At 43.8% G+C, this 72,089-nt stretch overlaps 2 protein-coding genes across 2 annotated transcripts; one reads left to right on the top strand and one right to left on the bottom strand.

Annotated features, from left to right (window-relative positions):
- Positions 1-22,832: 22,832 nt before the first annotated feature.
- AK3 (adenylate kinase 3) lies at positions 22,833-35,043 on the top strand (the record flags this gene model as incomplete). The annotated part of the gene is made up of 5 exons (XM_082013794.1): positions 22,833-22,980; positions 28,204-28,323; positions 30,888-31,060; positions 33,409-33,527; positions 34,920-35,043. The coding sequence occupies 5 exons, from the start codon at positions 22,833-22,835 to the stop codon at positions 35,041-35,043; spliced, it is 684 nt and encodes a 227-aa protein (XP_081869920.1).
- Positions 35,044-38,078: 3,035 nt separating this feature from the next.
- On the bottom strand, positions 38,079-46,455 carry CDC37L1 (cell division cycle 37 like 1, HSP90 cochaperone; the record flags this gene model as incomplete). Its single annotated transcript, XM_082013543.1, has 7 exons — positions 38,079-38,527; positions 39,383-39,538; positions 40,404-40,526; positions 40,818-40,933; positions 43,018-43,108; positions 44,477-44,758; positions 46,351-46,455. The coding sequence occupies 7 exons, from the start codon at positions 46,453-46,455 to the stop codon at positions 38,426-38,428; spliced, it is 975 nt and encodes a 324-aa protein (XP_081869669.1). The 3' UTR covers positions 38,079-38,425.
- Between the last annotated feature and the right edge of the window lie 25,634 nt (positions 46,456-72,089).

The raw sequence follows: 72,089 nt of genomic DNA, 5'->3' as shown, positions 1-72,089 counted from the left end.
TCAAATGCGAGTCTAATTCTGCACTGCATGCTTATCCCAATGAATGATATCTTTTCAGGGTAGAGATATGAAGTGATACACTTCCTTCTGGTAAGGTTAGGAGGCAATCTAGACTGTCAGGTGTGATCTTTTGGACCAACTGAGAACAGACAGGGCAGCATTTGGAAGACTACTATTTGAGGTTTTTAAATACTTGGAGCCATCCTATAAACCAAACTGTAGTAAAATATCTCATTCTTTAATCATGCTGTCCGTCATATGTCTGCATTCTGGTTACTTGCTAGACAGTGTATGTTATAAACATGCAGGTTAGTTAGCCTGATATCACCATATTATTCAGGGGTAAACACTGCTTTTCTTCCCCTGGAAGAAGGAAAATTAATCAAATTTAGTGATTGGAATGACTTTGTTGCATCCTGTTTCTATCCTGTTTCTTTTTTTTTTCTTCTTCTTTTTTTTTCTCCCCCACCCAATCCTCTCTGTATGTCACAGAGTCACAGAAAGTCTGAGGCTGGCAGCGACCTCTGGAAGTCGTCTCGTCTAACCCTTCATCTCAAGCAGGACCACCCAGAGCCAGTTGCCCATGACCAGGTCCAGATAGCTTTTGAATATCTCCAAGAAGGGGGACTTCACAACCTTGCTGGGCAACTGGTGTCTGAGCTTGGTCACCCTCATAGTAAAAAAGTGTTGCCTGATGTTCAGGAGGAACCTCCTGTGTTTTAGTCTGAGCCTGTTGTGCAACTGTTCATTCAACTCCTGCTCCTGTTTTGGCTAACACACAGCTCATGCTAGGGCCTGGGATGCATGCTAGAAGCAGCACCATTAGGTCAAAGTGTGGGCAACATGTGGGCAGAACACAATGGCCAGAAAGGGCTAAAGATCATTATGCAGCCACTACCACCTACAACTTGCTGTCTCCTGCACCTGAAATCCTTTTGTATTGGTTGTCTGGTAGTTTCTTCAGGATCTGAAAAAACTCGTGGAAATGTTATAGACCAAACTTCCAAGTTGGAAGGTATAAATATGTCAGCTCACCCAAAAAGTTTTTGAAGCTGATCCAATAGCAGCTGGACTGCTGAGGTTTTCATGCTTTCCTGTGTGCTACAGGGGATGCCTGCACCATGACAGAAGAAGAAGGATGGGCACTCTCACCATTGGGTAGGTTACTGTTTTGCTCATACCTGCACGAATTACAAGTGCAAGTAGAGAGTTATGCATTAGAGAACTTGTGAGTTAGAAACCTCATGACTAGGTTGGTGATACGGATGCCAGGGAGGAGTCGGGGTGAGAAATGGTTGCACCACTCTGCTGCTGTTTCTTCTGCCCTGTCTCGCCATGGCAGGGACGTCTCCTGGGAGGCTTCCCAAAAGCTGTCTTCTGGCTGGGGCCTCGGCTCACATAACATGGAGGCAGTGCAAATCAGGGCTCTGTCTTTTTCCCCCGATAGGTGCACCCTCTCTCAAGAGGACCAGGGCACAGCTGCAAAGGACCACCACGCTGCAGTGCTGCAGAAAATGAGCCTAAGTTCAATGCTACCTTTCACCCCATGTTTCCACCAAGCCTGCCTGGCTCAGCTGGGACCCTGCAAAACCAGTGTCATTTAGCCCCAAGGGAGGCCTGGGGCCACCTCACCTATGTGACCATGATGGAGCTGTCTACCATGTCCATGTCTTAGTGGGGTACGGTAGTAACCATGGGGTACCCCAATACGGAGGAGGCCGAGAGGCCAAAGTCTCATCCACTCTCCCTCCCCAGGCACGCTGTCAGTGGCCTGCCTCTGAGGGGATCCTGACCAGCCCTCTGACCCCTGCTCCCAGGCTGCGCCCACCTGCCCGCCTCTCCAAGGCATAACCACGGCCCTTCCTCTGCTCCACAGCGAGGGAGTGTGGAGGACCAGAGCCCATCTCCCCGCAGGGATTGGGCACATGCCATGGTGGGTGTCCTCAGGAAGGATCTTCAGGCTTCTCTCCAGTTTCTTTGCCCAGGGTTGTTCTTCAGCATTGCTGACAGCCTGGCAATGGCCGTGCTCTCCCTCCAGACATGCTTCAGCACCCGCATCTCCACCATGTGAGTACAACACATGTCCGATGTGGACACAGAGATGAGGAGTGCCAGTGGGTCAGGGCAAGCAGGGCTAGGCTGGCAGTGCTCCCCACCAGAAGACCCCCTGGCTTCCCCAAATTGCTGCTCCTCAGCTTGTAGGAGAAAAATCCCCCCTGTGCAGGAATCTGCCCTTGAGCACAGCTAAGCCCGGGGCTCCCTCTTTTCGGGAAAGAGATGGTCACCTTGAAAAAGCAGAGGCTCTTCACTATCATCTTGATGGGCCTAAGTGCTCTCAGTGAGTATTTGCTCACTGTCAGTGGAGGCGCAGAGCTGTGGGCTGTAAGCTTCAGCTGGAGTGCTCATGGGGCCCTTCCAACCTCCCACCTTTGCAGGTCTGGGAGGTCACAAGATGCTCACTGCTTGTGGGGGAAGTGGGGTGTAGCTGTGGGGTGCCAAGCGTGCCCGGAATCCAGGGCTATGCAGAGCCCCGAGGCCCAGGGAGAGGGTCCCTGCTTGGAGCCACAACCTCCCTCTGCACCCTTTCCCCATGTCATCAGCTGGCCTCTTGCCACCCTGGTGTGGGAGGAGACCGCGTGGCTACAGGGATACTTAGAATCGCTACTCAAGTAACTCCCTCTCCGTGACGTGGATTACAGCTGGTGCCTGCTGTGGGACCTTGATGCTGATGTGGGTGCTGTGGACAAAGGATGTGCCACAGGTCAGTGACTGCTGTTGTGGGACGGGAAAGTCCTGTGTCATGTTTTCACCCCAGCCGGCAGCCAAGCACCACGCAGCCGCTCGCTCACTCCTCCCCGCCCCTCCCAGTAGCATGAGGAGGACAATCAAAAAAAAAAAAAAGGGAAAACCCAAAGACAGTTTAACAGGACAGCAGGGGAAAAGTAATGATAATAATGATAAACGAATATACAAAACAAGTGATGCACGATACGATTGATCATCACCTGCTGACCGATGCACAGCAAGTTCCCGAGCTGCGCAGCCCCGGCCAACTCCCCCAGTTTATATATTGAGCATGATGTCATATGGTATGGAATTCCCCTTTGGCCTATTTGGGTCAGCTGTCTTGGCTGTGCCCTCTCCCAGCTTCTTGCTGGCAGGGCATGAGAAGCTGAAAAGTCCTTGGCTAATGTAAGCGCTACTTAGCAACAACTAAAACATCAGTGTGTGATCAGCATTATTATCATACTAAATCCAAACCACAGCACTATACCAGCTACTAGGAAGAAAATTAACTCTATCCCAGCTGCAACCAGGACATCCTGCAAAGGAGCACTGCTGGCAGTGGGTGGGTCAATCGTTCTGTCCTCCGGTTACAGGCAGTGACCCAGAGACTCAGCAGCAGCTTCTGCTGTGCCTTCCTAGAGCCACCAGCTCTGGAAAGCCCCGGCAGCTCTGGGACTCAAACAGAGAGCCTTTACCTTTCAGGTGCTGCTGGGACAGCCTGCAGCCGACCTGAGGGCCCTGCGGTAAGAGCTCTCTCTCCTGACCTACAGCACATTTGGTGGGGTAGTGGCAGATGAAGCTGTGCTATTTGCGCTCACTCGCAGAGAGCCCAGGGCTCGTGCCTCTCGCTCCTGCCTGGGCCTTCTGCTAACCCTGGAGGGGAAGGGAAGCACTCACAAACCGGGGAAAGAAAAGGGGGTTTGAGCACCTATGTCTCTGCGCCTCCCAAGTTTGGAGGCTCCAGGAGGGGCTGGGCAGCTCTCTGACAAGATCTGCTTTCCCAGTGACTACAGGAACACGCTCGCTGTGTGTGGGGAGCAATCCCAAGAGATGCTGCAGCAGCTGAAGGATGAGGTGGCACGCCTGGTTACAGAGGTCCGCACTACGAAGAAGGTAATCCTGCACTTTGGGAAAGAGGGATGGGATGAGCAGGATCCCACACAAGGCCCTTCGTGGGCAGCTGGTGGGCTTTTCCTGCTCAGCCCACACACCCATCCCGTGCCAGGGGCTGCTGGTTGAGCTCCTCTGCTGTAAAGCCCCTTCTCCGGGCCAGGTCTGACATGGTTGCTTCCCCTCTTCCTTTGTGTCTTTCCCAGGAAGTTCAGCAAATGAGAGAGGCCATGTCTGCAACCACCCCTGACTGGGCTCTGAAAAGCACAGGTACAGAGGATGCAGGCAGGCAGGACTCTCATTGCACTGGGCTTGTGCTCGGTGCTCCCAAAAGGAGACTGCACTGCAGGCTCTGCTCTCCAAAGTACAGGGAGACAGGACAAAACCATATTGCCCAAGAGCATGGCTACGGCTGAGCCTCTCCCTTGTGCTCAGCCCAGCCCTGCCGGCAGACCCCATGCTGGTGCCCCTGGCATGCCCCTGACAGCATTTCTGCCCTCTCCCACTGCACTGAACTTCCCTGGGGAACAAGAGCGAGCAGCCATGTTGTTCTCTGCTGTCCACACAGCGGTGCCTCAGCTTGGGTCTGCAGCCCTTCCCGTGGGGGCTTGCCATCTCCCAGTAGCCACAGACCTCCTCTTTGTGCAGCTGGGAGGAAAATGCCGTCACTGGGCACGGGGATCCCCCCTTCTTCCTGGGCACGCAGTGCTTAGAACTCGCCTGCAGCCAGCAGGTCCTCTGAGCCTGGAGCCTCTTGCAATGAGCAGCTCTCTTCTCCCTTCAGGGGCTGCCATCAGCCTGCAGAAATCATCCAGCAGCTTTGCATGGCTCTGCAAGGTGTTTTGGTTCCTGTGCCCTCCACACCTTCCTGATACCTTTGTGCAGGTACAGTAGCAGAAACCATCAGGGCTGCTTCTCTTGCCTCTTACAAGGTGGGGGCAAGCCCTGGGGCATCTCCCCTTGTGCCAGTGGTAGTGCTGAAGGCACTGCTCTGGTGCCTGACACCTGAGGTCTCACACAGGTTTGGCTCCCTAGAAAACAGCACTTGCCCTCAGAAGGGGGCTGAGCTGAGCTGAGCTTCCTGATCACCACCCCTGGTCACTGCTGGGTGAAGGAGCTTCTCCTTCGGGACCCCATTTCCCTGCCACAGCTCTGATTGTCCCGTTCCTGATGGGGCAGTGGAGGGTGGAGGGAGGCTGCAGAGCTGCTGGCCACAAAGAGAGGTTTCTTGAAAGTCTGACTCCAGTGCAGGGTATCAGATGTTTCCCACTGGCTGGCTGTTTTCCTCTTTCTCAGGCCGGGAAGACAGCCGGGCGCTTCTGTCCGCTTCCCCACACACCATTCATTTTGAGCACAAGCACAGCCCACAGGCACAGCACTGCCTGTGCTCCTGGCTGCATGGGAGTGCAGCGTGCCCCATCACACCCTCGACTTCATTGCTTTTGCCTTCTGATTTCAGCCGGATGCTTCACCAGGATACTGCTGGCCTTTCCAAGGGTCTGGGAGCGAGGTGCTCATTTGGTTGCCTACCCAAATACGACCGATGACCATCACCATACAGCACACTTCAAAGCTGGCCTCTCCACTGGGGACTCTCAGTAGTGCCCCTGGAGATTTTGCTGTCTCTGTAAGTGTCTGCCAGCCACTGGGAGCTGGGACTTGGCTGTGGGGAAAAGCTGCAACAGGGACTTGCTCTTCTCTGCACATCTGCTGAGATTTGTGTGCTCCCAAGCACTGCTGTTTCCAGAGAGGACATTTCAAGGGGTGTGCAGGCTGGTGTCACTCCTCCTAAAATTTGCTCAGCGTGTTTTGGCCCAGCACCTCTAGGCCCCAGAGCACCACACAAGGAGGAGGCTCAGCCCTACTGCATCCTGCTCCAGACTATGCCGAAGCCACAAGATTGGGGTGTAGATCACGGGCCCAGATCTGGCACGAGTGTTTCCTCATGGGCAGGTCGAGGCTGACCTGCTCCCCTGTGCTTTATCCAAGGGACTGGATGAGGAAGGCAAGGAGGAAACTCTGCTGGGGACATTCACCTACTCCATGCAGAAAGAGCCGACCCAGACCTTCCCTCTGCAGGTACAGCACACATGTGTGGGCAGAAACGCCGCTTTGCCAGCAAGTGGCTTGCAGGACTCTGGACGGTGTCTGCCAGGGCGGGGGCCTGACCATGGTCGAGAGAAACATTGGTGGGATCGGGAGGCAGTGGCATCTGGCAGAGGCAAAAGCAGAACAAAGACCAGGACAGCCCTGTGTCTGTCTTGGTCCCTGCAGCTGCACTTGCTGGGCAGGCAGCGGCAGGAAGGACACCCAGCACCTTGCCCTGGATGCAGGACTTTCCCCAGGCCCCGCTTCCCCGGCTCCAGCAAGCCTCGGGTGTCCGCAGCTGCCCACCCTGCTCTCAGAGTGGGATTTGCTCTGCAGGGGCACAGGTGGGTGGGAGAAGGGAAGGAGGGAGAAGCTGCCCCCTCAGCCAGGGTGGGAGCTGGTCCCAGAGCAGGGGCCAGGATGGCAGGGGAGGTTGCACGGAGCCTGGTCTGACTTTTTATACCCCAGGAGTGATGCTCCTTTTTGCTGTGGTTTCTTTGCAGAATGGGGTCCCCAGAGCCTTTCAGCTTTTGACAACTGGCATACAGAGCAACTGGGGAAAAACAGCATATGCCAGTAGGTGTATGGGGAGATCGTGGGAAGGAATGCCATCAGCCAGACACATGTGCAGACCTTCCCTCAATAAGAATTAAAGAGGAAAATGGAGCAACAGACCAGAGAGATGTGGCTGTTAGTCTGGTGCAGAGCAACGTCGTTTCAGAGGCCCTCTCAAAGCTGCCAACTTCTGCCTTTCGCAGGCTGAGGTCTTCCTCAGGCTTCCTCCTTTCAGTCCACCACAGGGGTCTTTTGTGACCAAGCAAAAGGAGACGATGCTGCCGTAGCCTGTCCTTGCCTAAGGTCCTTGACAAAATCCTTTGGCACGAGGGCTGGCCCTCTAGGAAGAGGCCATTGTGCCTATCAGTGTTTGGGTCATGATCCCCCAAGCACGGGCCCATTCTCTTTAGGGGGCATTTTGGCTCTGGGGATGGGATCTAGTGGGGGCCCACATGGGGTGCAGCCATGCCTGGCACCCCTGAGGGGTGTCTGAGATGGAAAGGCACAGATGTGTGAGAGCCGGCACAATGTGTGATGGGCTGGGAGTGTCCATTGTGGCAGCGTAGACACCTGGGGACACAGCATCACTGTTTGATGGCACCAGGAAGCAGCCAGGCAAGACAGGAGACAGGGCACAGGCACCTACGATGGCCTGTGGACCCAAACGTTCACCTATGGGGGCCTGCCAGCTCCAGATCTGCCCATCACTTGGGATCTACAGCCCAGCTGAAGTGGGACTTCTCCGGTGCGCCACGCAGTGGGATAGAAGAAGTCTTTCTCCCAGCCCCTGGAGTCTGGCACTGGTGCTCACCACAGCAGGGAGGGGAAATGGGGAGCAGTGCTGAGGCCCCAAGCACTACCTAACTACCTGTTGGTGATGTGACGTACAGCTGATGCCTACCAGATGACTGCTCGGACTATTCCTGTCTGGGCAGGTCTGCCAACTCTTTTCCATGGGCCACTTTGGCACTACCCGCTGCTCGCTTTGTGCAAGGGGCTGCCCTTTCATGTTGAGCACTGGCTAATGTCCCTCCTGGCAGCCCACTGCTCCAACAAAAACTGTTGCTTGGACTTCCCAGGCCATCCTGGTATCCAGGCACTCCACTTGGAGCACATGGCAAGCCCCCGGCGCTCCACCACAGTGCAGCTGCACACTTTTCCCAAGAGAACGCGTGTTCAGTGCCATCCCTCTGCAGCTCCTGGGCTGATGCTTCAGCATGCTGCCCATGGGGACAATCCAGGTCACTGGGACACAGGCTTGAAGCAGGACCCGCCCCACTTACTCCCCATGTGTCTTCCATCTGTTGAGAGTGCTCTGGGCTCTCCTCTGCGCTCCACTGCCAGCAAACCTGCTGGTTATTCCCGAGGCACTAGGATTTTTGGCCTTTGCACTTCAAGCTTATATTCCCAATCTGCTCTTTAAGTGAACCACCATGCCCTCACTCTGAAACACCAACACAGCAAGTTCCCAGCTGAATGCTGTACACAGAACCATTTGTGATTGTCTTTGTCATGAGGAGATTTAAACTACAGTCATGTGCATCCCTACATGTATGCTGTCCCTTGCTGTGTGATCCTCAGAGGAACACCTGAGCAATATGGCCCCACACATTTGTTACTTACAGTAACAAACTCTAGGGAAGTACAAAGGAAGGACATCTCGATCAGCAGAAAATTCAGAAAAATGTATGAAAATGCATATCTTTACAAAAGAGAATGGATCACAGTTTGTCTTGGAACTAGGACATGCTCAAGGTAAGTCATCTACCCAATGTTTAAATTTAAAAGTCAGTTTCCCCAAAATGTAAGTAAGTGGATGATCCTGGAGAATCCATGTAATTCCCAGTCTGCGGTACTAAATTATCTTGATTTTCCCCAGTTCTGTAATAAGCTTATGAAATATGCCTTCTAAAACTGCATAGCTTTGAAAGTTCCTAGAAACATTGCATTCTTACTAAGGATATGAAAAAGATATCAAAAGGGTAGGAATTGGAGGTACAGTCTTTGTGTAGTTGACAATCACAAATTATTCCCAATATTCTATGCCTTGTTATAGGTTGAAATAATAAGGTATAATTTAAGAGATTTGGAGGCTATATATCTTATAGATTAATGCATGGGCCTTCATCAGCATCTCATTTATACCTTTTATTACAGAATGTGCTATACTTCTGGGATGATAAAAACCCAGTAAGTCATACCAGCCAGAATTCCTCCTGCAGTTCTTGTTCGTATTTCTTAAAGACCCTGAATCAGAGCAGTGTAATTCCACCCAAGGTATTAATGGAGAGAGAGTCATAACTGTTGTTCTAAAAAAACTGTCTTTGAAAAGACATAAAGTGCTTTGAAATGAGGTAAAGCCCTCCTCTCTCTACAAGTACATGAACTTGTCTTAATACTGTACTTCTGTATCATTTTTATAACAAAACTGAGGAATGGTAGGAGATACAAAGTGCTGTGACTTACCACTGGCCCTGACATTCTCTGCCAAGAAAGTTGTTTTTGCCGTCTGGGTTTAGGAAGCCAGTACTGGTGATGGTGAGAAGTGGTGGTCCAACCAGCTAGGGAAATTGCACTGGAAATTACACTGTAAGGAGGCAGCTTCAGTTGTTTAGGCAGCATTCGGGGCTCCAGAGCAGGATTGCTTAATAGAGGGGAACACAGGCCTGCCAACACTACTGACTTTGTCAGCAGATTCTCCCTATGCTTTGGGTGGTGGTCTACCAAGACTCCAGATATTTGACCTTCCAGGGTGTATGGAAGTGTTAGAAGAGGGCAGTAAATCTGCACATGTAGACATGTCAGCTCTGTTCTACTTGAAAAGCTCAATTATATATGAGAAATTCAAGTTAGCGTAACCAGAATGCCTGTCTTACAGGTAGGCTGCCCTCCATATCAATACAAATACACATCACGTACTTCTCAAAGCAGAAAATAGAAAATGTCAGGTTTTAAACTACTTGTATACCTGTGCAAGCCATGCCTAAACAATAATATTAGGTGCAGTTCTATAGCATATTTAGGCAGAGGTTGCTATATACAAGTTACTTCTAGCATCTGGGATATTTATTGAACCAGGCTTTTCACATGGGCTCATGGCTTCCATAGAACAACATTTTTCAGCTGATTTGAGTCTGGCTGCCGCAGACCCTTCTTTGTGTCTGTGCTATCAGCAGCACAGAGTACTAGTTTAGGGAGCTGCTGTAGCTGAATACTTCCGTCTTTTGGAGAATTAGTTTTCATCATCAGCTCCCTGAACCAGCTTCCCATGAACTGCTGGTGCAAGAAAGGCATTAGAGATATGTTGACGGGGTTAGGGAGAAAGTTGTAACTTAGCAGTATAAGCCACTTGTGGAACAATACCTGAGTCTGAAGAACTGAAATCAAAGCAATTGAAAGGCTACTTTATATTTGCCTGCAATACCTTCCCTGAAGTTGTGTGCTTTGTGGTTTTCCTTTGTCGGCATAACTTCAATATGAAGTGTTGGATGGCAACACTAGTTAAAGGTGTTCCTGCCCCTCTGCCATGGCCTCTCACCCTCCCAGTCTTGCTGGCACAGCTATTTCTGCAGCCATGTGTTGTGAGTGGATAATTTAGTCCGCTTAAAGAATCACTGTCAAAGATACCAGAATGCAAATGATTTTAATATAAATTTGTAAAAAGCACAACTTAACAGTATTCAATGGCAAGGTTCACTCTATTACTTATTCAACGTGGAAAAGGTATACAGAGAGAAACCAAATTACAATTAAATTGGAATGATTTACTTCTGTATTGAATCGAGTTAATGTATAGAGGAGAGAAAGTAGGGGAGACCCTCCCATTAAGTCATGAGGTTCAGAGTGGACTGAAATCTACCCCTAGTCCCAGACTTGGTTAATGGTTTATGACTAAGTTTAGGTAAGGAAAGTAAAGGAATGCCTTCCTGTTGAGCCACGAGGTTCAGAGTGGACCCCCTTGCTTTCTAAATTCCTTCTCTAGAGAGGAGCCTAGATGTGGCTGAATCCACTCCTGGTCCCAGACTTGGCCCTTAGCAGCATAATCAGCTTAAACTTATTAAGATTCCTTAATCACACACACATATAGGTGTAGAGATAGACACACATAAAGAGGTATATAGAAAAAACAGAGAGCTATATCTATAAAGGTACCTATTAAACATCCCCCTCAAATTCAGTCAAATACTCACATCAAATGCTTTGTGTCACTCAATGGGTGCACAGTCGAGCCCCTGAGTTGATTGCGAACTTGAGGGTTCACAGGCTCTCAGAGGTGTCCCACTCAGAGGGACGTGCTGGTCACTGCAGTCCAGGAGACCTCAAAGGGTCTCCCTTGGGACCACTACTTATAGGACTGGGAGATGATTGATTTTAGGCATCAGTGAGTTTCCACAATCCAGGCAGGTGGTTTCTCAAGTTTTAACAGTAAGGCTGCCAGGATTGTCTGGAGATAATTGATTAGTTCTGTCTTGTTCTGTACCTTGTTTAGGCGATCACTTCCTGATACACTCAGTCCATTCTCCTCCTTGGCTACACAAGAGTGCTTGGTATGGTAGATGGACTCTCAACCGCCAAGCCCTTTGTTTAGAGGCCAAGACTTGTCAGGCAACTTAGAGCGGCCCGGGTACAAGATGAAGCAGGGGGGAGCGCACCACCACACCATGTTGCAAACTTAGTCGTGGAACTGATCTGCTCTACAGTAAAGAATGAGCATGAACAAGTCAACCTAGTATTCATGCTGATCTTTTCATACTCTGAAGCCACATCCTTTAGGTAACTCCTGCCAGTGTAGTTCTCACGTTCTCTTTTCCTCTTGATTTATCCTTTGCTGAGGATGTAGCTAAAGCATATAGTTAGACAAATGCTGATGCCCAAGATAGTGATCCTGTTTTCCTTCCAATTTGCTGCTCCCACCCGTTCTCTTCTGTTGGTTCCAATGCTTCTCCCCCTCCTTTTCATTTTTCTTTTTCTTTGAGTTAGCTTTTTTTGCATTCATAAGATGAACTCATCAGTAGACCAGGTGAGTACTACAGTTGGTACCACCCCTATCATGAGCTATTTGACTAGGGCAGCCAATGTCATCAGGCACACTTGCTTCCTGCTTTTCACTGGCTACAGCTGAAATGTAGCTGTTAACCCTAAAAAAAATTAATCCCAAGCTCCTTTGTTTTTCTTCTGTATTTTCTTATTTTTGAAGTCTTTATTTTCTTAATTTTGAAGACATTTTAAAAGCTGAAGAGTTCCCAGGTTGGAAATCATTGCTTAATTTTGCCTAAGGTATAGGGAGTAGATGGTTAAGAAAATCTATGGTGGTTCTTCCTTAGGAAACCAGGTGCAGAAGGCAGTGTCTTCCTTATTCTGTGCATGCGTGGAACCTAAATGATATAGTGACTACTTGTTGTGGTTTAACCCCAGCCAGCAACTAAGCATGATGCAGGTGCTCACTCACTCCCCTCCCGGTGGGGTTGGGGAGAGTATCAGAAGAGTAAAAGTGAGAAAATTCTTGGGTTGAGGTAAAAACCGTTTAATAGTTAAAGCAAAAGCCACACGCACAAGCAAAGCAAAACAAAACAAGGAATTCATTCATAACTTCCCATTGGCAGGCAGGTGTTCAGCCATCTCCAGGAATGCAGGGCTCCATCGCACATAATGGTTATTTAGGAACACAAAATGCCATAACCTTGAACACCCCCCCTTCCTTCTTCTTCCCCCAGCTTTATGTGCTGAACATGATGTAATAGAGTATGGAATATCCCTTTGGTCACCTGGGGTCAGCTGTCCTGGCTCTGTCCCTTCCCAGCTTCTTGTGTACCCCCAGCCTACTTGCTGGTGGGGTGGGGTGAGTAGCAGAAACGGCCTTGGCTCTGTGCAAGCACTGCTCAGCAGTAACAAAAACATCCCTGTATTATCATACTGTTTTCATCACAGATCCAAAACATAGCCCCATACTAGCTACTATGAAGAAAATTAACTCTATCCCAGCCTAAAGCAGCACAGTACTCTAAATTACAGGCTGTCAAGCATAGTAACAGTGAAAAATATTTTATTGTAGTCTTTACTTCCTGTTGGCTGTTAAGCACATAAAAAGCTGATTAAGCAAACAAAGGAATACAAAATCTTAGAGAGAATGACATATTATATGAAAAATTAAAACTTAGCCTAGATGGGGGTACTGGATGTCTACCCAGTGTCTGGACAGGTCAAAGAAACTGTCTCAGAGCTTGGAAAATTGCTGTGAAAGGTGTGCTCCTTGCATTCCCATTGGCAGTCTTTGGAAGAGCACTCTTCAGAGGGGTATAAATGGAATGTGTATTTCCTTGATCAAGATTATGATGTCAAATGAAAATGAGGGGTGACCTCATTGTGGTCTACAACTTCTTCAAGGGGGGCAACGGACCAGGAGGTGCTGATCTCCTCTCTCTGGTGACCAGCAATAGGACACAAGGAAATGGAATGAAGCTTTAGCTCTGATTTAGCTCAGAGTGGACATTAAGAAAATGTTATTCACTCAGAGGGTGATCAGCCACTGGAACAGGCTCCCCAGGGAAGTGGTCACAGCACCAAGCCTGTCTGAGTTCAAGGAGCATCTGGACAACACTCTTAGTCATGTGGTTTAGTTTTAGGTAGTCCTGTGAGGAGCAGGGAGTTGGACTCAATGGTCCTTATCGCTCCCTTCCAGCTTGAGATATTCTGCGATTCTATGAAATATTTCAAGATCTGAAAATAAACCAGAAATACAGCAACCAAGACTTGGAGCTATAACAAAGATTACATTCAGCATTTGGGAGAAGAAGGATTTGATTTACACTCAAATCTGAATTAAATTACCTTTTGGTCATAATGTAAACTCTTAAATTTGCTTTCCTGCTTTTTTGAAAACTCTACAAAGTTTTGTCCTGTTTCTTGAATTTGTGAAGACCAGCTTCCTGCTTAGTTGTTTGATCATGGTTTGTTTCCTAACACATTTGGAAGTAGATTCTTCACTTGCATAGCCTCACTGAAAATTTAATTTTTCTTCTTTATGTAAACTCAGAGCAATCTCCCTTCATTTTATTGTCAGGCCCTTCTTTTCTAAAGGATCTACATGCTAATGACTGGTCATCTACTACATGAATCTATTTAATTGTTGAATTCACAACAACCGTGCATGGCAGGAGCAGTGCTAAGAGGGCATGCAATTCCTAAAACTGCTGTTAGGTAGACAAGAGGAGGATCTTAACAATTATTCTTCTCAGAGCTGCATAGAGGCCATATAGGAAATGCTTTGATCAGGGTTAGCTGTCATGAGACCAGGATGATCCAATTTTATCTGCTCTATATAGTTGATTAAAAAGTGAATGAGAACGTACATTACAAGTGGTTAGGTTGGGGTGGATTAAAATAAATAATCCTAGTAAGATTAATTTTTTTTTCTGAAACATGATCAGATAGCATTGATCCTCTTGCTTACATGCAGTGCATTTGGAGGCAGAGGAAAGAGATGAAAATATAACCTGCAAGATAAGTCATTGTGTAGTTGGATGTTTCCTCATTTTACCAAATATTGGACAATGTTAGATGTTTTAAGTAAGTGGCTTGGATGGCATGCATCACCTGCAGCTCAAATGCAAGAGTACAGCCTAGGAAACAAGCCTCTATTAAATAGCTGCTGCAGGTGCGAGGGTGTCTGAAAGTGCCAAGGATCTGCAGAGAGCAACGGTGCCTTCGGACGTGGGTGTAGGGGCATTTAGTGACTTAAGGTGTTACTGTGGGTCTTAAACAGACACTTTATTCTGACTGCATTAAGGGTGGCTGGGTTTCTTCCAAGGAGGTATCAAGCAGGTAGTGTGAGAAGTCAGTGGAAATGTTCTGTGATTTTGGCTCAATCCATTAAAGATTCCTACTAAAAAAGAACAGAGTTGAGAGTCACTGCTTTTTGAGAATTATTTCACCTGAGATGATAGTTTTAGTGAATCTTCATTTTATGCATGCAGCCTATGTTCAAGTGTTGAAAGAACTGTGATTTAACTTTAGGTCCGATTGTTCTTGCTTATCCAGGTTGGGGTGACATGCAGCATTTGCCATTCATGTGGTTTTATTCCTTTTCAAAACCTTTCACACTAAATGGAGTATTAGGTGAATTATACTGCTATATAATATATGCTTTGATGAACCTGGATGCTTTGCAGAGATTGGACACATGCCAGAGGAAACAGCATAATTTTGGAATTCCAACACCTGTATTTTGGGGGTTTTTTCCATTATTGGTAGACCATTGGGATTGTGGAAACACACTATATTATGATAATGATGCAAAGGATATTTCTACATACATGCAAACTCTTACTTTTCAGTTCATATGCATCCCTGAAGTTGAGTATCTTACTACTCAAGTTCCCTACTGCTAGTAGACCTGACCACAGTATGGTTTTTTGAAAACATGTTGAATCTAAATGTAACCACTCCTTATTTTCCTGAATTTCAACATAGAATCATAGAATCATAGAATGGTTTGAGTTGGAAGGGTTCTTTAGAGGTCATCTGGTCCACCCCCCCTGCAATGAGCAGGGACATCATCAGCTGGAGCAGGTTGCTCAGAGCCCCGTCCAACGTGACCTTGAAGAATGTTTCCAGGGATGGGGCATCTACCAGCTTGCTGAGTAACCTGTGCCAGTGTCTCACCATCTCACCACCCTCATTGTGAAAAATTTCTTCCTTATGTCTAGTCTAAATCTCCCCTCTTTTAGTTTAAAACCATTACCTCTTGTCCTATTGCTACAGGCCCTGCTAAAATGTCTGTCTGCATCTTTCTTATAAGCCCCCTTTATGTACGGGCAGGCTGCAATAAGGTGTCCCCAGAGCCTTCTCTTCTCCAGGCTGAACAACCCCAACTCTCTCAGCTTGTCCTCACAGGAGAGGTGTTCCATCCCTTGGATCCTGTTGGTGGTCCTGCTCTGGAGGGCTCCAGAGCTGGATGCAGGACTCCGGGTGGGATCTCACCAGAGCAGAGCAGAGGGGCAGAATCACCTCCCTCAACCTGCTGGCCACGCTGCTTTGGATGCAGCCCAGGATACGGTTGGCCTCTGGGCTGCAAGTGCACATTGCTGGCTCATGTCCAGCTTTTCATCCACCAGTGCCCCCAAGTCCTCTCCACTCAATCCATTCACCACTCAGTCTGTACTGACACTGGGGATTTCCCCAACTGAGGTGCAAAGGCAAAAAATCAAAACCAGAAAAATTATACATCCAAATCAAAAGAACACAGCTGTGCTGAAACAAAGCATGAGAAATTTTCTTAAAGGGAGCAGGCTGAGCAATTTGTCAAAAATAAGGATCAAAAAGTGAAAGCTGGAATACAGCCTTAGCTCATGTACGCAAAGCCCAAGATTTCTGAGATATGGGCAAAAATGTGTGGAGCTATTCATGTACGGATGAACGCATCTACATTTTTAGAAAAAGGGCTTTTTGTCATATTTTTGAGGAATCAAAGGAATGTAGGTCTCTCTGTGTGTGAAACTTGTTGCCAGTTGCAGACCAGATCTAAGATATGATAGAAAAGAGAGTGGGTCTTGCACAGCTGAAATTCTGTTCTGTGATGCACTGAGAAGAACTAAGGGAAAATTGTGAGTGGGAGAAAGGTAAAGAACATACGTATCTCACCGTATCCCCTCCCACCTAATAAATCTATGTGCAAACTTCTCTGCAGAAAAATTCTTAAAACATTCTTGATAAATCAGTGGTTTGTTTTCCTGCTTGCAAAAAATTAAATTCAGTCAAATCTGCACCATTCCTTTGGGTTTCAGAATTTGGAGGATATTTTGGAATTCCAGAGCAAACAGTGACAGATTCGTGGTACTATTTAATGTAAAGGAAGTCTGACATTTACTGTTCCCTATTTTCAAAAAACAATTTTGTCTACTTTAATTTCCTTCATTCACAGGACTTTAGACATAATTACAGGGTACTCGTGAAATAACAGTTTGCTATGAGGTTGTGCATATGCGATGTGATAGAGGATGGACACTCCAACTGAAATCAAGAGGGTCTTCTTCCATGAAGACAGCTGTGTAAAATGCTTCCAGGTGCTGCTACAGGAGCTACGGAAGTTTTCCACTGCATTGTCTGAACCCCATATCAGTGAACCCTTTGGTTTGCGCAGAATATGTCTAGTCCAGTACGTCTTGCTCAAAGGAACTCTCTGCTCTGGTTCGTTTCTCTCCCTTTGTGTACTCCCCTGCTCTCCCATACATGTATTTTTAGTTCTGTCCATCTCATCCTTCTGCTGTAACTTCCGATGACTTGCTGTCATCTGTTAACAATTTGCAAGCATCTGTTTCATGTCAAGGCATGTGAAAACAAAACCGGGAAAATGGTCTTCCTCGAAACTGACTCACTCCAGCAGCAGCCAGAATGTCCTCATGTAACTGAGGTAAGATACTCCTGAAAACTGGCAGACTGAAAAACACTGATTGGCTGGTATAGTATAAGTATGCCTGTAATAAGAGCTGTATCTGTCATAGAAGTATCTAATGACATAGAAGAGGGATTTCCTTCCCCTGGGAATGATGGTAGTTTGTTGTCCTAGGAGTTCAAGGATTTCTGGAGCCAGGACAAAGATTTTTATTAACTGCCCAGAAGTGCCACAGAGAGGCTGAATGGCAGGTCACAGATGTATAAATGTCATGATCTGGACAGTCATTGCAATTTAATCTCATCATGTACAGCTATTACTGGTTTGCCTTTAATACTTAGGGAAGATGTTTATTTTCATGAAAGTAATGGTTGGAGAACATGACAGTCTCCTGATATTTTAATCACTTGTTGAGATAAATAGTACAGAAAAGGTCACTACGGAAATTTCTCAGAGAGCTCTGCTTTCTGCTAATACATGAGGCCTCCAAGTGACCAAAATGATAAAAGCTGTTTTCTAAATTTCTGTTGGTTCACACATCTCCCAAGTGTTTTCACACTGGCTCAGAAACACAGCTGTGTAATCTCTGTTTTGTTTTAACTTACTATCTTTTCCTATTCCCTGTATTTTGAGGGATGTCTAAACAATTTGTGATGAGTACTTTTAGAGGATTAAAGCAGGACTCTTCATTACAGACTATAAATATGTCTTAAAAGAAAGACTGTGAAGACACAAATGTTTTGCAAACAACTAAAATACTGTATTTGATCATTATCAACTTGTAACCGTGTAGACCTGTAATAAAGTATTGACATAGCCTGTAACAGGCCATAAGCCTTGTACTGAGTTTCCGAGGCCTCAGGACCGAAGCTTGTCAGACTTGCTCTGTCTGAACATCTTTTGGTCTGTTTGCATCTTTGCTTTGCTTCGTTTAACTGTGACAGCAGTTTCTCCAGTTGATGAGTTTTCTATGGCTAATTTATTTTTCTTTTTTATCTTTGAATGGTACAATGACAGTTTTAAATAGGAAATATTAACAAGAAGTTACACTGTGTAGAAAGGTATTTATGATTCTAATATGATGAGGTTATGTAGAGAAATGTGGTTCTGGTATAATAGCAGAGCCTTGGGAAGCGGAGACATGGGATACGGTGTACATAGGCTGATAAGAGACAGAGCACACAGTTGGCACCGGAGACCTCACAGCTACAAGCAATTCACCAGCAGGCAATTAAGAGAAATGCAGGCCTGGAGCTGGACACGACTGTTTTTAGGGGTAGCAAAGACGACAAAGAAACTATCTAATAACATACATGGAAGGCACTATATATTGTAAACTCAGATGTAATGTGGAGCTGCAGACTAGCAAAGAGAAAGCAAGGTGTAAAAAACAAACATACAAAAATAACTCCAAGTGGGCCTTAGAGGGAGGAGGAAGAAACCATCAACGTTAACGTTGTATTCGTCCTGGTGGAGGACTTACAGATGCTGATGACTCACTGTAACACCTGCCTCCTCAATCGAAAGAGACCACTGACCTTGGGGTCTAGGGAAGGAAGGGAGAAGGGTGAACATAAGACTGGGAGAAGGGTAGAAACCAAGAATTATGTGTGGAATGATTTTGTCTATTATTATTATTATTATTACTATTATTATTACGATTATTATTACGATGATTATTATTACTATTGTTAATATTCAGCATAGGCATATCCTTTCTTGTCCTGTAATAATTACATCTGGATTAATAATAATTCTTCAATGACGCTTTTAAGATTTCAATTATACTCACAATAAATTTTTTACTTTATAAATAAGGTGTGTTTCATCTTTATTGTAAATAAGATTTTGAGTGTAACAAGTGTGGTGTGCAGACAGTAAATTTCTGTCTCAAGAACATACATTTGCTAGGAAGCTTAGAGTTTTGGGACAACCCCTGTTATGGATAAGTGTTAATTTGCTGTACTCAGCATCTGGAAGGAATAATGCATTAGACTGTTTAATAAAGGTAGGAATGATACCACAAAAGTGATACTGTTTTGTCCCTCTCTGCAAAGCATAAAACGTTATTCAAATCTAAATAATCACAGCTGTTCATGTTTGGTTTGTAAAAAGTCATGCATTTGCTACTTTAACTATAAAGGAAAAAATTAATGCTAATAACACTTCACACTCTATATTTTAACCTGTATCTAATTAAAAAAAGAAAAATTTGCCCCTCACATGGTTTTGATGGTATACGTTTTTGAAAGAGAACTTGCAACTGTATTGTCTATGCATGCTAGCCTTCATTGGGTAAGTACTTGATGCGGTTTTTTTAAACATGATTAATGGGGTATCTTGTTTAAAAAATATGACATCACAACCTAATTGAGGTTGGGATCCAGATCTCTAGTCCAACCTGTGGCCCAAAGCAGGGTCAGACTGGGTTGCTCTGGGCTTTATCCAGCTGGGTCTTAAAAACCTTGAAGGGCTGAGACTGCTACTACTTGGGCTCCACTGCCTGACTCCACGAGTCCTGCCACACACCTTAGTAAAGAGTCTGGCCCTGCCTTCTCAGTAACCTCCCTGTAGGTGTTAGAAGGCTGCTGTTAGGTACCCCCGAGCCCTTCTACTCTCCAGGCTGAACAAGGGTGGTTCCCCCAGACTCTGGCAGTGCCTCTTCTCCACGCCCTGACTATCTTGGTCACTTCCTGCTAAACCTGATCCAACTGATCAATCTCTGCCTTGTATTGGGGGGCCCAAAACTGGCCACAGTATCCAGATGTGGTCTAAGGACTGCCTAATAAAGGGAGATAATTGTTTCCCCTGGTGTAGTGGCTACCCTCCTGTTAGTATAGCCCAGGATGTTACTGGCCTTCGTTGCTGCCAGGCATGCATTGGGTTGTGCTTAGCTTGCTGTCCACCAGTACCTCCCAGACTTTTTCAGCAGAGCTGCTACCTTTGCTGGTCAGTCCTCAGCCTTGCACACAACACCAGAGTGTTGCAAGTAGTTAGTGCATCCTGGGTGCAGGACTTTGCACCTGCCTTTTTTGAATTTTGACAGGGATTCCTGCTCGGCCCATTCCCCCACCTGACCCTGCTGAATAGCAGCCCTTCCCTTGGGCCTGTCCACTTAGGTCTCACGGCTTGGTGTTACCTGCAAAGTTGCTGAGGGTGTGCTCTGTCTCTTCCCCAGGGTTATTTGCCGATACTAAAGAGGACAAGGTCCCAGGGTAGACCCTGACAAACTACACTCGTTAACAGCTTCTCAGTAGGGTACAAAACTTTAACCACTACACTTTGACCTTGATTTCAGGCAATTTTTCACTCATCTAATCGTCTACCCATCCACACAGACGAAGCACAAAAACAATGTGGGAGACCATGTCAGAAGTCCTGCCAAAGTCAATATAATACTGTAACTTCTTTCTCATCTAAGAAACCATTCTGGTATAAAATAGAACACTTGGGAAGTAGTTACCTGACAGTACTAAAGGAATTCTGTATCAAACTCAAAAGAAAAGATTCAGATCTCCAAGGAGAAGACATGACAGGAACTCTTTTGGCAATTTAAGTCTTAACAATCCTCTTTAAAGTATTTCTTGTGCTTGAAAAAATGCTGAGAAACCTGAAAGACTCTCTGTTGGAAAGAATATTTGGACTTCTTTGAAACACTGTTTTGATTACTGTTCAGCCACCATAAGGGCAACCTCAATAAAGCTCACTGAGCAAGAACTGGGATTTTAACTTATACCTATATGCTACATGTGTGATTAAGGCATCTGGTCTGTAAGCAGAAAAAGGTTAATTCAGAATACAATGCAAGTTGTATTAATTATGCATTGGTTACTGTGCTAAGATACAAATAACTAAGTCTGAATGAAGACAATAAAATGTCGTGTTCCAAACATTAGCATAATGGCCGCAGAAAAAATCACGTGCATATTTTAAAACTCAGAAAAGCTGTGTAAAACATTGTATGTGAACTAATGAACCAAAGACCTGTTTCAGTAGGACAAATCCTCCTGTGATTTCCTTTTACACTTCTGAATATGTCACAAATATTGTGCAAATCCAGTAGGACAAGGTTTGGACTCCGGCAAACATAGCCCAGGAGAGGGTAACAATCATTTATTTTACTACATAATTTTTATAATATAAGTACCCACTGTTGTTCTGCAAAGGCCGTGTTAGTAAGACCATGTGTGTGTGTGTGAGAGAAGTGCCTTTCTATCCACTTCCACCCCTTCTTTGCATATCCTTTATGAAGTTCAGACAGGTTATTAAGTAATCTTCCACAGTGGGATTATTTTAGCACTCCTCCGTGGAGTTTTTCTGAGCTGTTCAACAGTGCCTGTAGAGAGGCTGAACCTCAGGTTCCCCCTTTAACAGGCAGATAAATTATTTCTGCTTTTTATACATGGTGACTTTGGAGATAAGGGTTAATGGTCTCTCTGGCAAATTTTGTTGCATATTTATCCCATTTTTCCACAGATTTACTTTAGGAGCACTCTGGTGTTTTCTGTACATTTTGTGGACTTCCACCTTTCAGGAGTCTGTGAAGTGTGGAGCTTAAAATGAACCGCATGGCTTCTATCATCTAAATGGCTTCTTGTCACCAAATTTTGTTTAAGACTGTGGTGCTTTGGCAGACTGAGATGTTGCCCTGGGAACATTCAGTAAAGCCTTGACTGTTTCACTCTTTCTCTCCTACTGCATTCTAGAATAAAGGTATTACTAGGTTCCATTATGGAGGTTCACATTGCTCAATGTAATAAGATTTATGCTCATACTAAGATTTCTGTGCTAAGCCAGTGCCTTCCTACTTAATTGTTAAGGTGATTTATTTCGTCAGCTGGGCAGTTTTTGGGCTACATTCCCATTTTCATACTGTTAAGTACCACACGTCCATTTGAATGTTTTCTTACCGCTGTTGCAAAATCTTTTGTAAAAGCATTGAAGTTAAATAAGGTTTTAAAACAGAAAGCTGAATTTCATTAAGATTTTGGCTTTAGCTCTGCTTTCTGTGAGATAATTTTGTTCACTTGTGGCCTGTCTAGATCCCAGTGGTTGAGATCCATCAGCATGTCCAGAACCTTTAGCAGGAAGGCTCACTCCTCCTGCTGTGGACATCTCAGTGGACACTCAGCAAGTGGTACAGCCTTCTGTTCTAGTTACAACACTCTGTTCTGCTGTAACTGAGAGTGCCCGACTCCTGCCTGCGGGAAGGGACCTCTGGACGTCGTTTGGAAGAACGCTGCTCAAAACAAGGCCAACCTGCAGCGGTTCACATCCAAGTATCTTAAAGAAAGTTCAGACAGAGCTTTCTTTAAAATGCGGCTGTCTGCTGCCGTACGGCTGGAGCTTCGTTGTCAGCGACCAGCAAGAGCTGGGCTGCTGCACGGTGGGGTGGATGAGCCGGGAGCAGAGTCAGGGCGCTCACCCGACAGCCACAGCCCCACGGCACCTGCGCAGGGCGGTATCCTCACGATAGTTTCAGCACCGCGACTGGCGACAGGCTGAGGCATGGACTGAGGGCTCCGCCGGCAGGCGAAATGGGGCTCTGGGGCAGAGGGGGTGTGGGGAGGTAGGTCAGGGCCAGTTAGGGCAGCGATGCCCGAATGCACTCCGATGCTTTACTTTCTAAAACACGATTTGCTTTGGTTATATCACTCACACACACACCACGCACACGCCCCCCCCCCCCCTCCCCTTTTACGTAAAGGATCTTTCCTTCCTGCCCCTGACTGACAGCCAGAAAAGCTGCCACTGTCTTTTCCCTGGGAGGACCGGCCCCGGCTCCCCACCAAACACCACCACCACCGCCCCGGTCCTGCGGAGGACGGCCGAGGCGGTGCTCCCCGTGAAGGCGGAGCCCCTGCCCGTCCCCCTGCCCGTCCCTCTGCCCGCGGGAAGCAGCATGGTGGTGCAGCCGCTGCTGCGCGCCGTCATCATGGGGCCTCCGGGCTCCGGGAAAGGCACCGTCTCCGCTCGGATTATCAAACATTTCGGGATGAAGCACCTCTCCAGCGGCGACCTGCTGAGGGACAACATGCAGAAGAAGACAGGTGGGAAGGGGGACAGTTCAGAGCAAGCAGGCGGCGGCGGCGGGGGCGGGTGGGGGGGTGGCGGCGGGGACGATCCGGGGCGGGCGAACGCCACCCCCTCCCTCCGCGGGAACCGGCCCCGCGCAGCCCGGCCCCCCGTGGGAGCTTCGTCAAAGGGGTTTTCTTGCTCCCTAGCCCCACCTCTGTGTGCCCACCCCAAATGGCCACCGAAATGAGCCTCCAGCTTTCAGCCGAGGAGCTTCTCAAAGCTGTCACTTGGCATCTTCTTTGTGAAGGAGGCGTATCTGGCGTTTATCGCGTTTTCCTGCTTTTGTAACACCTAATTGTTTCCTCGTCTTGGTGCTTTTTGTAAGCACCCAGCGTTTTTTGTAGGTGTTTGTGACGGTCTTCCAGCTGAAGCATCTTGAAAGGGGGAAAATATTCATGTTTTTAACAGACGGGGCAAGAGGAGGATGTCCGGGCAATCAGACTTTTTCAGACCCCTGTTAGATGGCTAGAAGTAGAGGCACCTAGCACTACCAGCTATTCCAAATTCAGAAGGCTTTGTCGCAGACTGGCAGACGTAGCTGTAGTGGTGCTTTCCAAAAGCCATGGGCAAAATTTTCAGATTATTATTACCTAACAAAAAGTTCGTATCGTGCTTAGATTTCAGCATAGTCTGTGCATACAGAGTTGCTTGTGTTAGGAAATGATGTGAATTATACTTACTATATAGTCCTAGCTTGACCTCTGGCTCTCTGTTGAGATGCCACCACCCGTCTCTCTGCTGCATTTTTGCAAAGATGAAAGGTCCCGCCTGACTTCTGCATCTGCTTTTCTTCACGGTGGGGTTGCAAACCTTGTAAGAACCATTTCAGGTTGCATGTGATGAACTGGGAGTATTCTTATTCCCAGCACTTGGAAGCTGCAGAGGACTACATTCGCTTGTACGTATCACTGCAATATTACGGTTAGGTAACTGGCAGTCTTGGTTTTGGAAGCTTACTAGTGTGTTTGAGGGTGAAAAATTGTCTGTATTGTGAAATAAATTGTGATGTGATGTGATTTCCACATCTCTTTTTCACACAAGTTCTGTTTGCTCTGTAAGAACAATGACTTTGGCTTAGTTGACCAACTTTACTACAGTTGATATCTACAAGTTAAACATTTGCTAGGAGCACCACCTCTGCAGGCATATCTGATCACATTCATGCTTTTTCTGTTTGTTTGGTTGCGCAAGTGTAAGTTTTTATTTACAGAGGGTCACAAAAACAAAATTGTTGCTGTTGATATCTTTCAATATAGGTCAGACCTAGTGAGAAGGGAAGGTGTTCCACAAGATGAAGGAAATATGTTGTTTACTAAATACTTCAGGTTTTGTGCTCTTTCAGTATGTCTTGGAAGCAAGATCAAAGAGACCCAGAATCAAGCTGAAGGGTGTGTGAGAAGAGGAAACTGCAAGTGGAAATACCCCATTGCTTGATTTGAGGAGGAAGCCATGAAGTAGTGGAAAGAAAAGTGATGTGGCAAAGTATTCTAGGTGGGTTGGACAGATGAAAGAATGTGCAGGAGAACCAGGATGTGAAATTAGAGTGTAGCAGACACGTTAAAACCCTGGGTGTGAGGAGACAAGCCAGTGGAGGGTGTAAGAGATGATCACATTTGCTCCGAATTAGTTGGTGTAGAACTTACAGGAATCTGATACAGACTTTTTCATTCACTAATTAACCCAGATGAAGCTCTGTCTTATTGAAAGTGAGTCACTGTTTGCAGAAATTATCTGCAAAGGATTGAGATGAATACTGAGGTAGCAGGAGTAAGCCGTAGACTGAAGGAGGGAGAGGGACTACGAGGCAACTTGGAGAGCTTTGACAAGTTTAGTAGAGGCAAAGAGTTTATGAGTTTTAATTATAATAGAGGAGTCCTGCAATTCTCAGTTCTCTGGGATCTAGGTTAGGCTAAGTTGGGTAGTTAAAACACCTGGAAAATTAAGTGTAATTAACAATAGTTACACAATGCCATTTTTAGTATTTGCTGTCTTGTGAAAATGGACTTCGTCTGTTGAAAATTCCTGTTGAACATGTAAGCGTCCTTAGCAATTTGCAGTTATTACCATGTTCTGCTGCTTTGGAGAGTGGAGAGTCTGTGACCACCTCTCTAGCGCTGAGCGACCTGTTGTCTGAATATGGCTAGAGCTTGTTTGCTGTAATGTGGTCAGGACATGCCAGTCTCTTGCAAAACCATGAAACACGGATACCTGTTATTACCTAGACAGGAAAGAATCCTATGTGGCCTTTAATTCCAAAGATTGCCATGCCTGCAATGGTTTCAGACCCAAGCTGAAAAAAACCCAGAACAAAAAAAACCCAACAAAACCTTGTGAAATCCCACCCTCAACAACAGGGGAAAAAAAAAAAAACAAGCTATGGTCTACTATGCAACCTTTTTGTCCTAACTTAAAACTATTTGGGCACAGTTGTGCCTATTTTCTTTCTCTCTAATAGTCACTTTCTAAATGACCTGAGGTTTGTAGAGAGAGGCAGCATGTTTACAGCTCTGTTGGTCTAATAATAGGACCTTACAATTTGCTGTACTCTAAACCTCTCTGGGCTCAAAAGCTCATTTGTCTTTCCAAAGTACATTACTACCATTCTCTATCAACCTTGCCTTGCGCATGTTCTTAGATCAGTGTGGCTAGAGCAACGCTGCAGCGTAAATCAGTAACAGATCCAAGCATCAAGTGTACATTAAACTATCTAGATGTAATTTATTCCTCCTCACAGCCTACTTTTGCAGGGTACATAGTTCAAAGTGCTGGCCTCAAAAAAAGGAGGTAGGGAAAAGAGTAGACTCTTTGTACCCAGGCAGGCTGTCACCTTCTTTCCAGTTTGTGATGTGCTGGAGGGCTCAAGCACCAGAGTCTGACTCTTTCCCACATTGTGAGGATTATTTGAAGTCTGACCAAGGTGCATAGTGCCTGTTTCTAAATGGGCTTCAAACTTTTCAAAGCCTGACTATGGGTGTGAACACCCAATAAGGGGAAATTGTCCCTTTATTACTTTTTTTTTCTCCCCCAGCACCAAAACTACTGTTTGCATTACTTGAGGGCATTGCTTTTCCATTGCTTTTCAGCTGCCTTGTCTGAAGAAGAGCCTCCGTACTACTGCACGTTCCAATACTGCATCGAGTGATTGGACTGGCATTCTTCATTGCTTTCTGCTCGAAGTGGTTGTATCTTGTGTTTGTATGTCAGTCCATCCCATTTGCTCTTCTGTTTAGTTTACTTTAGCTTGATCTGAATTGGCTGCAAGTAAAAGCTTCTGCTCATCGACGGTCAAACCAATCTAGCTGCTATTTTGGGTGACTTACATAATCGGGTAATTGTTTTATAAACAAAGGCCATGGAGACTTTGTGCCTAGGACCCTCAGGGGTCTATACTGGGATCAGTACTCTTTAATATCTTCATCGGTGACACAGGTGGTGGGATCGAGTGCACCCTCAGCATGTTTGCAGATGACAACAGGCTGAGTGGTGTGGTTGACATGAGGGATGGGATGCCATCCAGAGGGACCTGGACAAGCTCAAGGAATGGGCCCATGTGAACCACCTGAGGTTCAACAAGGCCAAGTGCAGGGTCCTGCACCTGCGTTGGGGCAACCCCCGGTATCAGTACAGGCTCAATACAGGCTGGGGGATGAAGGGCTTGAGAGCAGCCCTGCCGAGAAGGACTTGGGGGCACTGGTGGATGAAAAGCTAGACATGAGCCAGCAATGTGCCAACCGTATCCTGGGCTGCATCCAAAGCAGTGTGGCCAGCAGGTTGAGGCAGGTGATTGTGCCCCTCTGCTCGGCTCTGGTGAGGTCCCACCTGGAGTCTTGCGTCCAGCTCTGGAGCTCTCAGCACAGGAAAGACATGGACCTGTTGGAGCGGGTCTAGACGAGGGACACAGAAATGATCTGAGGGATGGAACACCTCTCCTGTGAGGACAGGCTGAGAGAGATGGGGTTGTTCAGCCTGGAGAAGAGAAAGCTCTGGGGAGACCCTATTGCAGCCTTCCAGTACTTACAGGGGGATTATAAGAAAGATGGGGACAGACTTTTTAGCAGTTACTAAAACGTTGCGGTAGGACAAGGGGTAGTGGTTTTAAACTAAAAGAGGGCAAATTTAGACTAGACGTAAGGAAGAACTTTTTCACAATGAGGGTGGTGAAACACTGGCACAGGTTGCCCAGAGAGGTGGTTGATGCCCCATCCCTGGAAACTTTCATGGTCAGGTTGGATGGGGCTCTGAGCAACCTGCTCCAGTTGAAGATGTCCCTGCTCACTGCAAGGGGGCCTGGACTAGATGACCTCTGAAGGTCCATTCCAAGCCAAAGATTCTGTGATTCTATGATTCTATGACACAACCCAGGCAAATTAATTTCTTCCTGGCAATACCCATGATTTGTGTGATCTACAGCATGCTGCTGCCTGTCATGTAGGAGCATGACATCCGGAAGTGTGATGCCTGTATGGTATTTTAGCGAGCCAGTGGGCTAAATGACTGGTATCAAAGGTTAGTCAGTTCCGTGGGAAAATACTAGTGTCTGCACGCTCCCATAAATAGTTAACAACATCTATAAACATCCTCTTGTGGCTCTAGTAATCATAGAAATACATATCTGGCCAGCATGTCCCACTGCTTACTGCTCTTTTAAATACCAAAGGCCTTGCTCTTTGTAGTGAAGTCACAAATTAATTACTAGCCAACACTGAGAAAATAGTATTCTTGACAGGAAACCTGAGGGCTGCTGTCCAAAACACAGCCTCGCACTAGGTTCTATGAAGAAAATTAACTCTATCCCAGCTGAAACCAGGACACTTAATGAACTTGTATCCTTTATGTTTCTTCTTTAAAGACTCTTTTCTCTAATGGCTTCTCCTGATTTTAGTTACTGTAACCTAGTATTTCAGATACTTACTAGTAAAATTATTCAGAAGGTGTGGGGATAGAGGTGTGCTGAATGCCCTGTTGCCAACTGTGGAACTACAGACAGATCAAATTAAAACTGGTGTATAGTTGCATGATCAGATCCTAACTGATCATCTGTTTTTTAACTGCAGCAAACGTACTGTCTGTCTTGTTTACAACTTTACTGTTCTGCGCCATCCTGATCAAAACAAATTTTTTGCAGGCTTGTGGGCTGTTTTTTTCACTTGCTGGAGGTCACGGATAGTGTAATGTGACTTCCCTTACTTTTGCAGAAGTTGGAATCCTTGCCAAGTCCTACATTGACCAAGGGCGGCTTATTCCAGATGACATCATGACGCGACTAGTGCTGAGTGAGCTAAAAGGTCTAGCTCAGTACAACTGGCTATTGGATGGTAAGTTAGCATATTGATATCACTCTATAGAGAGAAAATCTGCACTGGAAAGCAGTGCTTTGGTCACCTGTGGGTAGTTACGCTCCAGCACCTATCCTTGCGTCGTAGTAACTGGGCAGTATTTGTTGCCAGCTTGTTGTGAAATCTTCAGCAGCAAGCCTGCCCCAGTTTCTTTGGCTGTGAAATGATTTGGGTGCATCCTGCCTTCAGAGCATTACAGGGATGTATAATTCACACTGAAAAGGGTAGTTCAACACTCCAGTAAAATTTCAAAACTTGCGGTTCTGGTAATTCTTATGCTTTATTTCTCCTTTAAAATATGCTTTGAGAAGTTTCTTTTTTTAAAGCCTTTTCTTGTTAAAGTCCTTGAGGAATAGAATACTTTTGAAGAATGGGGCTGAGGAATTATTTAAACGGAAAGGTAGGTATGTGATGCAGCAAGAAGGTAGGTATGGAAAGCAAGTGCTGCAGCAGCACATTGGGTAATAAATCACTAACAAAAACACTGCTTAAGTGCTGTAAAAGGTCTCTTTCATTTGCTCTTTGGTTCTGTTTCCTGGAGTGAATTGTTCTGCAATTCTGCAGCATAAGCTCAGTATTCATGGTAGAAAGAAAATGCATTTGCCGCTGTCTTCATGAACATGGAGTGAAAAAACACTGCTTATGTGCTCTGAAAGGTCTCTTTTGCTTGTTCTTTGGTTCTCTTGTTACCCTAGCTCATGGGAGTACAGTTGGACACGCAACAAAAAGATAGTGTCTAGGCTGGATGTGTGTATTTTTTGGATTCTAGTCACAACCTGTCTCAGTAGATAAAACTAAAAAACTGTTGGTGTGGCTTTTTATTTAGAGGGAGTGAAAAATCCACAGCATGCTCTGTCCCTTAGTGCTTTATCATACTTGCTTATTGTACAGTGATCTGTTCTGGTGGCTTTAGTCACAGTTATGTTCTTCCTCAGTGAAACAAAGTCTTAATTCCCACAGTGAACAGCACAATGAAACCTAATCAATAAAGAGCTGCAGGTGTTTTTTTGGGGTTTTTTTTTTTTTTCTTTAGTTCCAGGTCGTGTGTACACAAAGTTCCAGTCTTGTGGTTCTGGATGTGTAGCAGTATAGCTGGGCACACTGGCAACTCTTAACAGGAGGATGGTGTGGAGACCATAAGAGAATACATCAATTCCTGCTGCATGTTAATGTGCTGCCGCCTTTAAACTTTTGGAGCAGAAATTTTGTCTGCATCAGCATTTGTAATAAGACTCAGTGAATTACACTAGGGATAGCTCTGGCATAATTGACTCTGTAGGAACAATACTGTTCTGTTGAAGCGTATTAACCAGAAAGTCTTTAGTTTGGTAACTGCAACTCAAAACAAACAGTTTGAGGTCAGCTAGGTCAAACTAAGTAGAGTTGCTGAAATGGTTGTATGCTCAGTTAGCCAAATACCCATTTCCACTGCCTTACCATAGGTTGGTGGCTGCTAGTCATAGCAGATGTAGCAGTCTGAGTCATGTGTGGGGGGGTATGATCTGCTCAGATTTTTGTGCTGTACAATTAGGGCACTTTTCTCTGTGCTCCTGGATTCTTCATAATTCATCATATCTTTTAGATAATTTTTTTCTGTATTGAGAATACATGGTATGTAGCAAACACTGGTTCAGTTTCAATTAAATCCTTTTGTAAAGGCATTTTAATTTGTTGAAGAAGTTTTTCATTACTAAGTCCCAAAGTAAACTCATTTTCCAGCTGCATAACTAAGATGTGTGATGGCTGACTAGCTTGTTAGTAGTAAGACAGAACAGCAGTGCTGGAGTCCTGGATCTCCGTCTGCTCTTAACATTTAGAAGCACTTCTACGAGATAATGTGAACGTGAGAGGAACAGGATGAGGGCAGTTGATGACTGTGATGCAAACCGGGTGCATCAGACTTCATGTACAAGCAACAGCTGGGTCTGAGTTAATCAACTCTTTCCTTTTGTGATGTGTTAGACAAAACTCAGTAGATAATTTTTTTTTGTCTTCCCTATTGTAAGGTTATTTCTTGGCTGGTTACTTACTCAGGCAATGGCATCATCAACCAATGTTATGCAAAGAAGAGTTTCTTAAGTACCTATCAGTACTTGCCTTTATAGAGAGGTTTACTTATATACTATGTTGAAAATTAAAAGCTACTGAAAAACATGAGGCAGTGCAAGAGCTTTGTGGGTAGAGATATTATTCCAGTGAATGTATGGTGCAATAGCATGTTCTGACGTAGCTGTGACCACCAGTTATTTTGGTCAATTTTTAATTTTAAGTTCTTTGTGGAGACCTTGGTTTTCTTGTTCACTGCCGCCCTGCCCCGCCCCCCGCCCCTTCTTAAGTTCCACTAGATTTCTCTGGTAGTAACACGTGCCTTTAGAGTGCCATGACACACTGAAAAATACTTGGAAAATCTGATGTCTCCAACCTTTACAGTATAATGACACTTTTTTTTTTCTTCTGACAATTATTTTCTCTAATGACTGAATCCAGGTAATTTTGCTATAACTCTGCCATTGGATTTTTATGGAGTTGTTTCCTTTAAAAAGGTTTCCCCAGAACAGTTGCTCAGGCAGAAGCCCTGGATAAAGAATGTCAAGTAGACACTGTGATTGACCTAGATGTGCCATTTGAGACCATAAAATGTCGGCTCACAGCACGTTGGATCCACCCTGCTAGTGGCAGGGTCTACAATCTTGAATTCAGTCCTCCCAAAGTGCAGGTAAGCAATACACGCTGGTGTCAACACTAAATAAATATTGCATTGCATTTGGTAATTGCAGTAAGATAATATTTGCGTATGTTGTTGCAAAACACAGTTGCTCAGAAGAAAAAAGGCTCATTTCATCTCTTTGGAGCACAAAACCTTTCTGGTAACACCCTGCCTGTGAGTGTATGTTAGTGACCTGGTAGAAGCTCAAGCTGATTTTGTCCCCTGCAGAATAGAACACCGTGGTGTTTTGTAAGCTCTTGTTAAAGCTGTTCACTGATCTGGAACACTCTCAGTCTTGCACACTGGCATAGGATTTGGGATTGTTCTTAGCTTGTTCTGCAAGTTTGCAGCCTGTACAGTCCAAAATATAGTTTCCTTTTCCTTCCTCCAGAGGACTCATTCTTTGTATCTAGGAAGCACACCAAATCACCAGTTGGAGGAATCCACTTCATGCTTTCCCTGTGTTTATATTTAACCAGGATGGGTATTTTCAAGGAAACAGTTGTTGTATTGCAAAATCAGATGCAGAAACTTGCCAGTCAGGGAAGCTTCTCAACAGATCAAAGAAGTCATGGTTTGAGAGATATTCTGAAGAGGAATAGTAAACTTTAAGATCACGATTGTACATTGTTACCTTAAGATTTTTGGGGAACTCGGAGTAGTCTTAGTGCAATTCAGCTTAATCTGTATTTCATCCTTAACTCTAAATAACTTACCTGTTGTGGCATCACACTTCACCTGGAAGCTCTATTAAGTACCTCAGAAGCATAGCAGGCCTCGTAGTTTTTGGATTTCAGTGTTACAGGAAAAGAGGCCAGCTGAAGTAGCAGGTAAGCACTGGAAATGAAGAAGTGGAACACTGCCTTTGCATTGTTTAAAACATAGTATTTTAAGTCATGGTTATTTTTAATTGCAGAAGAGCATAGGCAAGCTGCAACAGAGAATTATCAGACCTACCAAAGAGTGGGCTTCAGCTGCAACAGCTTTGCTATTGGGAACACTCCACTCTACCTTCCACTAATTAGCAGGGATATCACAAGGTAGTAAAGTAGATTGCAATATTTAAGTGAAACCATAGAATGGAGCTGAACAGCTGAAATAAAATTGTCTCTGTTATCTAGTAAACCTGCAAACTGTTCACTTACTCAACAGAACCAAAAGATGATGGCTTTAAAATCAATGCAAGGCTGAAGGCTCAGTATTTGATAGGTACAGTGAAGGCACTAGTATGGCTGCCTGCATAGATGCTAGAAATAAACAGCTGAGTATTTTAAATGATTGTGTTACATAAAAAAGGTAAGTTTGACCATATAAATCCATCTCTGATATGATACAGGTGTTCTGTACAGCTTCATGTGTTCTCAACACCTTCATGAACAGAGAAGTCATGCTTACTGACTGACTGCCAGAATGCATGCAGGAAAGGAAAACACTTTTGTAGTCTCACTGGCTTTGTATTTGCAAGATCACCCATGTTCCCACTCCAAATGTCAGATTAAACTTGGCTTTAGGGAAAATCAAAATTCTTGAGGATTTAGTTAATATGTACAAAGGAGCAAAGTGTCCCTTATATTTGTGGTGGGTCATATTCTGTCCTCAGATGCACAATGATTGAATGCACCTAAGAAGGAGCCAACTTCTATGCCACTAGCTAGTCCTTCATAAGATATGCCAGTGGTCAATATTATCTTCAGTCATTGCTGGTTCAAGGCTTAAAAGCTCTAATCATTTGAAGCAATTCTGTGAATTGGAGGTGAAATGTGCATTAAAGTAGGAGCTGTCATAGTTCACACATTAGGTCCCTACTTCTGTTTACTGAAGCCTAGAAAAACTTCAGATGGCTCTTATGCCATTTTTTATAGAGCTGTTGCTAAATGATAACTCTTCCATTTTGCGACTTAAAATCAAGGGGCCATTAACTCCTTTCCCCATTTCTGTATTGTCAAACAAGGGTCCAGTTGGTCTCTTGCTTGTTTCCTGTTATGTGGGAACATACTACAAACAGTTGTATTGCTTTTACTCATATATGAAGGTTTTGTCTACGTATTTCCCATATTCAACAAATATTCCAGAAGACAAATTGGTCAAGTTACTATGACCTGATGTTCGTTGCCAATACTGAGAAAATATTTTTAAATGATTGTGCTGGCTAAACCACGACACTGATGGACTGTTTTACTGGAAAGTCAACACCTTATATTCTAGATAAGATATGGGCAGTAGCCTTTCTCCTTATAAGCAGAAATCTACACCTTGACTAACTGAAAACCCATCATAACTTAAATAGAAAATTACACAAAACATACTTAAGCAGAAATAAGAAATATACACCACTGTTTTCTTTTCACCATGATTAGGGCATTGATGATATTACTGGAGAGCCACTTGTTCAGCGTGATGATGATAAGCCAGAGACGGTTACCAAAAGGCTGCAGGCTTATGATGCACAAACAAAACCTGTTCTAGAATATTATAGGTAAGTAGTAAAATCTACTCTTCCACATTCTAAAAGCTACACATTAGCATAGTGGGGAACTGATCTCTTCAGTTACAGAAATATTCCAACAGTGAATGTGGTATGAGTAGCAGTGTATCTTTCATCAACTCAGTAAGAAATCAACCCTGTAAAATACGTATGTGTTCCACTGTTGCACAAAATCTCTTCAGGAACTTGCTTAGCAAAAGAGCCTGCAGACTCTTAGACTGCAGCTATATTTAGCTTTACAAAGAGTGCTATGCATTATTCAATACATTACAATACCATTCTGAGCAACATAGCTCTGGTTAGTAAGGTAACAAGAGACAGGTCCTTTTTTTGGAAGATTTAAGAGTATTTTCTCCTTTAGATGTCTAAGTGGAAGGCTCTCCTAACGGGGCAAGGGGTCAAGAAGTGATGATACACAAATGTTAATGAGGATTTAAAAGTGGCTGTTCAAAGAACAGGCCTGTGACAGGCACAGCTAGCAAGACTCTTTGGGAATAAGTAGCTCTTTCAGAATACTGCCATTGCACTGTGGTTAGTTCTTTTAAGAGCCAAAATTATCTGTAAAGTTTGTCTTAATGTAAAGCTGAAAATATCACATTGCTAATCTATAGATAATAGTAGGTCACCATGTAGTGTTACCTTGCCTAGACAAAGAAATCAGACTCTCTGACAACATCCTGAAGTGACTGCCCTTCCTCTGTCTCCATATCCGCTACCCTTCACTATGGTCTACCAAAACTGTTGAGCAGAAGACTAGAAGCTTCATCTTTGAAGTTTTAAAGTTTTAAAGAAGGAGATTTTCTGGATTGACAATGTTTTAAAGAAGGAGATTTTCTGGATTGACAATGATTTTTCTGACTTTGGTAGCTTTCTGAAGTGAAAATGACTCAAAGCACCACAGTAAGACATAGGCCTAAGCTATTATTCTTACTGATAACAACATACTTTATCAATAAGACTAGCTGCTAGAACTACTTCAGAATAACTTGATTGTGCCTTGTTCACTTGCTTGTTCTGGTACACCTTCTTTCATTCTTAAGTGCAATTTTACAATACCTGGGTTAGTCACGATTGTTTGGATGACTGCTGTATAGCATATGCTATATGACTGTATTGCTGCTGCTTATTTTTACCCTTCATAGTTTATTATTAAGTACTCTGTGGACAGCTGTCAGTTTTATGAACTGATGTGGCCAATAGCTCACTGTTTGAGGAACAGAGTTATACATGTCCAGCCTGCATTCCCAATGTTATGTCTGTTCTTGGTGTTAAACCACATGCATATCTGCACGCTCTTGCCAGGTCAGTCTTAAAGTGAGGTGGAGATCCTGGAACAATTAGACAATTTGACTTCTACAATGCTTTATTCTTTTTCTTCCTTAGGGAAAAAGGGTTACTGAAATCCTTCTCTGGAACAGAAACCAATAAGATCTGGCCACATATCCATGCTTTCCTCCAAACCAGGTTGCCAGATGTGAGCCAGAAAGATGCTGCCACTCCCAGGTGAAAATAGGTCTAACTTCTGCTCACCTGTCATAGCTCACACTTGATTACATGAGATTCAGCAACCAAGGATTTCTCTAAGTAGTCTACCAGACTGATCAGTAATTGAAGTCTCATGTTGTCCTTAACTTACATTATGATAAAAATTTGTTGCCTGTGGTTCTCACTTTAATGCTGTATTTTTTAATATTAAATATACCTAATTTTTATAATATAGTAACTGATTTTAACAAAAGCAGCTACTTTTGTGTCTCTTATTCAGAAAATATTAATGTTTGCAAACACTGACTGGTGAAGGAAACACATTTCAGAATACAGCTTAATAACAAAGCACATTGATTGATTTACTCACTCATGAAATGCAGTGTGATGCAATGATAAGGGTTATGAAAGCATGTTTCTTGAATGTGTGATTAGTTCGGGCCAACCAGAAGCTGTGGGGAACCATGACTACTGTTCTGCAAAAAGCCATTTCAGACCAGAACTGGCATACATATGGGTTATCTCATGGAGGACAGTCACATTCTTTTAGCTTTGCTAGCACAGATGTTATTTGATTTTGCTGGATTTAAATTACCCTTAACACTTGCTTGGGTGATTTGCCTTATTATTATGTTTATATTTCTGCTCTCAGAGCAGCTATCTTTTGCAGGCATGAGAAATGGACTTTCAGTGATGTGTAACACATTGGTAAAGCCTCTGTATGCAGCTTTGTAAGACTTCATTAGCACAAAGACAGCAGATACCAAACAGATTAGTTGTAATATGGTAAGCATGTAGCTAGATGATCTTGAATAGTGTGTCTTTTCTACCGTCTTTGAAAAATAACGGCTCATTGACTATGGGAAATCCTGGCACTGGCATCAAATTACTAACTTGGTCATATTAACTGTAGCAAGCTTTACTGTAGTGATTGAGCTGGTTTTCATGAGTTCATACTACGAATTCATGTCTCTGACCAGCTCTTGTATTTATTTATTTATTCACTAGATAACTGGAGTTACAAACAGCCTAGGTAATGCAGACATTGCTATTTTTCCGTGAAGTCTCCTAGCTGTTTTTTTTTATGCTCACCAGATTAAGAGTTTCAAGAAGAGTCAGCAAAACCTGAGGAACAAACAACTTTAGGCAATATCTGAAGTAGCTGTGTCCTACTAATGCAGGTACCAGTCTCCTTTTGCAGTGACTGTTTGTAAACAACTCCAGAGCTGTGGTGCTGATGTACCTTGGACTACATCTGCACATCTTGTTTTAGCATTATTGACATAGACTCAAATGTTTGTCAAAAAAAGATGGCCATGTAGAATTTGTAAAGTCTTAGCATTACTACAAATGAACAATATGGGCAGCAGCTATCACTGCAAGTAGCTTTCCTTACATTTTAAAGCAAGCTTGCCAAAAGGTTGACCACTTGTACTTTCAGAAATGTCTATACGGAGGCTGTAAACTGAGTGAGTTTAGAGATGCACTTCCTTAAAAAAGTCATGGTTAAAAAACAGTAGCTACCACATTACAATGAGAAACCCTGATGTGCTGCTTAGTTCTCATTTTAATTTCAATAAAAAGCAGCTACGCTTGTTTTTTTGCCAGCCTACATAAGTTTTAGTTAGCTGGAAGGGGATCTCCTCATGGTTTGACATTTCTACACTATCCACTTTTAGCCCCTTAGAAACTTTAAAAATAACTTTCAGTATATCACAAGTTGCTAGATCAATGTGGCTCTACTCCTAATGGTAGCAATTGCAAGTCACTATGCTACACTGCCCGTACTACCCTTGTACATAACATTCAGTTAAAAAAAAACCCTGAAATTATTCATGTCCCTTAATAATTAACTAATTATTAAGGAGAAGGCAGTGTTTACTTATCCTCTCTTGATTATCTGTCAAACTTAAAATAAAATTTACTTTACTACTGAAGCTGGTTATTTCTAATCTGCACTGGGGACAGAGCTGCTGCTTGCTCCTTTACCCTCAGTGTCTGCAAAATAAGTGCTAGAGAACACAAAGCACACAAACAGCTAATTCTATCAGTGGATTTGGAGCTCCTACTTTTGCTACTGCATTTGTACTAATACTCACACTGCAGACTTAAGACTTTTCTCTACCTATGCTATAGACAAAGCTGAAAATTACTGGATCTCAGCACAGCTTTTGCCTGAATTAGCACCTACAGGTAGACTGTGTTCATCAAGCTATTGAAATCTAGATGCCTTCCAGACCTTATATAAAATCAGAACAATACAGTAAAGGACCGAAAGTGTGTACTGATACCATTATTTAAAGTATGAGCTGTCTTCACTGGAGTCTTCCAGTCTATTTTTATAGATAGAACTGCTGAAATAGCAGCAAGTTAGAAAAGCACAGTAGAATTTTGGATTGCAGAGATTCTGTGGAAGGCCTTGTCTAGAAATAGTATTTGGATATCCAGCTCCTCAAACAGGAAGCTTTTAATGATTTTCTGCTTTAATTGTTTGAGTTGGCAATATCAGAAACCCACGTTAGTTTAGTAGCATGTGAAGTATCTTTCAAACCTTGCATGACACCTTACCCTATGTGAACTGCGACAGAGCTTTTTGCCTAGTCCTTGTACCTCGAGTTCCCTCCATCAAATACTCTCCCTATAATGAGACTTTGTTTAACCAAAAAATAAAGCTGAAGTTAGCTTTATGAACAAGAAGAGAGTCAGACTCAAAAATCATACAGCCCAGCACTCATATATAGACAAGCACTGCTTATGTTTTAGGATAAAACCAAATAATGTTTAATGAAAGCACAATGTAACATTTAAATCCCCCTAGTAGAGGTAGAAAGCCAGTGTTTTAATATAATCCATTCAGATCTGAAATACTGATACCAGATATTGATTTATTGCTATTAGTGATAACCAAATTTGAGAGCTTATAATGTCAGCAAGGTAGCATGAATACAGTTATGATCTCCAATATTCCTAGAGTAAAACATGTCCTCATCTGTAGTAAGACAATAGCAGATTCTACCAAGAATCTACCGCTTCTTGTAAACATTGTATTTGTGCAGATTTTATTTTTTCATACTTTAATTTCTAAAATCATAAAAGGCAAGGTTAGTAGCAGAAAACACATCCAGTTTCACATTCGGCAATATGAGAACCCTGCTCTTCAAGGACAACCAAAAACCTAGCAGCACATTTTCAAACAATATTACAAGTTTTTCTGAATTACCCACCCTTCAAAATCCCTTCCCCCCCTAAAACCAAACAACAACAACAAAAATCTGACACTAAAAATAAAGTGCAGTACCCAGAAAAATAAGTATCAAGAAAATAGCCATGTTTGTTTCTTTGGAGGGAAAAAAAAAAAAAAAAAGCTAAGAAACAAGAGTACTTGGCCTTGAATCTTAAGAGTACTATACTGTGTCCATCATTTTGGATTCTTCTTCATCTCTTTGTATCACAGAGCTTAAACTGCAGACATCTGTGTTTATGGAACCTTGTAGATCACCTGTGTTCTGCAAGAGATGAAAAACTGACAGCTTAATTCTCCATAACTGTATGGGGGTGGGGGGTGGGGGGGCGGGGAGAGAGAGAGAGAGATTTTAGCTTGAGTTGGACCCTTTGTGTTGTCCATCTTAAGATAAGACAAATTTGCAATAGTAAGGAAATAATCTTTGAAAAATTAATCAACCAGTATTATCTCACTGTGTCAAGAATTCTTTAAATTTGCTGGCATAGGTTGTATTTGGTCTCAGTATTTCTAGCACTTGACTACACGTTTACTTAAAATTCAGCTGTTGGATTTCACCTGAGAGGTACTTTTATCAAATTATTTCAAATATGTAGTTTCAATTATGACTCCTTCCCTAATACCTAATTTTTTACAATCTTTTAAGTTGCTTCTTCAGTCATGAGAGTGGCCATCACTAGTACTGTAACAAAAGACTTAAGTACCCTCAGTTTCGTTTTATCACAACAGGAGACCTTCCTTAGGCTTGACTTACCTGAATGATCCCATGAATAGGATTAGTTATTTTACACTGAAAGCTCATTTCACTGCTTGTGGTAAAGACTGCGAATAGAATTCTAGCATCTGATTAGTTTTATGATGCAGTGTTTGCTTGAAACATGAAAACGTAAGGGCACTGAACTAACATATGCTTCTGACCTGATGCTAACACTTTCTTAATTCCAGCAAGTAAAAAGAAAGCACATGTATGCCTTGCATATTGTTAATACTGCACATTATATCCTGAGCACTAGCAGTTCTATAAAAAATAATCCTCTTTATATTTCAGGAAGTTACAGTTTCTCAAGGCAGGAGCTAATCCTACTTTAGTTAAATTAATTTCTAGAAATAATATACCTACCTGTGAAAAAGGTGTCAGCTCTCCTACAAGACCAGGATTGACACAGAGATCATGTAGTAACATAGTTTGAAAGCCATGTGATTGTGACCAGATTCTCACTCTTGTCTTGAATGCTTCAAGTTCATTTTTAAAAGCCTCAAAATAGCCTTCTCCTGTCTGCAAACAGAAAAATGAAATATTTGCACTTCAGCCACATTTACTTTTGAGTTGTAAGCATACACAGTGCTGAAAAAACCCCACACAGTAATGCATGTTATACCCTTTGGGAAATAACTGTGAATAACTTAAGAATAATGTTAGTCAATTTAAAATGCAATTTCAGGTAGATTTCTTTTTAAGACAATCTGTATTATTTATATGTAGAAGCAAAGTAATTGATTTATCTAAGGACATGTAAAAATAAATCTAACTTTAGGCTTTCCTTTATTCCATCTCAGAAGCCAGTACCCTTAGAACAATAGGTGCTTGTTGGAGCACTCTGGTCAAAAGTTGACTTGCACTTTGAACTTCTTTAGGCAGTATTGAGATCCATTAGTCTTCAGTAGACTGAATACAGCCTACTACAGTTTCAGTCTTCCTGCATTTCTCCTGCATAACTCTGGATTGCTCTATTTCAGTAATGAGAAAGGGACAGTATTTTGGGCAGATGAAATGGGAAGTTGTGATAATACACAGGTACACTGTGAAAACACAGGTGTAATCAGCCAAAATCAGTACTCAAACTGGTCTATGTTTGCTGTTGTTACTTAGTTATTACTTGTCTGTAACAACCCGGTTGTCCCCCTGCTGTATCTTGCCTTCCCTCTGGCATTAGCAAAATCCACTAAATTTTAATTTTCAAAATCAGAATTACACCAAAATATTCTGTCTATAAAAGAATTGCTAAGAAAACGCTTTCCCATAAGCTTAAGTCAGTCAATACAATTTTTAGCCTTTTATGGTTAGGAAGAAACCTTCTCTAAAACACTGGTCCCTTGAACAGCATCAAGAGTTTCTCCCATCATTACCCAAGTTGACTTACTTTGGCTTTTTGGAAAAAGAGACGAAAACACCCTCTTGGATCCACATTGCAGCTTCTGGCAATTTCTATAATAAACTGCATTACAACTGCTTGGTGTGCTACTTGCTCCATCAGAGCTCTTTTCTGAAAAAAAGTTATGATTTAAAGATATTTCCTGTGATTATATTTATAAAATTCAGCACAGTTTCCTTTTGTTCTAGTTCCTAAACAGATGAGAACTGATGCTCACAGAAGCAAGCAGACTGATAATTAGTTATAACTAGACATATATATGACAATGCACTATAAAATTTTTCTTTAACAAAGTAGAGAGAGGGTGGGACAAACAGTTAAACAGCTAAACAAGTTGGTCAGCTTTCTTATACTGCAAGTGGGAAACTATGCTTTCAAACAATTTAGACATCATCTTCATACCTGTTCAGCTTCTAGATGAAAACACCACAACATGAGATATCTAGATGTTTCTTCACATACAAGATACGGGTGATCAGACAAAAATCTTTGACTATCATCCCATCTGCTCAGCATACCTAGTAAGAGAAACATAGTTAAGGTATTCTAAATGGATAAATGATTTAATGCAGCAAGGAAGTTACTTGCATTGATACCCCAGTATATATAACACCTTTGCAATTCCCTAACCTCAGAATGACAGCATGCAGCCAAATTTGGGGGTTTAATTTATACATCTAACCAATGCTGAGTGTTACCAGAAGGTATAATCAGACTTTGAAGATATTAACAGCCACAATTTCCTGTATTTTAATGCCTCTCTAGCATCATTGATAAGTTATTTTTAATCAGTTCTCATACACACTAACAACACGGTGCAGGTATCTATTAGTTACATCATCAAATAGTTTAGAAAGTTTATGGATAGAGTTTTACATTCAGTGATTCTAACAAACACAAATCCTCTAAATGTTTGCAAATAGGAATGCAAAGAAAAGAATATGTAATCTGTCAAAAATGAAAGTGATTCTAACACATGATTTGCTAGGTTTTGAGGAAATTTGAATTTAATTACAGGAACAGCCTGATCTCAAAAAGCAAAGCCACATCAGTATTGGAAACTTAACTAGAAGATTGAATTGTGATAGCATGAAGCTACCTTCACGTAAAGAGCTGAGTTTAAAAATTGGAACTCAATACTCAGACCACTTCTTAAAATTGCCCTTCATGTATCACTGTAAGTCAAGTCATTACTGGCAAGAGGTACCAGATGTACAGCTTTACCCGTCTATCAGTGTATAATTATAACTGGGCTAAAGATAATTCAGTGGTAATGACCTAAGCTAATCTTAATTCTAGCAGACAAATGCCTAAAGAGAAAACATGGCTGTTTGCAAGACAGCTATCATTGCTTAAGTCCTTTATTGCTTGGAAGCCAGAGCAAGATCCAGAAATGGGACTCATGCAATATGGCTAGTGAATCCACACTGCCCTTTGGCAGCAGCTAGCACAGAACGAGAGACTTGAATGAGCATTAATGTATTGTCCCTTTTTACAATAAACTTACGTATTCTGAATTAAAATAACAAAATGGCTTTGAATTTAGAAGGCAAGAGAAAAACTGATGACCTTCTGTAATAAAGTTGTTTCTGTAACAGCTTACTCTGAATTTAGACAACGAAGTAATTTTGCCCAACACTTAGCTACAAAGCCTGCAAGAAAGCCTCTTTTTTAATGCTGAAATGCACAGCAGGGGAGACATCTTCTGATTCCACTATCATTACACTTAGCAGTTATTTGAGAGAACCTGTGCCTGTCACTGCTATTTGCGTACTCTGGCAGTGTTGTGCCTCAGCTTGGTATTTGCAAGGCTTGCTAAGGCTAACAGGGCTAGAAACCCTTTCTTTAAAACAGTTTAAGATCCTTAGAAGCCAAATAGCTTCGTAAAAACAAGTTTGTACAAAGAAATTAATTTTGCCAATTCTGTCCTGTTCTTGATTGTTCTGGAATTCCAAATATGGCTATACTATATCATAGTCTGAAACCAGCCTGTAATGAAGAATGTAAGGCACTTCAGAGAACCATCAAAACTTCAGATTACTTTACAAGATCAGCTTTGTGCTTAATTGTGTTCAACAATTATGACAGAGCTAAAGTGACACCTAGTGGATAATTAAATATAATTTTAAGAAATGCACAATTCCATGCACATATACTCTCAGTAAGCGTTTACAGACATTTCCCTTTAATCAGTCATTACCCTTGTGGCTTAAGAGCCACCAGAAAAATATTTATTAAAAGGAGACAACTATAGACAATGCCACGCACTTTTATATACACCACTTGCATTTCTATGAATGTCCCTGCCTTCTCCTACTGAACAGAAGAAATAGCTGCTAGAACTCTAGTTTTCAGGGTTTAAACTCATTTGAGTATTATGTTTTTCTCCATTGAAGTTCTTATTCATCACAGGAGCTAACAAGCTTCTACAGTTTACACCTTATTTCACTTTGAAATTATTATCTGTCCTGATAAAACAAAGCTGAACAGTCTTGTTAGCCAGGTCTTTCATTTGTTACCATTTATTCTGTACAACAGGGAGCAAACCTACACAAATTCTGTAGAAGTTTGAACTGCAAAATGGTGGAAAAAGCACACTCACCAAAGTGTCTAATCTTCTGTTCATGTTTTTGCATAAGTGGTTCAGACACATCTTCATCTTCTATTTCTTTTCTTTTTTGATTAATAAAACTCTGAGGAAAAGAAAAATTGTACTATCACAGAAACTCCAGATACACCTTTTTGTGATATATAGGAATATTATATTATATTTTACTATTTAAAGGGCTATATTCTAATTTTAGAGTCTTGTCATATGCTTTAGAAGACTTTCTTTAAAAAAGTGCATTTTCTAATGGAGTTTAGAAGCCTTATTATAGTATACTGACCAAAGAACTCTGAGAAACTTCTGTCCTCATGTAGGAACTCACTGATCTGTGAACAATGAGAATCATGTACATTCCCGCCTGGATGCAGCTAAATAAGTGAAATTAGGAGATGTGGTAGCTGTTGAAATTAAATTATGAAATAAAAGCTGAGATTCTACTATAAAAAAAGGCTGTGCTAAATAATCTGTATTACAGTAGTCAATATTAGAGGCAAACAAACAGTTTCGCATTTAAGAATTTGGCACGGTAGAGAAGCACACTCTCCATGTTCAGCACATTTGGCAACACCTGCACTACCTACAGTCATAGAGTGGTTTGGGTTGGAAGGGACATTTAAAGATTACATAATTCCACCCCTCCCTGCCATAGGCAGGGACATTTTCCACTACATCAGGTTGCTCAAAGCTCCATCTAACCTGACCTTTATTGCTTCCAGGGATGGGGCATCCTCAGCTTCTCTGGGCAACCTGTTCTAGTGTCTCACCATCCCCACTGTGAAAAATTTCTTCCTTGTATCTAGTCAAAATCTCCCCTCTTTTAGTTTAAAATCATTACCCCTTGTCCTCCTGCTAAAAGTCTGTCCCCATCTTTCTTACAAGCCCCCTTTAGGTGCTAAAAGGCTGCAATAAGGTCTCCCCGGAGCCTTCTTTTCTCCAGGCTGAACAACCCCAACTCTCTCAGCCTTTCTTCATAGGAGAGGTGTTCCAGCCCTCTGATCATTTTTGTGGCCCTCCTCTGGACCCTCTCCAGCAGGCCCATGTCTTCCTATACTGAGGGTTCCAGAGCTGGACTCTGTGCTCCAGGTGGGGTCTCACCAGCGTGGAGTAGAGGGGCAGAATCACCTCCCTTGACCTGCTGGCCACACTGCTTTTTATGAGTCCCAGGACATGACTGACTTTCTGGGCTGCGAGCGCACACTGCCGGCTCATATCTAATACCTAGATGAACCACACAAGTTCTGATCTGCACTTCTGGTAGAGAAATGTATCCAAATTTGTCGTATGTGTGCAGCTTGCTCCCTTTCATGAGGCAAAGTAAGAAAAAACCCAAACCACCAAACATTTAACACATACTGTGGATTTGTGCTGTACTGGACACAAAGACAATACTAGTAGAAGTAGAATAAAAAAAGAGGCTAACACTTGTTTTTATGTACACTGATATGGGTCATACCTTATTAAATACCTCCTTACTAACAGGATCTGTGTTCCATAAATTCTGTCTTTCCCTCTGGTTTAGTGCTTCTTCTTTTCTTCTCCACTCTTCCTCTCTCCATCTCAACTCTGCAGCTTCAGTCTTTGCTTGAGCAGATTCCTGATCATGGGATTCTGAATTATGCAGTGCTAAGCTACCAAGTTTTTGCTGGGCTTCTGCTAGGTTCCACGTGCATTCTACCGAGTGCTTCACGAACTCTCGTTCTCTTTGGCAGGCTAATTCAATCCCTTGGCTGTATGTCTGTGAGGAAAATTAGACATGCTCTTTATGGAGGGAAAATTGACAGTTTACAGTTTGTATAGGAGCAGACAGGCCTAAATTCCAAAGGTAACGCACCTTAGATATGCAGCATTATATTTGCAGGAGTGATGAAGCATGGTATTGTACACCTAGATGTTTTTTAGAAAGAGATTTCTAAATCAAGCTGTCTTAACTTTCTTAAGTGCATTTGCAAAATCATGGATCGTGTACTTCTATAGTGTCTAGACTGTAAAAATACTTTTGACACAGCTGAAAACCCTCTGGCTATCTCTGGGCTGCAATGATAGCAACAGCCAAGTGTGAGATACTCCGCATATATACTTATGAGAAGAAAGTCAGTTTTGTGGTGTCAGATCATAACAGTAAAGTAACTGCTGCTGCCTGCATTCCAGTGTGGATTAGTACCTAACAGATGGCCCACATCTTCCCTTGAACTGACAGTGAAAGTGGAATTTAAGTTATGAAGTGGCTGAGGCCCAGCACAAGCATATGCTCCTTTTGGTAAAATCTATTAAGGAGGTCACCACACAATTCCTGACAACATATTTATAAAACAACTTGCCCTAGCCAACAGACAAACACATCACTTGGATATCTGCTTTTTAGACATAAGGATGCTGGGGTAACTTCAACACAGCTTCTTACACATGACTTGCTGCCATGGCTTAGCCCCAGCCAGCAACTAAGCACCACACAGCTGCTTGCTCACCCGCTTTCCCTAGGTAGGACGGGGGAAGAGAATCAGGAAAGAAAAAAAAACCTTGCGGGTCGACATAAAAACAGTTTAATAGGACAAAGAAAGATGAAATAAAAATAATTATCAGTAATATTAACATCACTATTGAGGAACATACAAAACCAAGTGATGCACCATGCAACAATTGCTCACCACCCCGTGATGGATAGCCCGTCCCCAGCGGCTCCCACCCGCCGGCCAACTCCAGTTTTATACACTGAGCATGACGTCATATGGTGGGGAATATCCCTTTGGCCGGCCTGGGCCAGCTGTCCTGGCTGTGCCCCTTCCCAGCTTGCCGTGCCCCTCCCCGCTGGCACAGCACGGGGAGCTGAAAAGTCCTTGACTGAGTAGAAGCACTGTAACTGCTTAGCAACGACTAAACATCCGTCTGTCATCGACATTATGTCACAGTAACTCCGAAAGGCAGCACCACACCAGCTACCAGGAAGAAAATTAACTCTGTCCCAGCCGCCACCAGCCACTTGTCAAACGTGGAACTGCTGCTCGCGGACGGCGGCAGCCGCCAGCCGCCCCCGCGGGGCAGCTGCGCTGCCCCTCCTGGCGCGCTGCCGGGCGGCGGAGCGGCCGCGGAGGGGGCCGGACACTCCCGCACACCCCCGCCCCGACACGCGCGGGGCTCCGCGGTGACCCACGTGTCCCCGCGGCCCCGTCCCCGCGGCGGGGTCAGGCTGCGGCGGCCACGCAGCCGAAGCGCCCGCAGCACCGACCAGCTCCGCGCCGGCCGGGGCGGAAGAGCTGCGCCACCGGGGGCGGGAAGCGGCGCGAGGTGGCGGGGCGGCAGGGCGGCAGGGGGTGGGGGGCAAGGATGTACCTGCACTTCCGGCAGGCGCTGACGGGAGGCGGGAGCCTGCCCCCGCTCCTCGTCCTCCTCCGACGGAGGGCCGCTGTCCCGTGCGCGCGGCAGCCACAGCGCCATCCCCGCCGCCGAGCCCCCGCCGATCGCCGTCCCCAGCCGCCCGCGGCGCTTACACACTCGCCGGAAGTGAGGCATGCACCACTTCCGGCCATCTAAGCGGGCCGCCGCGCAGCCGCCCCCAGCGCCGTCGGGCGGGGCCTGCGCCAGCCGCGCAGCCCGGACCGGGCCGGGTCGGGCGTGCTGCTGCACCCGCCTCGCGGGAGGCCCGCCGCCGCGAGGAAGTGCCGCAGCTCCCCGGCGAGGCCGGTAGCGCGCGATGGCCAGCAGTTACGGCGCCCAGGCGCTCCCGCGTGTCCCTGCTCGGAGTACCGTGTGTCGGGCCTCTTCCGTGCCGGCGGAGGGCGGCCACCTCCCCGAAGGCTACCGCAGGACGCTGACAAATTATACGCGTATATATATACACACTATATATAATATAAATATTTAAAAAAAAATAAAAACTAGGCGCCCGCCGCTGCGAGGGCAGGAGCCGGCGCGCGCCCAGGGCCGCCGGGCGCGGCCGTGAGGGTCTCCGCCGGGCGCGCGGCCACCGACGGCGCCGCCGCCCGAGGGAGCGGGGCGGGGCCGGGCCGCGCGCCGCGGCCGCTGGGGGCGCCGCCGTCGCCGTCGTAACGCGGGTCGGGTCGTTCGGCCGCCCAGATGCCGCGGCAGGTGGTCGTCGAGCTGCAGGTCCAGGCGGTGAGGCCGCGAGCAGAGCGCGGTGTTCGGGGCGGCAGGCGGGCAGGGAGGGAGGTGATTCAAAGAAATTCAAACTCAAGAAATCTAAACTCATTAACATCAAAGTGTTACTAAGCAGACACCTTTATTGCAGCGCTGGACGCATGGGGGATATCTCCTCCTAACATGCGTGCGCTGAAACAAAAGTTCATCCTTTATATTCCTTAAAGACATGAATATTCACCCATTTTCCGAGAAATCACCTCCTCCCTGCTTATCCACTGCATTTACATAATACTGGCATTGCAAAACTAGACTACACATGCGCGGGGGTCTCGGTTGGTCGTCGGTGGTCGTTTGGGGAGTTAGCCCCCCACTCCTTTTTCCCTTTTATGGTCACATGTTTCTTGAGGATAATTTCTTCTCCTTGGATGTTTGCCCCTTCTGTTGTCCAGCGAAGCAGTTCCTTCTTATCATCCTTGTTTGAGCACTCCTGCCAGTCTGTCTCTATGCTCAAGGTTGAGATATCTTCTCTGTTCTCTTTAATCTCTCAGTCCTTGCTCCTAACTCTTCTTTGTTTTAATTTTCATGAGGCCTGCTTTCCTTGTGATTGACTGTTTACACATTGTTACAATGTTAGCATTGAGGCAAATACAGCCTAACGTCTATGAGAATAGGCCGTTAAACATAATCATACAGTTATTAGGCTAAAGAAATGTATCTAACAATTAAACTAATCACCTAATCAATAACTTTCCAAAAAGCATACATATATTGAGAAATTGACCTTAATTGTTTTAGATACTTGTTTCAGAGGAGCGGTGGTACGCCCCAGGCAGCCGGTGCAGGAGAGTGGCAGGGGACACGGGGCGGCAGAAACTTGTCACTGGGGGTATTCCAGGACCCTGAGGCACCTCACCATACAGCAAAAAAGGTTAGATTAAATGTGGAGTTTTTCTCGCTGTGTGGTGTTTATTTAATGAAGGGCGTTGCTGCTGTTGTGCAAATGGATAATACTAACGTGTTGCTCATAACAGGTCTCCTCTGAAGTAGGAGAAAAAAATTGTGGTTTTCACTCATTCATTTTCTTGTAGATATCAAACGTTTCTGTTGTGTGTAATGCTAACGTCTATGAAATCAGTCCCTGTTACATGAGATGATAAAAAAGTCCAAAATACCAAATGAGAGAACTCCTAATGATGGGTCATAATCTGGCAGCCTTTTGAGATTATCAGTAATAAGGCCAAGGGCCTACTGAGTCCTTTCAGAGATAGAGTCCTGCAGAGTTGGACTGATGGTGTGTGTGTAAGACTGGGCTGAGGAGTCTCATGTAAATGTGGTGGTCTTTTTCCCCTAAGGTCACATGTCCTGGTGTGTTTCTGCCTGACAAACATGACATTTTTCTCAGTGTATGCATCTTGGGTCAACAGAAAGAGGCAGTATGCCTTCCTCCTGTTTTCCCTCTCTTGTTTCATGAGAAGATGTGCTTTGAAAAGGTGACTTCCACTTTTTCAATGCCTCAGGCTAGAAGGTTTAATGTCTCAAGCCTTGTAGGAGCTGTAACCTGTGCGTAATCTTATTTTTCTTTACAACTGATAGGTTACTCTTGTTTCACATGAATTTCAACTTAATAAGTTGAATATGAAATATTAGGCCCATTCCTGGAGTTGAATTATTTTAAAAATTTTTTTGAGATTCTATGGTCTGGAGCTTTGACAGCAGTAGTTATGAGAGGTCATCTCTCACACAAACAGTTCTTACCTCATCTCAGTAACAGCAACAGTGTATATGAGGGTAACTGAATTTATTCTGTTTTGGATATGATTGTTCTGGAAGCAATATGCTATTGCCTATTCAAGCTTTTTCTCACTACAGCAGACCTGATGTAAATGGAGATCCAAATAAATAAATGATAGACAAGTGGTTTTGCTGCCTTTTTGCATGCCACACTAACACCTGGAACAAGGGAGGACAGGAGTCTTCAGTGTGTTTTTCCTGTACTCTACTGTATACTGTATGGTGAATGGAATTTTGTGTTTGAAAATTGTTTTTTCAAAAATGGTGTAAGACAGAATGGCTATGTCTATTGACAAGCAAAACCATGCTGAAACCTTTGCAAAACAGGAATAGCCAAAGTTTAGAGGAACAGTATCTTTCTCGGCCATTTCTTCCAGACTCTCCTCCATTCTTTTTCAAACCACTCTCCCTACCTGTCTGTTTCTCTAAAATTCTTTGCACCTGGTTCGCGAGAGGCCTTTACTTGAGGGGCGTGATTACTTTCCCTCTCCCCCTGTGGTTGTTATTGACACCAATGAAGAGCTACATAGTTAATACATCTGAGAGCTACTAAGTATAATGTTCATTAAAGCCGTCACCCTGTCGGAAGGCGAACACACCCTTGAACACACGAGTCTTCAGTCTCTCTGCAATAAAAGCTTGTAGCCACATTCTGACCAGAATTGGGTAACATAACCCACTTCTGTAAAAGAGTAGTTTCTTGTACATTCACCTTGTCATAAGAGGAGCATCAAAATAATTATCATGAAGTAGATGTTGTTAGATAAGTTCATCTTTTGTCTTCCCTCACAGTAATGTGTCTTTGTGCCTGTGGCCTTTATTAGTTGGTGTTAACTAGCATGAAACAATACATTTTCTTAGGGAAAACATGACTTTGCACAGCCCTCTCAAAAAAAGCCTATTGCTAAAATATTGTCTAAAAACACTGATGCTGTTTGAAGAACGGTGTTGCCACATTTGAAAGAAACAAAAAAGAAGCAAATATTGATAGAATAAGTGGGATACAGCTGAAGGCAGCTTCTTTAGTTAGGTGGAATGCACAGCATGAATGCTTAAATAAAAGCAGTGGTAAAGTTCTTGTTTATGTCAAAGTGGTCAGAATTTCACTCCAAGGCATGAGAAGAGAATCTTTAAATAAGACATAATTCATTGTAGTAAAATAGACCAGAGCTAAATTCAGGCAAATGCATTTGAATTTGTTTCTGAAAAGATTTTATAGATGATATCTTAATTAATTTCATTTTTATAGGATATTCGGACAATCTTTATGTAATACATAGAAACATACAGGAAAACTTCTCACACCTTCTCATTTGTCTGTAATCCCTGAGGAAGATCACTTATGCTTTAAGGTACTTGCAGTTAGGGCTTTTTAATTTTTGCTTTTGGGATGTGTCCTGTAGGATTGGCCAAGAATTCAAGTGTTTTCCAAACACAGGTTTCCTAATGGTACTTGTGGTTCTGCTGCTCTACAGTTCACAAAATCGCACGTACAGTACTGTAAACATGATAATTTTTCCTACCAAATACAGACTGTTCTGAAGTTGATACAGACATGGATGAATATACAATTCAGATTTATAGTATGTTTTCCAAAATGTTTCATAAATTTAAAAATGTAAATGACATCTTAAAATACACAAACATAGATGTATAGTATTAGCTTTGTTTAACTTTGCTTAATGGTGGCTTGACAAAGAATAGGGGAATTATTTTGAATAGGTATTAAATTGTTCCTATGAATGTTAGATTGTTAAATTAGTTGGTGTTATAATTAATTTATTTACTTCTTACTGTTTTCCTGAAGGTGTTTTAAAGTGCCATAGATCCTGCTGCAGTAACTGAAATACTTGAAAGTAGGTATGATTTTTAAAATTCTTGAAGAGTTGAATAACTAAAAATGATGAAGCAGGTCCATATATTCACATTGTCCGTCTGTCTGCTTGTCTGACTGTCTTTCTGAAGTATATGGTCTGGTCCATTTTGTTCCCCTTATATGTTGCTCTGAATTGAACCATTTGAGTATCGGCCTCTACTACCTCTCCTTGAGTCAATTACATGATTTTTCTGTTCTTAGCCCAGGTGGTGTTCTGACATCTAGTGTAACTCTAGGCTAACCTGACAGGTCTGCTTTTGAATTTTTTCAGTCAGCAATTCTTAATTTTGATGGCTGTGACAAGACATGAATTTAATGACTAGGCAATCTTTTAAAAGTCAAAATCTTATTTATTGTTTGCAGGGGGGCAGGGGGAGAGAAAAAAGTTTTTTGTAACAATGGTCTGTTTACATTCTGTTTCCTCATTGCAAGTAACCTTTGGCCAGACTTTTTCAGTCATACCTACAGGAGCAGGTGTTGTACAATTTAAGAAGTTTTCATCCCTTAGTTTTAATTCAGTTAGCATTCCTTTGTCCTTGCTGGATTTCTGTTTTTTGTCCTTTTGGAGCAAGCCACTCCTGTAAGTCAACAGAAGGTCAAGCCAGAAGCCACTGACTGTCCCATTGATCTATAAATCCATCAGGTGTCAACCACAGGGAGTTACCTTGTGTTGATATCTCTTTCCTGTGTGTTTCTATTCTAATATTAATAATATTAGAATAAATACTCCAGGGACTAAAGTAGAATATTGTAAATTATAATGGACTAGCTGTACATCTACTTTTTCCTCTGTCTTTTGTCCTCTCTTCTGTTTCCTTTGCTGTCCTTCCTCCATCCCTTCCTGTAAGGTTAGTTTTTGATTAGTGTCTCAGCAGTAAACAGTAAATCTGTTCTAATTATTCAGCAACAATGCTATAATTTATTTTTCATCTTCCAGGTAATGTAATGAAGTTTGAATTATGCCAGCTTGTGTCTTCAGGTAATAGGCAAGTACATATTTTTCCACATGCTAGTTAATTTGAGATTGGAAAGGATGTTAGTGAGTGTTAGTTTTATGCCATGACCCCCAGTTTTCTCTCCCTCATAAATTTCAGGACCTCCTCCAATGCTATGTCCTTCTATGCCATCACTTCCCATATATTCTTGGGTACACACTTGAGGAGAAAAAAGTCCCTCTTCCAAGGAAATTAATGTAATTTTTGTTAGGATCAGTCATGTTGCTTTAGTTTCTTTACCCTGATTTTCGTATTTCTAACTGTAGTCTAGTTTGCTAGTGATGTTCAAAGAGAACATGAATAATAATGTAGAGCTCATCCTGGCAGATAGTACTCTTTGTCTTCTACAGACTTCATACTTCATACTGTGTGTTTTTATAAGACAGGAATAAAGGCAAATGGACACTGGGTGGCAGATGAGTGCTGTTGTTAAGATCATGGATTATGGAGCATTGGTGTATATTCTAAAACTGCAAGCAATTTAAAAAAATTGGTTATTGTTCTATTATGGCAAGTTCAAAATATACTTTATGTTCCCCATCTAATAAATATTGCTTGTGCATTTTGTATTTATTTTTCAAAATGTTTTGCTTCAGATATTCATCTTTCCCTTTCTTCTTTGCTTTTTGCATTTAAGGGTTGCTGATGTAATAAAGGGCTATTTGTGATGTCGTTCCACGTTCAAAAACATTCAGTGATACTGGAAAAAGGAGATGCAAAGACTCAAATGAGAGAATCTGTTATTATTTTTACATAAAATCCTAAATAAGGAAAAAAAAAAGGTGTGATCTGTGTTAGTCCAGAGATTGCTCGTCTTCTCATATGATTACTTTCATGAAAGCTTTGTGGGTATCACGCTGTCATGTACCTAGGTGTAATATATAATGCTTGTTTGTACCCAGGGCATAGTAGATTTTCTCTGTGTATATTAGGACGGAAAAGACTGTTCAGTGATAACTCTAATAGAGATGAGACTAAGTGCTAAAGGATTTAATAGTCTCCTCAGCATATTGTGGCCCTGTAGAACACCTGTTCTTTATTCTGCATACTATCTACATAACTTTCATGACTCAAACTTGAGGTGTTTTCCCTTTTTTTTTTGGTCTCTGCAAAAATATGCAGCTTGGAGATTTTGCTTACTTTTTGTACAGTGGGATATGTTGTCCTCTTTCAACTTTCTAAATCAAAAAATTATTACATTATTCAGAAAAAAATGAAGTATATTCCTCAAGAGAGGAACCAGTGCCTGCCTATGTCCTTACTGCATCAGATGCCCGACCTCATATGGCAAAACTGACTATTCGCTATCTTTTTGTAGTGTCAGAAGCTCACAAAGGAGTTTTTCCTGGTAATTGTAAAGCTTGGATCTGTTAGAAAGACGGTCCTTACAAGCAATGTGCCTAGAAAAGATGAAACTTAGCATCAGAAGTGTTACTCCCATTATTAACTTTTTCTGAAAATTTGCTTCCTTGTGCCATTGTTTTGTCTAGAAATCACCAAATTGCGGAGTTTGTTTTCAGGCTGATTAGAAGTGAGCATGTGTCCTTGCCCCTATAAAGACACAGGGCGCATCCAAGTGAAGGCAGTAGCAGGTTTTATAGCATAGTATCCATTGTGGGCAGCTTAGAGTCCCATTTCAGGAAGTCAAAACCCTTGCTGTAGTTTCTAAGCCAGATGCTTGACAGTGTACCGTACAGCTTGCTTCCTGTGGTGGGAGCTTAGGAAAGTATATTCTGTCTCTGGCTGTGCTGGCTATACAGAGCCATGCCAACCTTCTCCATTCACTCAAAATGCAGTTAATGGGGTTCTGAAGGAAGAGAAGAACTAGAGACAAGCGTGCTGTGGGGTATGAGAAGACTTTGTTACAGTAACCCAGGATAGTTTATCTCCCCCAGCAAAGTATGTAAAGTCCTAAGCACATCCTACCTCATGGTCATGGTAACGTGGAATAGTTTCACACAGAATCACACGGAGTCACATGGAATCACACAGAATCACTAAGGTTGGAAAGGACCTTCAAGATCATCGAGTCCAACCATTAATCCAGCGCCACCGTGTCCCCTAAACCATGTCCTGAAGCGCCACATCCACACGTTTTTTGAACACTTCCAGAGATGGCGACTCCACCACCTCCCTGGGCAGCTTGTTCCAATGCTTGACCACCCTCTTGGTGACGAAATTTTTCCTAATATCCAATCTAAACCTCCCCTGGCGTAACCTGAGGCCATTTCCTCTCGTTCTATCACTAGTTAGTTGAGAGAAGACACCAACACCCACGTCGCCCTTTCAGGTAGTTGTAGAGAGTGATGAGGTCTCCCCTCAGCCTCCTCTTCTCCAGACTAGACAACCCCAGTTCCCTCAGCTGCTCCTCATAAGACTTGTGCTCCAGACCCCTCACCAGCTTTGTTGCCCTTCTTTGGACGCGCTCCAGCACCTCAGCATCCTTCTTGTAGTGAGGGGCCCAAAACTGAACACAGGATTCAAGGTGTGGCCTCACCAGTGCTGAGTACAGGGGCACGATCACTGCCCAACTCCTGCTGGCCACACTATTTCTGATGCAGGCCAGGATGCTGTTGGCCTTCTTGGCCACCTGGGCACACTGCTGGCTCATGTTCAGCCGGCTGTCAACCAGCACCCCCAGGTCCTTTTCCGCTAGGCAGCTCTCCAGCCACTCCTCCCCAATCCCGTAGCATTGCATGGGGTTGTTGTGACCGAAGTGCAGGACCCGGCACTTGGCCTTATTAAACCTCATACAGTTGACCTCTGCCCATCGATCCAGCCTGTCCAGATCCCTCTGCAGAGCCCTCCTACCCTCCAGCAGATCAACACTTCCACCCAGCTTGGTGTCATCTGCAAACTTACTGAGGGAGCACTCGATCCCCTCATCTAGATCATCAATAAAGATATCGAACAAGACCGGCCCCAGAACCGAGCCCTGGGGAACACCGCTTGTGCTCGGCCACCAGCCGGATTTAATGCCATTCACCACAACTCTCTGGGCTCAGCCATCCAGCCAGTTCTTTACCCAGCGAAGAGTAAACCCGTCTAAGCCACGAGCCGCCAGTTTCTCCAGGAGAATGCTGTGGGAGTTGCTGTCAAAAGCTTTGCTAAAGTCCAGGTAGACAGTTTGCTTCGTCCCATCCGAATATGCAGAGTTCCAAGCACATTTTATCTCGTTGTGACGGTAACCCAGGATAGTTCACTTCCCCTCTCATCTGCACTGACCTTTGCACAGGTGCCAGTGTGATGGCCAGCTACAGTCTCAGAATTTGGACAACAGCACCTGCATTACATCAGTGAGTTCGCTAGTGAGCAAAGCAGGACATTGCATATGGAGGATACGTTAATCAGTGCAAGTTTTATTATCTGCCCCTGTGGTGCTTTCCTTTGAGCTTCACTCCCAAGCAGGATTGCACTGCACCAGGTCCCCCATTTGATTAGCGTCGGTGTACCAGGTCTCCCACCGCGGTAACGCCATGCTTTCATTAAAGCCTAAGCTTTCACTTGCTAAGTGTTGTGCCTCATCCTTGAGGCACCTGCACCTGCTTTTTACTTGTAATATGTGGATGCTTACGGCCTCAGTTAGTAGGACACTGGTCTCATGCAGTGTGGTTGGATGGCCAAATTACATGATGTTCGTTTACTGCATGCTGGCTCTCTGGAGGGAATATATGTCAAAAGTAATGGTGACTGTCTTTCAACACCATTTTATGATGACACGTTTGCTGAATAAACACTGGAATGTTGTCATCTCATATCAACCTTTTATATTTTATTCCTGCAGGCAACTGATTAGAATAATTAGTTGTTTGCCCAGTGAGGTGACTCCTGGTCATACTGAAAGAACTGAGAATTTAGGTGGACCAAGATTTAGCATGCTGTGTATAAACACATGCCTTATACTTACTTTGCGTAATGTGCATTATGCATCATGTATACACATTCTGTGTCACAGCTTTCATCATTCTCTACACTGTAACTGAGTAGTCTGCCTTCAAGCTTTGCAGTTGTTTCCATTCCCAAAATATTTCGGGGCACTTGTGACAGTTGGAAAGTTAATGACATTGCCAAACTCCATGCTGCTCTGCTAGGCCAAATCTTTCAAAACTAATAAAAACATAAATGGTTCCCCTCCCTTTTGCCCTCTTCATTTCATGTTCAGAAGACAAATCAAGTGCAACATGGTCAGAGCACTTGGACATAAAGTGAATAAGCCATTTGCTGGAGAACCAGTTATTCTCTCGGTCAAGTAGGCAAAAAAATCTGATGTTGCTGTGTTCTTTCTTGTATACAAATAGAAACCCAAATGGTTTGGGTTTGCTGCTTTTCTGTGGTTTTGTTCACTATGACCCTCAAGAATATGAACTGAAAGGTGCCCTGATGCAGAAGAGGACGGTATATGAGAAAGGAACTGCTGCCTTAAACATTTACAATTTGAAATAATTCTAAATCATGCTGAATGTGTGCCATTCTTGTATCACTCTTTCTAGGCCCACTGTCATCCCGACCATTGCCTATTACTGACAGAATCTTTATGCATGAGAGGGGCAGCATTCTGTCAAGGACATTCATAATCTACCGAGTTTTCATTACACGGCTATTGATGAGGATTCCATGTAGCAACCTTGACAGATGTTTTTCTGTGAGTGGTTTTTTATTCTTTCAGTAGAGGATGACCTTGCATTTTATGAAGAGAATACACAAGACTTTCTGTTCCCAGTGCACAAGCTGACTCCTGCATATCTTGGTGTGGATAGAGAACTACTGATGAAAACTCCTCCTCATTTCCCAGTATGTTGCCTGAAACTGGTACTTACCATACATGTCTGAAGAAGGAAGGAATTCAGCTACTGAATAACAACTTTGTGAGGCCTGGAGTTTGGCTATCCCTTCAGTCCTCTTGAGCAGAGAGGGATGCTCATGTGCTCTTTTGAATATGGAAGTGCCTCAGAGAATGTACTGGGTATGTGCTATCCTAACAATTAAATGTTAGTCACAGACAGTAAGAATAATCTCTCTGTATAGGCAGGTTAGAAGCCCTAACAGCAAAATCTTATGTTCAATTATGTACCTCCATCCACAGATTATGTGAAAGGGACAGGCTCTTAAAAGATTTTCAAGTTTCTTTGTACCAATTGCCTTTGCAGATGCAATTTGTGTCCATTTTCTTTCTTTCATGTACAGGCCTTTTTTTTTTTCACTCTGCCTATTCTCACTCATCTGTTGAGGGTGTTTCATTTTCATATCTTTGTAAATCCTTCCAGTCCCTGTTCTTGCTAGGGTTCATTGTTTCCTGAAGCAGCAGCCTACAATGATTACATTTTCATCCCTCTCACTGCATTATGGATTGGATTATGCAAAAGAAGCATTAAAACTGACTGAATTTTATCAATCTGAGTCAATTGCAGCTTAGAATAGCTCTGAACAGAGAAGAGTATCCTTTCTGCAGGCTCAATTTTGCATTGATTCATTCAGAAAGTTCTTGTAATTACTCTACAAACTAGGAGTGACATTATTTCACATGAAAAGCTGGGGTTTTATGCATAAGTTGCATGTATAGAAAATACTAGACTTAAGAAAAACTGTTAGAAAGTTCTGCCTAATACAAGAATACTTTCTATACATTTAGAACAGAAATTTAGAAATGTATGCCCTGGTTAACAAATGTTATGCTGTATTATTCTTTAACTTGGTCCTTAAGAACCAGCTGAAGGGAAGGAAGGTGGTGACGTATTGATAAAGGAATAGGTGATTTGGGGGTACCCTCAGACTAGCTCAGATCCAGACAGAGAAATGGCAGGATCACCTCATTTCTCTGGCTGGATGTGGGCCAGTCAGATGCTGCTTTCAGATCGCCTATTCCTTCACTAATATGCCATCATCTTCTTTCCCTTCAGCTGGAGAGCTCATTTCTTTGCTTCTTCATTGCTACTGCTTCTGTTTTCTCCTCCTTTTTGCATAAGGGTAGGGGCAAATATAGTTTGAAGGTACTGTACTGTGATTTCTCTGTCACTTTTGTAGGAGAAAGAGGAACTGCTAGAAATGCACAATTCGGAGTTGAAGGCAAGTGAACAGAAATTTTTTTTATTTTAGGTAGAGATCATTAGTGTCTTTTACAGTATGTGTCATGGCATTACCTGCCTTGAAAGGCAAACTGGAATCCCTTTTTTACACGATTTTGGAAAGTGTCCTTTGGGCCACCCTGATCCACCAGGAAAACTAGTGTGCAGATGGAGCTGATAAACAGTAAAGAGCTGTATCTCTTCTCTGTAGTTCAAAGGATTCTATTCACCTTTCTTCACAATATTGGCTTTATGAGGAAATGCTCGGGGAGGTGGTAGTGCCTCAGGCACATGTTTTGATCTTGTTGGCCTTGTGCATCATGTTTCCCTTCTTGCACTGTTTATACCTATTAAGAGAGCAGACTAAAATGAAATTACTGCTTTTTGTAGCAAAATTTCTTTACAACTGTTCTTTGCTGGTGAGTTTGCCACAAATCTTTTTTAGCTGCAGTGTCTCTTTTAGTCACTTTTGATTCTGCAGTTGCAATGAAGGACTTAAGTGTTCTGATTAGAATGGGGTGTATATGCAGTGATTATGTTTTTAATCCTTTCCCCTTAACTGTTATTTTTAAGGCAATAGCACCAAAAATAGAGTTCTTCACAAGAACAACCATTACAGAGCTTCCACTTCAGTACAGAAGAAAGAATGATGTCAGTATTTATGGTAAGGATGCAGATCTGGTTACAATCTTATAACCTTGGACTGAGTCTGTTTGAGTCTAGCTTTACTGTTGCCTTTGTATATAGATACCTTAGGCAGCAATGGTAGGTAGGATTTTAAGACCATGCTAGGGTCCTAGATTTTGTTGTAACAGCAGATCTGACTGACAAAACTAAAGCCATTCATTTCTCAATTTGTTATCCACTATCCCAGATGCTCTCATTTTCTAATTTTTAAGCAAGTTGTTCCAGGGAATGCCCATGAAAACAAATAATCCTTGCATTGTGTGGTGGATTGACCTTGGCTGAATGGCAGGTGCCACCAAGCCACTCTATCATGCCCCTCCTCAGCAGGACAGGAGGGCAGAAATTAAAATGGAAAAAACCACGAGTCAAGGTAAAGGCAGTTTAATAAAACACAAGCAAAGGCTGCACATAGAAGCAAAGGAAACCGAAAGATTTATTCTCTACTTCCCATCAGCAGGTGACATCCACCCACTTCTGGGAAGTACGGCTTCGGTACACATTGCGGTTGCTCCGGAAGACAAACATTGTAATAACGAATGCCCCCACCCCACCTTCTCATTTATGTTGGCTTTTATTGCTGAGCTTATGTCATATGGTATGAAATATCCCTTTGGTCAGTTTGGATTAGCTGCCTGGCTATGTCCCCTCCCAAGATCTTGCCCACCCCCAGCCTACTGGTGAGAGGGCAATGTTGGAGAGACAGCCTTGGTGCTGTGGGAGCACTGCTCAGCAGTAGTCAAAACACTGGCGTGTTTTCAACACCTTTCTAGCCACCTTTAGAGGTGGTAGATGCCCCACCCTGGAAAATATTCCAGGATTCCAGGTCAGGTTGGACGGGACTCAGAGCAACCTGATCTAGCTGAAGATGTCCCTGCTCATTGCAGGGGGCTTGTACTAGATGACCTTTAAAGGTCCCTTCCAACCCAAACCATTCTATGATTCTACCAATACAAAGCACAGCACTATGAGGGCTTCTGTGGGGAAAACTAACTCCAGCTCAACCAGAACCAATACTCTGTGGCAGTGGAAGTCTTACATGGCATACATGCCCAGACTGCGTGGAGATTATGACAATAACATTAACTTGCTTTGAGATGCCTGGCACAATTGTCTGTCTTGTGGGCAGGACTGGTGGGTTAGAGGCACTGCATTTGCCTCATGGAACCTTTGCTTTGGGCAAGGGCAGCTAGCAGGAGAAGAGAGGAGGGAAGGAGAAAAGAGTGTCGAAGGAGAAGAGAGTGTCAAAGGAGAAAGAGAGGATACAAAGGCAGAGGTGTGGGGGAAGAGACTTCATGGAATACGTGGAGAAGCAGCAAGGACTGGAGGAAAGAATGAGGTAGGGAAGCACGGCTACACAGGGAAGAGAGCGCTGAATGCAGTGAAAAATAGAACAAGTCTGGAGGGCGGTAATGGAACAGGAGCTGGGACTAAAAGAGAGGGTGGGAGAACTGTACTGGGAGTAGAAGACCTAAAAAAAATGGCAGGAAGAAAAATAAGAAGGCTGAAGGGAAAAAGGGACAAAAGAAGAATTCTTTGTGTATATCCCTATTTGGAGACTTGATATGAGGGGATGAAGGAATCATCCTGGTTTTATATGATGGTTAGAAAGGATGTGGCAAATGAGGCATTAGAAATAATGTACCCAAAGGGATCAAATTATGTCAGTCCAGAGGGAAACTGAGATGTGACTGTTGGATTTTTTTCGGTAGGTTAAATTCCAGTTTGGATCTCAGCTGGGAGAAAAATCAATAAAAAGGTGTGGGATCTCGTCACATCAGTACAGCCCAAGCAGTGGCTTGCTTCTGTGAGTATTAGCATTACAGGTCAAGAGCCACTGCTGTTGGCCTGATAGTGTCTCCTGGTTATCTACTCTTTTGTGGCATCTTGGTGTTTTCACACATTAAGCTACCGTTCTACCCTTGCTCCATACATATGCCTGTTTAATTGTTGGTAGACAGTTATCTGCCTGACAAGGTTGGCCAAGTCCAGGAATGCTCTGTTGCTATGAAGTGCCAAACAAAAAAGGCGGAAGGGATGTCTTGGATTTCTGTTTGTGAATGAGCACAGAAGTGGTGTCTGCAGCATGAGAAGAAAACACATACATTTAAATGGCACTTGGGACCTCAAAAACGAAGGACTAAATATCTGAGTCCACATGAGCCCACTGTAATTGACAAGAGAACTGGTGAATCACTGTATTTGTTCTCTTTTTCAAGTTACAGTAATAATAGCTGGTCCAACAGGACATTGCCTTTCCCTCTGCTGCCAAAGAAATTGAAAAAAAAGCATTGGCAATGTCCATATGGGCTCCAGCCCATATCTGGTGTTGGGGAACACTACGAGTCCTCTGAGGGATTTATCTTTCCGCGTGCAAAGCTATTGGCTATCAATCAATCAGGACTATTGGTCTAGCACTAAGGGGCTGCCTATTGATGTAATCAGTGCCTGGAAGAGGGAGAAAGGAGTCTTTTTCCTGCTTGGGAGCAGGGATCAAGTCAACAGGAATTGGAAGCCAAGGACGTTTCTCTGAGGAAGAAAGAACCTACCTCTCACAGTAACAACTCCGATTGCTTCTTCCATAGCAGCATTTCTTAACTCCTAAAAGAAGACCTCTTGCTTTAGAATTATTTTCATTGCAGAGAGTTGAGGGCCAGTGCAGGAAAGTGAAGTAGAAAAGTTGTTCTCACTTCCAGAAATAATATGTCACTTTATATTGCTAAAACTTGCATATGTTTCTTGCTGTACATTTTGTCCTGAATCTTTAGGTTGTGTGGGGAGTCTCTAGTTAAGAAATTAAATCTAAACAGTGGAGTAAAGTGTGTTTTTAGAGGAGGTGATTTTACAATAAATGTTTGCATTGTGCGACGTACATACTTCTGCACTTTTGAGGAGGAAAATTAAAAGAATAAGGAAGGGAGGACAAATGTCTATTATTGTCTGTGAAGGCTGGAGATGCCCTACATTAGACCAAGTTTTTGCATGTTAAGAAGTGCATCCTCCGATTATTTCTTCATTTTTAGGTGGACAGTTCTAAATCATTCAGTGAAATAACGTCATTGTTACCTTACTGTAAGGTGAAGCAAAGTGTGAGATCAGCAAGACATTCTCTTAAATTACATGTGAAACGAGGTACGTACTTACAATTTTCTGCTAGCAATAACAGAACAGGACTAATACTGCTGTTGATATTACCACTTATCTCAAACAAATCTTTTTAAAACTGTATGCAGGCTTGTGCTGTATTTCAGTTCAGCTGACCTGTTTACCAAAGAAAGCACTGTTTGGGATGGACGGGTAGCAATATCTGGCTAGAAGGGGCAGAATGTAGGTGGGAGTTCCAGCAAGTGATTGCCCCCTTGTTAAGCAGCATTGGCATCTGAAGAAAACCAATCTTGAAGTCACTTCAGGAAAAGGGGACCCCGATGCTTTTCTTCTTCGCTGACTAGGGTTGTATGTCTTACTCCAGCTGTTTATTGTTTCAGTGAGGACCTCTAAAGGCCTTCATCCAAAGTCCATTCACGTGAATGAAATACGTGCAGGGGGTAGCCAAATCTCTGCATCAGTATGATGTTGTACCAATTTTCATATGTCATCTGTTCTGCCCCTTGCCATATGCAAACTGTTCAAAATCCAGTTAGCATATTGTGAAATGACAAAGAATTCATACAGTCCAGGAAGATCTGTGCACTTCTGTTCTGAAGTAGCTTGGTACAAAGCAGTCGTTCTTATTCATGCATGTTTCTTTAGAGTAGACAGAAATTTAAGAGGCTTTATCTAATGGAGGCAATTTCACAGTAGTCGTTTCTCCAGATGGAAAGGTTGTAACACAAGTACGTAATGTAATTGAGATTACAAAGAGCATTTCCTGTAAGAAACACTTTGTGTGATATGTTTTTTATTTTAGTGCTAACATATTGAAAGCACCAGTTTAATTGCCAATAATAGTTGCTGAAATACTTTTTTATAACAAGCGGAAAATTGGCTCTTCTGTTACTACATATTCTAATGGAACAGTTCCACAAGGAGGGTTGATGGTTCAGCAGACACTAATGGGTGATTCTAGTTATCCGTCACAAAGAAAACGTGAGGGACATGATTCTTGGGCATAGGGAAGATGAAAGCGCTACAGAAGTTAAGAGAAGTCTAGCTCCCAAGTGGCCTACGACTAGCCCAAAATGGAGAAGACCAAATGGCTTTTTGCCAATGCCTGCATTTAACTTGGAGGTGTAGTAAGTAAAAACATTCTCATGTCAGCGCTAGTCTAACTTGCTTAACTATTAGCAGCAGCAAAGCCAATGTAATATGATCTCGAATGTTAAGTTTCTTGTGCAAACACACCTTTGGTCTAGGATTCCTTGTACAGTTGCTAAAGAAGTCACTGCTAGCACACTAGAAGTCTTGAAATGACTTGAGACCACATCAGTATTTTGTTATATGCTGCACTGCTACATCAGACTCCACAGCAGTTGTACCCAAGAAGTTGTAGTTGTGTCAGGTGTGCAAAAGTCTTTCACACAAAAGCTGTAGCTGGGACACGTAATTATAGCAATACGATAGAGGGTTGCTTTGCTCTCAGTCATTAATTCAAACCTACGTTAGAGTAGCAGTAGCAGAAAGTAATCAGTATTGATAAGAAAAAGGCTCTAGAGCCATTGCCCTCCATCTGCAGGTATAGCCACATGCGGAAAAGTTTCAAGTCCTGACCACCTCTGTCAAGTACTGCTCAACCAAAATACCAAACTTTAGTGGAAAAGAATGTTTGCTCTTCATATATATTATCATAGAAACATGGAATAGTTTAGGTTGGAAAAGAACCTTTAAAGGTCATCTAATCCAAACCCCTGCAATGAGCAGGGACATCTTCAACTACAGCAGGTTGCCCAGGGCCTTGTCCAACCTGACCTGGAATGTTTCCAGGGATGGGGCGTCTACCACCTGTCAGGGCAACCTGTGCCAGTGTTTCACCACCCTCATTGTGAAAAATTTCTTCCTTATGTCTAGTCTGAATCTGCCCTCTTTTCATTTAAAACTGTTACGCTTTGTCCTATCACTACAGGCCCTGCTAAAAAGTCTGTCCCCATTTTTCTTATAAGCTCCCTTTAGGTATTGAACAGCTGCCATAAGGTTTCCCTGGAGCCTTCTCATCTCCAGGCTGATCAACCCCAACCCTCTCAGCCTTTCTTCATAGAAGAGGTGTTCCATCCTCTTGATCATTTCTGTGGCCCTCCTCTGGACTCACACCAATAGGTCCATGTCTTTCCTGTGCTGAGGGCTCCAGAGCTGGACGCAGGACTGCAGCTAGGGTCTCACCAGAGCAGAGTAGAGGGGCACAATCACCTGCCTTGATCTGCTGGGAGGTCGAGGAAGCGGTCAACCACACTTCTTTGGATGCAGCCCAGGATACAGTTGGTCTTCTGGGCTACACGTGTGCATTGCTGACTCCAGACCAGCTTTTCATCCACCGGTATCCCCAAGTCCTTCTCAGCAGGGCTGATCTCAATCCCTTCATCCCCCAGCCTGCAGTGATACTGGGGGTTGCCTCGACCCAGGTGCAGGACCCTGCACTTGGCCTTGTTGAGCCTCAGGATGTTCACATGGGCCCATTCTTTGAGCTTGTCCAGGTCCCTCTGGGTGGCGTCCCATCCCTGAGGTGTGTCAACCTCACCACTCAGCTTGGTGTCATCTGCAAACACGCTGAGGGTGCACTCGATCCCACTGTCTGTGTCATTGATGAAGATATTCAACAGTAGTCATCCCAGTATGGGACCAGTATTAGTCTTGGTCATTCTCTGCTTGCCGTTCATTGACTATCCTCTAGGTTCAGTCAGACTCCAGCCTTTGTAGCAAGGGACCGGTAGAGGAAAATACAGTGGTATTTCATCTGTCTTTAATGCCTGTTCATTATAATTGAAATGGCATCTGCAATAACATCAGAAAGAACATTGAACGGACAACAGTGAAGTAGCAATTACCTAAGGTAATTACAGCCAGAAAAAAGTTTGACATCTAGTCTGAGCTAAATGTCTCAACTCTTTCCATAGGCAGGGGAAAGATGGTGATTTGTTCTTTCATAAAATCACCATCCAAGGCAACTGGGGGGTATCATGTACTAGCAGTTCTTATCGGTCTTCATTGATTATCTAAAATGGATGCCCAGTCAAAACTGGATGCCAAGCTTGCTTGTGGCCAATGTTAAGTGAGATGAACAGCGCACATACCAACCTGCAGTCAGTATTATCAGAGGAGCCAGATTAATTTTTAAGTGAACGATACCCTATCTCATCACCTTGTCTAGGCAATAGAATTTGCCTTCAGCCATTTTCTTCATCCTCCTCTGAGTAAAGGATCCTTGAAAGGCATCGGTTATGTGTCAGATGAACGGCAGGTTTGCAAAAGTAGTTATGGAGACACAGTTTTAGGCCCTATCAATTAATGCTGTTGTTCCCTCAAATATCAGGCATGCTCCTAATTGTGCCTGATACCAAAGACAAGATCAAATGGTCTTTCAGTACCTCCCCGCTCTTCACTGAACCAAACCGCTTTCATCACAGCGTGAGCTGCTACTCTGTTTCTTTTTCATTGTTTAGTCACAATCCACTTGAACTCCTGCTCTGCAAATGAAGGCAAAAATACCTCTCTCAGGGCACTTCTGTGTGGCATGTTTTTCCTGACTCCCCCACGTGTCAAGAGCCAGCACAACTAGTTGGGAGGGACGCTCATTAGCCTATTGCAGCAAAATAAGCTTTTGTCCATAAAGACAGGAGCAGCTTGCTCGTCTTTCCTGTGGTGTCCTACCCTTTTACCAGTGAGATACCAGTACCTGGCTAAAATAATGAGTCTGATTAGCTTTTGCCAGCCACTCATCAGCATGAGGAATTCCGCATATTTTCGTTAATTGTGGGCCATAGTTCTAAAGGTTTCCATTTCATGTGCCTCACACTGGGTCTGCATACCTGGTTTACATTTGACATTATGAATTTTCAGCTTACCTTTAATATCCCCCTTCTGCTTCCTTTTCATAATGTGGATGACAACTTCTCCCTTCCTTTCTTTCCCCAGTCACTTTCTTTGCTATGTAATGTGTCAATTCTAGTCATGGAAATTTGCTTTCTTATTCTGCAGATGATCAAGGAACCATCTGAACAGGCTACTTCTGAACATGATTCATCATCTCTTGGAACAGATGGACGTGTGAGTTACTTGCATTATCTTTCCAGTCAGAGGCATTCAGCTTTCCACCGTACAGCTTCATTTGCTACCTCCCAACACCTCAAATCACCAAGTCCTGTTGGGAGTTCCTCTGCTTTTCAAAACAGGTTACTAATTCTTAATCAAACCTTAGTGACTTTGTGCTGTGAGAACAGAAGCTGAATGACCAGAAACCATCATGCTCAGATCCCACATAATTTAATACATATATATATATATATATACTCCAACCATCCCACTGTATTTAATTCTCATTACTGAAATCCCTTCTTACCAACACTTTATACCCATCATACAGATTTGTACATTCTCATTAACTACTATCCCCTGTCCTTTAACAGAGAGATGTTACTCTCCCATTCCCTGGGCTTCCTCCACTCCTCCACATGTTCACAAGGACAGGCTGTGACTTGGGCCCCACCTGTCAAGGTGGGTGCTCAGGACAGGAGAAGCAGCGTGTTCGATGGTTGGGCACCAGCACCGACTTGGTTTATGTCATCGCTGCACTCATCTGGTTCCTTGCAAAACTCACTCGTGTCAGTTCAGGTCATTCCTGCTACATGACTTCCTACAACATACAACTCACATCACAGATTGTTTTTCCCCCAAGGTTAAATCTCCCTGAAGCACACACCAGGTCTCCCCATCCTTCCGCGTTATCCAGCAAGTACGCCCAGGTCCTTGAGTGAAAACAATCCCATGAATGGGCTGGCCTTTTCCCATGGGAGGAGAAATCCACACCACCTTCCCCAGCCACTTCCCTATGTGCACTACAGGGACCGTATCTCCTCCCACAGTATGTAGGTGTTTTGTTTGGGTAGGACCAGGAGAGATCCTGAGCAGCTGCTCTGGTGTTAACCAGCCATGTGGCTTCTGCTAAACTTGTATCCCAGTGCTTCCATGCCCCATTGCCCAACACTCTCAACATAGTCTTTAACAATCCATTATATCTCCCAGCCTTTCTTACGAGGTTATTCGGGAAATGAGTCCCATTGTTTGATTCAATTCTTTCTGGGGTACCCTGTGGCCACAAAATTTGCCTTTCAAGGTGTAAGATGGAGTTTTGGGCAGTGGCATGGTTTACAGGGTATGTTTCTAGACAACCACTATTGTCTAGAATATAAGCGTGCTTGCACCACAATGAGTTTGTAGTGCTTGCCTTGGCATGTTTATGGCAGTGATCTAATATAGTCAATTTGCCAGGCGTCATTTCAAAACCCCAGCCACTGCCCTCTATTCCAGGAAGATCCTACTTGTGCAGCTCGCTTGATTGCAGCACGTGTTTCACATTCATGAGTGACCTGTGTGATGGCCTCCATGGTCAGGTCCAGCCCTCAGTCACAAGCCGGTCTGTACATCTTCCTAGATGTCCTGATGTTTTGCGGGCCCATCGAGCTACAAATAGCTCACCCTTACACTCCCAGTGCAGGTCCACCTGAGCTACTTCAATTTTTGCAGCCTTGTCTACCTGTTCATTGCTTTGATGTTCTTCAGTGGTGCAGCTTTTGGGCATATCAGCACCTACATGACATACCTTGAGAGCCATGTTTTCCACCCAGGCAGCACTATCCTGCCACAATGGACAGCAGTCCAGATGGGTTTACCCTGCTCTTGTTCCACAGCTGTAGCCACCCCCATAGGGCATTAGCCACCATGCTGGAGTCAGTATAGAGATAGAATACTGGGCGCTTTTCTCATACAGCAATCTCTAGGGCTAGTTGGATACCTTTCACTTCTGTAAACTGACTTGACTAACCTTCTTCTTCAGTGGCCTCAACAACTTGTTGTGTGGGACTCCACACAGCAGCTTTCCACTTCCAATGGTTTCCTACGAGGATCCATCAGTAAACAAAGCATAATGCCTTCATCTTCTGATAACTCATTATATGGTGGCAACCCCTGGGCACAAGCCACTCCTTCAGGCAATGCTCCAAAGTTACTGCCTTCTGTCCAGTTCATGATCTCTTCCGGGATTCCTGGGTGTTTGTGTTTCCGCAGTCGAGCTCGTTGCGTGATCAACGCTACCCACTTACTCCATGTAGTGCTGGTTGTGTGTTGTGGAGAGGGGATATTTCCTTTGAACATCCAGTGTAGCACGGGCAGTCGCAGTGCTGAGAGGAGAAATGCTTCTGTACCAACAACTTCTGAAGTGGCCCGAACTCCCTCCTATGCCGCTAGTATCTTTTTCAGTGGGAGTGTAGTGGGCTTCTGATCCTCGAGACCCTTGCCTCTAAAACCCTAATGGTCGACCTCGGTTTTCTCCTCATGTTTTCTGTCAGAGGCAGGTGAGACTATGCTCCCCAGCTGCAGTGTAGAGTGCATTTTGCACAGCTGGTCTTCTCCGACAGGCCCAAGAGCTACGCACAAGCTGTTTCCTGTTTCATATGCCCAAAAGCTCGTTGTTGCTCAAGGCCCCACTCAAAACAGTTCTTCTTTCAGGTTGCTCCATAAAGAGGGCTCACAAGCTGACTGTACCATGGAATATGCATTCTCCAGAACCCCACGAGGCCTAGGAAAGCTTGTGTTTCCTTCTTGTTAGCTGGTGGAGATGTAGTTGCCATCTTGTCGACAACATCTGTAGGCACGTAATGCCATCCCTGCCATTTTATTCCCAAGAATTGAATCTCCTGTGAAGGTCCCTTGACCTTTCTTTTCTTTATGGCAAAACCAGCTTTCAGAATAATCTGAATTACTCTTTTTCCCTTCTCAAAGACTTCCTCTGCCTTGTTGCCCCAGATGATGATGTCATCAATGTATTGTACATGTTCAGGGGCATCACCCCTTTGCAGTGCAGTGTGGACTGCACCCCCTCCCACGACAAATGGTGGGGCTGTCCTTCCAGCCCTGAGGCAGTTGATTCCGGGTGAGTTGGACACCCCTCCACGTGAAAGCAAATTTTGCTGCATTCTGCTGCCAAAGGAATTGGAAAAAAAAGCATTGGCAATGTCAGTTGTAGTATACCTCTTGGCTGCCTTTGACTCCAGTTCATACTGGAGCGCTAACGAGTCTCGTACAGCAGCACTCAGTGGTGCTCTCACTTCATTCACACCACAATAGTCTACAGTTAACCTCCAACCTCCATCAGACTTTTGCACGGGCCATATGGGGCTGCATACATACCGTACCATACCATATCATACCATACAAGGTGGGTGGGTCTTGCTGATCACTCCTTGGCTCTCCAGTTGATGAATCATCCCATGGATGGCAGCCAGAGGAGTCTCAGTTTGTGCAATATTGCCACCGGTGCACTGTCCTGGTCGCAGTTGGTAACTGCTGTTCTTCAACTCACAGTGTGGCAATCCCACAACAAAGGGGTGTTCCAAGACGCCAGGCCAGGTAGATAGCTGTTTGACCTTCCCTGTGTTCACAGTGGCCACACCAAAAGCCCACTGGTACCCCTTGGGGTCCTTGAAGTACCCTCTCTTGAGGTAGTCTATGCCAAGGATGCAGGGGGCCTCTGGGCCAGGCACAACGGAATACTTTTCCCACTTGTCCCCTGTTAAGCTCACCTCAGCCTCCAGAACAGACAATTCTTGGCATCCCCCTGTCATTCCAGACATCCAGACGGGTTCTGCGCCCCTATGCCCTGATGGCACCAGCGTACCCTGTGCACCAGTGTCTACCAAGGCCTTGGTCTTCTGTGGGTCTGATGTGCCAGCCCATCGAATCCACACAGTCCAACATACCCGGTCACCCCTTTCCTCCTCCTGGCTGAAGGCAGGGGCCCTCTCTTGCTGCTCCTTGTCAGAGTATTCACTGCTTGACCTTTGCAGTGCCAGACCAGAAGTCCCCTCAGCAGGATCAAGGGAGGTGATTTCAGCTCTTCTATGTCTGGGAGATCAATGATTGCCTTCTTATGTCTCTACAGTGACTAAGCCGACGGCCTTCTTGGGTGGCCCCTTCTTAACAGCTGTCTCCCCCCCACCCAGTTCACGTACACAGGCTTCCAGCTTACAGATGGGCTCACCATCCTACTACCTCACGTCCTCCCCTTGGTCACGCAGGAAAAAACAGAGTGTGCCACGTGGCACATGCCTGGGCCTTCCTTTCCTTCTGACTGGGGCAGGAGAGCAGTGATTTCTGGGAGTGCCCCTGACAGCCAAGGCACTGGCCCATAGAGCTGGGGAGGTACAGCGATTTTCTTCAAAGTTTGTGAGCCAAGAAGACACTCTCCACAGTTGGTGTATCTCTATCTGGGCAATACATCGCTGCCAAGCTGTTAGAATATAACGCTGGGGCACTTTGAATCCACCTACCTCCACATAGCCCATGTGGACAGGACATCTTCCGGATCTTTGGAGACCTCATCATCATCTAGATCACTGTAGGCAACTGCCAGCACCGCTAATTCTCTCAGGTACTGGACGCCTTCATCTGCAGTAGTCCACTTTCCTTGAACGAGTATCTTGCCCTTGCACCTGAGAGGAGCCGTCTCCAGAGACTGCAGATGGCTGCCTCTTTTCCACTTACTGGCTCCAAAACTGTCCCGGTTTCTAGCAAGGGATCCCAGCTGCTGGGCTCTCCTACCTTCCACTTGCTGACTGTCGGCCCTGTTATCCCAGCATCAGTGCAGCCAGGCAGCAGTCCGCTCACCTGGTTGGCAGCTGTAATCTTTTGGCCTGTCTCAAAGTTCTGGTGAGGTCAGGGGCTGGGTAGTTTCTGCTTCCTGCCTGAATTCTCTCACTCCTTCCTCCAGTTTCTTTGTCAAAGGACCAGCTTCTTGGTCAAACCTTTCCTCTTCTTCCTCCTCCCATACTAATCAATGATATGGGCTTGTTGTTCTCCTTGTCTGCTGTTTCTTTTTCACTACTGCAGCAATTACTGCAGTTGTTGTTGGTTTTTGGGTCCCTGCCTCAACCGCAGTCCTCCATGAGTACTGAACTGTGGCTCGATAGACCAGTGCTAGAAGCTGTTGGTTTTCAGTGGGGTCCGCAAGGCACCCTTCTACCAGGAGGAGTTTATTTTCCATCTCAACTATGAAACAGAGGCGGGAGAGCAAGAGAACCTGTGAACCTACTATTAGAAAGTGCTACACGTAAAAGACAGCCAGCAGAAGCAATGGTTTATCTGTTTGTGAGTGTGATAGCAGCTGCTGTGGTCCTGTCTTCCTAGTGTATCTGACCTCAAACGCTGAAGAACAAAACTCTTGATGAAATCAAACAGCGTTTTCTTTCTCACCAGCATTGCTGTTTTCTAACAAGGAAGTCCATTTTCTGCAGTCATCCTGAGTAGGCCAATACTCTGTGGAGTTTGTCTGCTTTGGTGGAGTTTATGCAGGAATGACTTTGAGATCGAGAATTGACCCTGCAGCATAGAAGAAACATGTAGGAATGGGGTCTTAGGTTGTCCTCTGTCCTCTGACTCGCAGCAGCCCTTTGAAATGTTGACTGATACTTATCTAAGTACATAAAACACTTCTCTGATGATAAAAAGTTTGTAATCCCAAAGCACCCTGTTCTATTCAGTGCAGCTGTTCCAGCAGTCGGAGACTGTTTTTGTCACAACCTTTAGGTGGCGACAGAAGTCCAGTGAATTTCTTTGACCTGTCTTTTGGCCCTGTCTTGCTAAAATAAGGCTTAATGATGAGACATCCAGCTCTTGAGAAGACTCCAAGGGACAGCAGACAGTGTCTGTCGCCCTGAACCGGCTCAACTCTTTTGGAAAAAAGTGAAAGGCTTACTTTGAACCAGACAATTTTATCATTTCTCTTGAGGATAAGCAATAAATTAACTTCAGGTGGTCTTGCTAGGGCGCTTCTAAGAATGAAACTGATGATGTCCTTGAAAGAAGATCTGACTCTCTCAGGCTTGCCCTGTATGATGAGTCAAAGGAGTAAAATATTTGTTATCAGAATGGGGTCATTTTTTGGTATTGCACTGTGTCATGTCTCTTACTCAAAGAATAAACCTCTAAATCTCAAAATTCAAATTTCAGTTTGATTTTTCTGTTTCTAGGATTTCTTTATTTGCTACCTCATGTTGTATAAGAGTGTCAAATAGCTTTATCTTTCTTTTTCTGTATTTTTGGAGAGGGAGACAGTGAGAAAATTATGACCATGAAGATCCGCTTGCAAGGTGCAAAAATGACATCTTAAAGGTAAGCTCTTCAGCCTTCTCATGGATTTGAATACTTCAGCACTAAGTAGATACCTTCTGGTGGGTGTGTAAGTTCCCTGCATTAATTGTACTATGGAGCAAGTGGGAGATAGCAAGGAACTAGTTTTTTCCAAGAAGTGATCGTGCATCATGCAGGTGTTTTTCTGAGTTAACTCCCTAGCAGCTTCCTGTCTTCTTGCAGTTTTATTTTCTTCATCTGTAGCTTGGCCATAATGGCTACTTCTGTAGTACT

The sequence above is a fragment of the Phaethon aethereus genome, assembly GCF_964289735.1.
Source record: "Phaethon aethereus genome assembly, chromosome: Z".
Taxonomy (NCBI): Eukaryota; Metazoa; Chordata; class Aves; order Phaethontiformes; family Phaethontidae; genus Phaethon; species Phaethon aethereus.
Note: the sequence above shows the minus strand (reverse complement) of the source record. Positions and strands in the feature narration are given on the sequence as shown.